Genomic DNA, 72089 nt, shown 5'->3' on the forward strand with positions numbered 1-72089 from the left:
GCTCAAAGTTTTCACTATTTATTATTTGTTTCTGGTCAGTTTTTCCTTTCTTTGTTTCAATATATATATATATATATGTATATATATATATATATATATATATATATATATATATATAGTCATTTACCTTGGGGCCACGGAGACCGCTACCAACGGTTTCACGTCCTTCCGCTGGACGATCTTCAGGCGGATATATACAATATTATGTGTTTGTGTGTGTATGTGTGTGTCCGTGTCTGCCTGTCTGTCTGTGGGTATGTGGATATGTGTGTTTTTGTACAGAGATATTGTGTATAAATCAAAGAGTATTGCATTATGGTAAAGAGTGTTATCTATAACAAGATTTGTGATTGGTCCGATTCATACCACGTGACGTGCATAAATTTTGTTATAGTGCACGACATGATGCAGCGTACAGTCTGAAGACGCCGTTGGAGTATAGTACTGTTACATATTTTCTGCCCACATGCGGACAAGTATAGTACACATGTGAAAGGTATATTGTTAAGAGGGTACCAGCGTAGGCACAGTATATAAAGAACAGCATAACCTCTCTCGGCACAGTTGGTACTTAATGTCATAACTCTACGTAGTTCCTAAGGCAGGTGTGAACTGAAAGTCCCATTTTACGTCTTTACACAACATTCGAACATAATGATGGAACCTATTGTTCCATAAAGCCCCAGTACATGTTAGGTCTTAACACAACAGTACAACGTATAGAACCTACCGTTCTATTCAGATTTGGACGTCATTTGTATTTAGATATTACAGTGAATTAACCCGCTCCCCCCCCCTTTTTTTTTTAAGGAAACACGGGCTTAATTTTCCGTGGACCGTGCAGGGTGTTGGCTTGCCAAACCACAACAAAGTTACCGTTCGTATTAAAGTACTAGTAATACGCTAGAATTCTGATTGTTTTCGCAGAATGTACGGTCTTAGCCTAGGCCGTCCTAGAGCTGGAAAAAGCAGTGCAGTAAATACACTTCACTTACGTTAACGTAGAATGGTACATGATCTTCCAATATACACTCCAAATGCACAATTATAGCCTTTGGCCACGTAGAAAAATTACTGCACTTTGGCTAATTGTGCATTTGTCGCGCATTTATGTAGTACAGTGTCTTCGAAATTATGCCCTGTTTGTATAATATCAATTACACATTTTACATGTATATGAAAAGATATGTATATGTGTTATACAACGTAATTAATTACCTTATTTTTTCCTCCTATGTATAGGTATTTAACTCTCTATGAATCTATCTCTATCTATAGTAAATATGTCAAGTGTAATGTGAGTTGTGATTGGTTGGATTGCATCACGTGATCGTGACAAACTTCGGTATATTGCATGGTCATGACTATAGATACCTATGCTACAGCGTGTCTATGCTTTGATTGACTTCGCAGCGATATACACCATGGGAACGTAGGACAAGCACTACGCATACGCGGTTGTGCGTAAACAAGATTGTCGTGATGCTCTGCATGTACGAAATTGCAGAAGTAGAGCCTATAGAGCCCCGTCTTAACAGGCCACAAAACGCAGGGCAGCCTCAGGGTAGCCTTTGCCGAAGATTGTTCTCCGGAGAATATTGTGTCTGTTTAGATGCAACACAGCGGACAGCCTCCGGAGAAATCTTACCCTGCGATCTACTGTACCAGGGTAGACGCGGGGACCCCGCGAAGGTGTCTGTTAAACGCTCGCGGGGTGAATCTGCCCCGGAGGCGTCATGTGACCTGCACTATGAAGGTCAGGTGACTAGCGCAATCTCCCTATGTATTGTTAGCCAGACGCTGTGCGAATGACGGCGACTTCTGCACTTCGTTTGTAAGGGCTGTATGCGGTTACCTATGTATACAGTCGTCACACTCAGTGAGTTCTGTGGGTTGAACGGTATCGTAGTAGGCGTGCTCAGATTGCAATATAATAGATGTGGCTGATTTCATGACATTTTTTTTTTCCTTTTGAATATCCTCAAGAAAAGAGAAATAAACAACGTTTGCACGGTAAACATATCCTATAAAGGAAAAACAGTAGAATTCAAACGCCTTTGTAGATAACTGAGCCCACATGGCTGTATCAGTACACATGTGCACATTTGTACACAACTACATGCTACTGCAATGACAATGATGTGATATGCTTCCATTTTTAGCGTATGCTGTAATGTTATTGGCCAAGGAGAGCTTATCCTCCCCGGAGAAGGTTTTCGAGCAATGAATGTTAAAAACGGGTCACTCGGCGTTCAACACGTGTTTATGGAATCGGTCGAATGCAAACACGGGGTGAATCTTCGCCGGAGAACGCCCGGAGAACGCCTGAAGAGGTATGTTAAGACGAGTCTTCCATCTAGTAAACAAAATAAGATATACCTTGCCTTGAGAGTTTCTGTTGAAATTATTGGGAAAGGCGACTCTAAAAATAGTGCTATTCACTGAGGGACGCAGCCCCGACGTAAATAGTAATTTTGGAGGCACGGAGGCTATCATACTTTTGAGCAGAAACTCGATATTAGGCAGGGTATATTTGTTTTATATTTTGGATAAAGTAAAAATCTAATTGAAAGAAGGGAAAGTGTGAAGCGAGAAGTCGTTTTATGGATGCAAAGATGTTGTGAATTGATCCCTGGGGATGGATCCTATACAATGACCGCACGAAGCAGCGCGCGATGTCAGAATTACTTTGCGATGTCACAAGTAGTTTGTGACGTAACTTCACAAATTGTATAATTATACTATCTGGAATATGTCGTCATAAAAGTGGCGTCATTTTGCAAAATAGTACGCCATGGAGTGTCAAACATCCCATCATTCTGACATAGCTAAAAATACCTATGATTGCGTGAAGATCTTTCAATCAGTCACTAGAGGACATTTTTGTTTCTTTGTCCACGGATTCATCTATACATTAGATCTCCACTTATACTAAATCGTCCCTCGTGCAATTCTATTCACCTCTGCCTACCGCCTCTGTGAAACAAAACGGCACTCGGGATAATTGAGTATTTGTCCTTCTAAAATCCTGTATAGTGCATAATCGATCAATCATGCATTATATTTTGTATAATGTACCATAGCATCCTCTCTCCTCTTCTCACTCATCTGCAACCCCCCCCCCCCCCGCTATGACAATACAGTGGGTGAGTACCATGGAAACACGCCAACCCAAGCGATCATCACATTAGCAGTCGACGTGCAACGCAAAAGACAATGGATATCGCCATAACTATAGTAACGAAAAACGGAACCGAAGTTTATTTGCGATGTCTTACCTTTTTTATATTCTCATGTGTTTTTTGGTACAAAGAGCCGCTGTAAGGCGACGCCAATGGTCCCAGTCCGCTTGTTGCATTCATAGCCTTCTAGTCCTTCGGATGAGATTCAAAGTCGTTCGTCGCTTTAACGTAGTTGCTTGCTCTTCGCCATTTTAGTGGCCATTTGATTATATTCACATACACACACACACACACGCACACACACACACACACACACACTTACACACACACATACACACTCACACACACACACACGCACACACACTCACACACACACACACACACACACACAAACACGCACACATGCGTGTGTTCGACAAATAATGTATAAAGGGCAACAAATTTTGAACGAAAAGTGCATCTAGCATGAGTAGACGGAGCCAGCCGCATAATGACATGTACGGGTAGAAGGGCGCCTCATGGCCAAACACGGTGGATTGAATTGCTACCCAAGTGAAAAACGATTATCACTCTAACAAATGAAAATGTCCAAACTACTATGAGAGTGAAACCTATTCATTCATTTTCCATTTAATATTTTGTTGCACTTCACATTTTCCTCCCTAAACATTTTTTTTTTTTCTGTCAACTCTTTAAGCAATTATGCAATACAGAGGACGGCTGCAACAATACAAAAAAAAAAAAAAAATAGAAAGTTGAATCCACAACAACACAGAACTAATTTGTTCCATAGGCAGGATCAGCGTATATTGTCATCACGGATCCGATGCAAGCAATGCAATTATTAAAATCATTTTTGTTAGACAAAAGTCCATGGTATGTCTGTCATTCATAAACCGACCGTAATATAGCACAACTAAGAGTTTCGTTCTTGGTGGTTTTGAAGTACCATGATACGGCTAATTTTTCAAAGTTTGTCGTTTTCAAAACAATTATATACATTATTTGAAATTATGTATGACAAAAAAAGTCTTTTTCAAAAAACCCAAAACATAAGTCCATTATCATATAGAAGACATTTTGAAATATTTTCAAAGATAAGTAATTATGTCAAATAAATGCAAGATACTCACTGTCGTGATGGCCTGGCAAAAGAACGTAACTTTGAGGTACGCGGTTTTTCCAGATTAATGTTACAAATCTCCACATGTCTCCATAATAATATGCATATCTAGGGCTGCTCAGCCCCAGTCTATCTTGGGTGATGAAATAAAGCCACAAGTGTTTACTTGAACGTGTTTCTAGAGCTGCCGATGCAATCAAATTGCATTATCCAAGACAAGAATGTTTAAAGAAACTAACACTTGCAATATTATGTTAAATACGAATGAATTTATATAATTATCATAATAATATCAATGTAATATATTTTTGAATTATATATACACTGTACATGTATATCCAGATATTAACGAGAGAAGCTTTGAAAGCGCATTATTTTTAGAATTTCCTAGAGCTTTAACCACTCGTGAAAGGTGAACGAGAAAATAGCCATTGCACTTTCGTACTGCCAGTACAATATAAGCCCGAAGGTTAAAGCGGCATAAATTTTGTTTCCTTGATTTCTCGTTTATCCGGAGTTAGTACGTACTAATTGAGACCAGAGGCCACAAGTAGATGCGTAACGGTTAATTGGATAAGAGGGCAATTAATGACACAATTGCTACCAATTCTAAGCAGGGAGTATCGATTCCTGCTAATTGACATGCGTATTGACATCATTCACGTGGACAGAGTTGAAGGGTTCAGTTGCCCTAAAATTGTGTGCGTGAGTGCGTGCGTGCGTGTATGTGTGTGTATGTTGTGTGTGTTTGAATTCGGTATGCGTGGTCGCTATTAAAGGAAATACGTATATGCTTATGAGCAAGCTACTACATGATCGACGGCAGTTTAATAAGTAGCATGAAGTACCTTGCCAATGGTCGCAACCACTGCTGCCGAGGAACTCGAACCAGTGACCTCGTTATTTAGAGCCCATGGTTGTAAGCCACTGGGCCACCCACAACATCGTCGTACAAGATGAGCTTTTTGCTACCGATATTGAAATAGCAGTGCCCAAACGCCCTAAGTCGTTTAACCCCTCGCTCACGGGAACCGGATATATTCTGCATGAAATCAAGGGTATACACCACATCTCGAAAGTTATGGGTTAACCAGCCAAAGGACTGACCAGTTTTATGTTTAATAGAAGTGTATTACGTATAGATCATAATCATCATTAACCTACATAAACCTACAGTGCTAATTAGTGTAGAATGGAGAGCAGTTAGGGACAACCCATCACCGAACAACTGTAACGTCATAAAGCACTAAACAGTGTCAATACGGGGAGCGTATTAACCCATCCTTGGTTTCAACTGGATACACTGATCTCTATTACACCGTATTGGTAGAGGATGTAATCAGGGAGGTGGTATAATGGAGATCAGTGACTGGATGTAATTTCGCTGTCTGATCTCACCCCAACACGAGATGGCGCCCTTCTGCACAATTACGTGCCCTGAAAAGTCTGATCATGAACACCTGTGGCAGCATTTACTCTTCTGGAGGGGGTAGAAACAATATAGATCATGCATCAGTGAGTAAGCATGTGCAGGTTATGTTCAGATATTACGCTCTGCGCCATTACAAAATCATTATACTTTTTTAATTCGTTTTAGGAAATCAACGTGCGATATGCTAGCGACATAACCGTCCAACCTCCGCCTACTCTCGTTTGCATTATTCTCATACAGTACCACTCAAAATAATGGCAAATGCAGCATCAAATTTGTTTATTTTGCCTTTCTTCCACAACATCGCAAACATGGTAAAGAGGACAGAAAGAGGTAAAATACAAAAGCCATCACATAATGTGGTGATAAGTGTAGATGATCATAAAAAAGAATGACATTATCCTTCCCAATAACAACCCACTTTAAGCTTGTAAATTAAAGTCACAGGCAATGCAAACATGATCACATTTAAAAAAAAAAAAAAGGACAATCATTGACTATCTGCGGAATTGTGGCTCAGTGAATAAGGCAATGAGTTATTGATCTTGGGGTTCCTGGTTCCAACCCCAGCTAACAGCTTTTGTACCCCTAATGTAAACGTTGTAAGCTTCACTATCTAGTCCTTCGTGAGAACGTAAAGCCATCGGTTCGTGGTTGCTTGATTCCAAACATCCAATTAGCCTCCACGAACTATCAATCCATAAATCATAATTCAACATCTAAATCAACTATTGTAAACGTACTAGCGTTCAACTTGATATGTGGTGAAACAATGTCTACAAATGGAATGTTATCGAACATCTCAAGAATAATAAGCAGATAACCCGAAAGCATAGCATTACAACATTACCATAGAATTTCAAATACACAGGTAGGGTATATAGAGGAGAAAACTCATCATAATTTTGGAGTTTGGATCACACACAAAATATTGATCAGGTTTTAACAGAAGGCAACAGGATTATAATGCATCATCAGAGATAAGCTACACCCACAATCGATTTATAACATAGGTTGAATAATATTGTGTCTCCTGTTCTTAGGAATGTTTTATTTCACTTTACTGTTCAAACAACACTCCGAAGATATTTTACGAAACATTAACGCTACGCGTGATTCAATACACGCGTGCACGCGTGTGATTCAATACAATTCAATACACTTCAATACACTTCAAATTCAATACACTGAGAGATAATGTATAAAACATATACACTGTACAGCATAAAAATCGAAGTGACAGCTTGTATTTCGATTAAATGACAAAACCTGCCATAATCCTAATGGAAATATTTCACTTCTTATGCAGCAGCATGGAGAAGGTGTATACCATAACATCGTAACAACTAATGCGAACAGACTTGCCTCCATAAAAACTTATAGACAAAAGAAGTAGACAGAGATAGATAAACAATGATTTTCAAAATAATTATCATTTTCCTGACCCTGCGTATCATAAAAACGGCAAAAGCCGCAAGGATTTTGATTTCTAGGGAGTCTAAAATGTGTGCATTTTGAGTCAACCTGGCAGGTTAATTGAGTGATTTTGTTTTCAGAAAGAATCAGGCTACTCTTCGTCAATCTAAAATTGCAGCTTTGAAGCATTAAAAATTTATCATGTATAAGTAGGGATTTTTTTGTTTAAATTTTTGAAGACCTGTTTTTTTTTTTTTTTCTTTTCTTTGGCAAGTTTTAAACTCCCTCTACCGCCCATGAGGTACGTGGAAGTGTGAAGAAAAGCATTTAACTCCTTATGTGCCAAGGTGGAAACCCCCTGTGTGCCACATTATTCACAGACACTAACGCAGTTATGCTTTGAGAAAACATTATGTTTTTCAAATCTATGAAACTTTTATACATTTCTGTTTAAACCTCGACATGTAGTGACCAAAGTTGTGAAGAAAATGCCAAGTATTGCTTTGACGTAAATTGTATGACAGATCTATGATTGCTTTGCTTTCAAATGCCCAGTTGCTACATTACTGTAAATGCATTACTTTTGCACACAATGCAGCTACAGAAACTTAGAATTTACACGCTAATCCAGTAGGGAAAACTTTTTGCTGGTAAATCACTACATAAAATGCAAGCTATATTTTATTATGTGAGAGGAACTGAATCGCGAGAAACGCTTTTATTGTACTGTGTCATTTGACCATTTATCGATCGGTTTGGGCGGGTTTGTGCGCTTGAGCAGAACATGCGAAGTTGGCACGACCGGGCCCGGCGACTGAGTCGGGCGTGCGAACGCGGCACATAAAAGAGTTCTGCATTCTGCATGCCACACTGATCTCCTGTCCGTAAGGTATGTACGTGAAATGTGTGCACATTTGACTCATTGGCAAATAAATGGTTAACAGAAAGACAGAAGTAGTTTTAATCCTTCGTCATAAGCTTGAATAGAACAATGATGTAATGAGCATATGTAAGATCGTAGCTTTATCCGATAATCCTTTGGGCAGGGGTTGTCATGGAGACCAAACCCCTCTTCTTCTTTTTTTTTCTTTTTTTTATTATACAAAGCAAAGGGTGTCCATGAACAGATTGTCAACTTCAAAACATTTTTCTTAATGTAGCAATTATACATTTTGGATATTCTATAATTTCCTTTTTTATCTGGTATATAAGACATTTCCAATTTTGATGAGCTGTAGATCATTTCTGAAATCATTATTCTTTCCGAATCCAGCAGTAGGTACAAGTAACAGGGGAAAAATGTCTGGCGACATTTTGTTGGCGTGGTGAAGCAAAGTCCCATGCATTGTGTTCCATGTTATGGACAGGTTTCCTGGTCCGTGCAGCTCTCCTCACTGTCTCCTGTTACTCCTTCTTCCAGCAACGACTTCAACCGCTTCAACTCAACTGATGAAATATAATGAAACATAATCTTATACAGGTATACTAATTGTGGTGATCAATCTCTTGGAAACACACATTTTGCAAAGCTATGATAATACGAGGATACAATTCTGTATAATCATGTATCAATATTCTGTATGAGTAGGCACATATTTTAAATGATAGTGAAAGTCTAAAATGCGTCAAGATCAATGTTCGAAATACCACCGATAAAACAATTATCTTTATCATTACTACTACATGACGAAACCTCTTTTTTGCTGCTAGGAGTCAGATTCTTATTTTTCCCCTGCCGCTATACATTGTTCTGTAGCTTGACTGTTTTGGGTTGACTTTAAGTTTTGATTTTATTATCCAATTAATGAGTTCACTAAATCTGAACTTTCAACTCTTAAAAGGTAAACTCTCAATACATGATAAGAATATGACGTATGGAAACACCGCTTTGAATCTCTGTTTGTTACCCAAACTGAAACGCACGTGCACACCTTAGACAAGGGCATAGTGACAAACACTTTAATCACTTTTAACACCAAACAGAAACTTCTATTAAGATTACCTGAATTTTCGAGAAGTTTAGGAAGTATTTTTAGCTGGAAGTAGCACTCTCGTGGGAACGGCGTGGCGACGTTCTGAAACGTGAGCGAGATATCTTTGAACGCCGGCTCCTCCCCGCTCAGTCTCCTCCAGGTGGGATATGTAGACTCAGCTGCAGAAGTTTCGTCATTTGTTGAGAGATTAGGATTTCTGTGTTGATAAAAATAGCGTTTAATAAGATTAAGCGTTTTCTTTATTTGGTTTGTTTGTTGGTTGTCATGTACATCAAAGCAAACAGGGCGTATTCTCATGTTGTCGAGAAAGCTTTAAATAATTTTAAACATTGAAGGGAACTTATTTACGCTAGCAACATTATGTCCACATGAATTTGCAGCGTGACGATACAAAGTTTTATTAAAATAAATAGTATTTTGTTTTTATCATATTAATTTCTTTTCACAAGCTGGTAACTATACGATGGGGTCTAACTTTAGTAGGAATAATACTGTGAGTACACGTGAACACGAAACTATGGCAATGTATGGTAATTAATGACCAGCAAAATTTTGGATTTCTGGAATATGTTTGGTATTGTTTTTCGTTTAAAATGATTTACCACTAAAGAAAACAATAAATGCTTGCAAGCAAACCAGCACTGGGCTGACTAGGCAATCAGGAGAAAGGGCCTCGCCCAGGACCACAACCGCTGCAACCGGGGCACTCGAACGAGAGATCTTGTGATCGATAGTAAATAATTTTATCCACAGAGTCCGCAACAGCTCCTCGGATATGATTTACTCGATTGCCCAACTTCAATTACAACAGATTAAATTCACTATTTAATATCGGAAGCAGTCATCAAAAACTTTCAAAATTATCGCATTTGATGCTTGTTTAATTCAGTTGTGTCGCAACACACCATACCGTTCAAAAGTTTTCGCATAAAAGCCGCAAATATAAGGAGATGTCACTCTTTTTTTTTTTTGCGAAATAAATCCTTAACATGCAGTGACTGTTTATTCTAGAAACGGTTTTTGATAAAACTATTGTTCAAATTTTGTTTATATAACAGTAATTAACATTGATTTTACTAATTAACATTTTCATGTTTTTTATGCTTATCCCTGGCCTACATTTTAGAACTCTGTTTGAAGCACTAAAGCTGTCTGTTTTTTGTTTTTGTTTTTTTTTTCAGCTGTAAATGTTAGCAAGGGGATTTAAGGCAAGATTTTAAGGTAAGGAATTTTAACAAAGTTGTCCACTTCAATAATCAGAGAGGAAATAGAAGTCATGACAAACTAACCCTGTTTTGGCAAAGTTCGACCAGTACTTCATGATTTGGCGAGATATCCCAACCTCCGCCTCGTTGAAGCGCCCCCTCCCTTCCGATGGCCCGTCGTCATCGGCAGCGATCAGGAGCGGGCTGCCGAACACGTAGGCGATGTCCTCGGCGTGGGTGGCCCCCATCCACTTCGCGTCCGAGCTCCACCACGAGTGCGAGGGCTCGTGCGTCATGATGTACGGGTAGACGACCCTCCCCGCCTCCACCAGACGGTTGGCCAGTTCGATGGACGGACAGGCGAACACGTTGTCGCCGAAGAACCCGATGGCGACGTCCACGTAGTTTCGCTCGTCGGGATTCAAGAGCTGTGGACAGGTTGAAAGGGAAGCAGAGGGTTATGCGTAGCACTTTAAGTCGGAAACGTTTGTGTTTTATATATATTTAGATATTTGTTTTATATGTATACATGTATGTATGTATGCAGGTGTATGTGTATGTGTGTATGAAAGGTACGTATGTAAGTAGGTATGTGTGATGTATGTTTAAATAATCGATTCATGAATTCTCATAGTAATGATTTAAGGTCCCGAAACAATGAACATAGATTGAAATTGACAATAATAACAATGACATCATCGAGTAGTACGAAGGAAAAAAAAGTAAAAAAAAAAAAAATGTAGATATGAATTACTTCTTCAGGGGATGAGTACACGTAGTTGATGACGTCAAGTACAACGTCATCCATCCCATCGATCCCGTAAAGCGTGGTAACCATTTTGATAGCGCCCTCAAAGGTAGTCCTGTTCCAGGTTGGCTTCACGCTGTCGTCCAAACCCGCCATTTTGGGCGTGGCGTACATGGATCCCTCCTTGGCGAGGAACCCGATCACGATCTCGACGTCATTGAACTCGCCGCTTGCTTCCGCGTCAGAGGGAGACCTCGGCAAAAATGCACCGTCGACCACGGCACGCAGCGTGGTTGTCGAACTAATTGCAGGATCCTTTTGCAGCAAGGAGTTACAAAAGTAAAATAGATGAGGTTGAAATTCGGAACAATGTCATTTTCTCGAAAACCTGTTTTGTTTTCAAATTCAAAATGAATATATTGTCATCATACATTATGCATTGTTAACCACCTGGTGCTTCCCGGGCAATATAGAAAACTGGGCTTTATTGAAAAATGCATAATAGCACTTATCGAGCATGTCAAGTGGAGCTGTAATATTTTGTGGTTTACATAGTAGCTTTGTTATTGACAGTGGTAGAAAAGGTCTTTGTCAGGATGGTGTGTCTAAATCAAACATATGCGAGCAATAATCTGTTCTTACGTGGCATTAAAACACAACATTCTTCCTAATTCGTTCACAGAATAAGTACAAAGTAAGATCATATTGGGACTAAAGTGACGATATGAAAGTGATGAAGTCGAGAGTTAAATAACAAAATCAGAAACAGCAGTTTGTAGAGATGATGTTTATGATGATGACTGAATCTACACGACGACGAAACGTTTCCTCAAAATGCTTACAAGCGCAATCAAAACGTTCCCGTTTTGTCTAGTATATACTTGGATTCTACTTGACATTTTTAGCTTTACCCTTTCGCTTCAAAATGAGACTTTTTGAAGGGAAATTTCAGTCTTGTTACAATGCATCTTTGCATTGGAAAGGGTCGTGCTCACCTCCATAACTGCGATCAGTTCGTCCACTGTTTTCTGCCGGAGACATGCCACCATATCGGCCGTGCTGTCGACGTCGCAGTTCGCAGCTGACGCCACAGTTCTGGTCATCTGTACGGCGGCGTCCATCGACGCGCACACTCCCAGAGCGGCGCTGGCCCCACTCTTGCATTGGCCGAGAGAAGGTAATAAAGACTTCAGTACAATCACAGACGTCTCAAGTCGTGTGCTATGGCATGATAATTGATAAGTTATGACATTGTCATCTGTTCCTTCAGGATGTCCGACTTTCTTATCATTTCTTTCATTGATATGATCGTTATGACTACACGATCATTGTCATCATGATTTGATGATCGTGAAAGTGCTGACAATGCCAATGTTTGTTTCAATCATCTTCTTTTCGTCACCTCATTGTAAATATAAACATTAACATTTTGTAGTAATTAACGTCATAACTACCATCTCTTGGTACTTTTCTTCGTACTATCAGTAACGTATTACCAATACTTCTGTTAATGTAGCATCGTGAACAATGCACAAAGTTCTAATTCATATTAGTCTCTTGTTTCTTCTTTCACTTGTCTGAAATCGTTCGTTCCATTATTTCTTTCCCTAACCTAATGATCCCCGCCGTACTCTCTTTTCATTTCTTCTTTTCTACTTCTTTCAAAACTTTGTAGCATTTTCACTTTTTGACCTCTTTTTCTCAGCCACACCCACTCAATAAGCAGCTTTATCTCGGTGTCAAAAATTTGAGATACCTGCATGATGCCTCTAGAAAACAGGCCGGCACTCATGGGGGACATGATGTGGTAATTCACGCTCCACGACCCCGCACTCTCTCCGAAGATGGTCACTCGACTGGGGTCACCTCCGAACGCTGTTGAAAACAAACAAACGAACAAAGAAACGAACGTAATCAAGGGCAAACTATTTTAACCCAAAAGGGCCCGGGGGGGGGGGGGGGCGGAATCCATTTGGCAAAGGGTCTGGAAACCAGACTAAGACCCACTAGACCACCTGTGCTCCCACACCATGAGCGCTAAAAAGGAGTTAAACCTTTCCTTGTAAAAAATTGATCTTGACTGATGTCTCAGGGCTTTGTCATGATTTTAGGAATTATGCTCTTTCTCGAATAAGGGAAAAAAGACCACTTCACTCTGATATTGTATCATGGATTTACTTAGATCCATGGTTGCATAGACATAAGAAATATGCTTGTGTACATTTTCAAGAGAGGGGTTACTTCTTTTTATCGAGAATTTCCGCGCTGATGTTAATAATTTGGATTAGCTACTGGCACAAACGTATAGAAGGTTTAGATGTGAGCATTTTAATTCCCGGATATGAAGAGTCTACGCCTTGCCCTAAAACCAGTAAAATATCCTGGGCCCTGTTTCATAAAGCTGTTCGTAAAATTACCACGACTTTACGAACGACTGGAATATGAAGTGCCAATATGTGTGCAATTTCTCCCTTTTCCCTTTAACAAAGTACGACTTTATGTTAATGTTTCATCTACATTGGGGCAATAATACATTTTCAACTAAAAACGTGTGTTAACATGTAAGAACAATCATTATCACCAGCAAATACCAAATATAGCTATTGAAATTAAAATTGATTAGGAAACCCACTTGGCCTTGCCATACTTAAATCGTTCGTAAAGTCGTGCGTAACTTTGCGAACAGCTTTACGAAACAGGGCCCTGGTGTTATTGTAAGGAGATTTCACAAATGGCATTCCTGACTGTAGCAAAAGTTTGGTAAATATCGGAAATGAAATGTGCTCGTCGAGCTTAAACGCCATTTTTTTTTTTCAACCATAAACACCGTAGTAAAATCTCTAAAAAAGAATAATGTTTGGCGATACATGTATTCAGTTTCTGTTGACTTCTCCTTTCATCCAATCTCCTTCCCACACAAAATGCGACTAAAATAACGATGAAAACGATTAAAAAATAACTTACCAGCAATGTTTTCCTTCACCCACAAGAGAGCCTGCCGCTGGTCCAGCAAACCTAAATTTGCAGGGATTTCTTCGTCACCTGAAAAAAAAAAAGGAGAAAAGCAAAACAAAAGCGACACAAAACAAAACGTAAACAAATTGTCCGAATGATTGAGGGTTTCTCTTTTTTTTTCCACAGTGATTTAAGTAAACTGAACTGATCTGAACTAAAATGAATTTTTCCTCTTTTTTTTTTGTTTGTTTGGGGGGGTGGTTCCTTGCAATTTCTCCTCTCAACCTCCCCATGCTCTCCTCTTCCTTCTCATTCTCCTCCTTAACTCTCCTTCTGCTGCTGCTCTTCCTCCCCCTCTTCCTCAGGTGTCCTCCTCGTCCTCCTCTCCACTTCCTCCTTCTCCCCTCTTCATTCTCTTCATCATTCTCCTCTTCCTCCTTCTTCTTCATCTCTTTCTCCTCTTCCACCTCGTCCCTTTTCTTCTTCTCCTCCTCCTCTTCCGCTTTCTCTTCCTCCGCCTTCTCCTCCTTCTCATCATCATCATCCTCCTCTTCCCCTTCTCCTTCTCCTCCTCCTCCTCTTCCTATTCCTCCTTCTTTTCACCTCCTCCCTCTCCTCTTTGTCTTCGCTCCGCCTTCTCTTTTTCCTTCTTCGTCCTCTCCTTCTCCACCTCCTCCTTTTTCTTCTCCTCCTCCTTCTCTTTCTCTTCCTCCGCCTTCTCCTTCTGCTCATCCTCCTCCGCTTCCTTTCACCATCTCCTTCATCTCACTCCCCTTGTTTTCTTGACCAGATTTTTACTACTACGCCACGTGAAACTCGAAACCCTCGCAGACCTTACCAGTGGCCAGGAAGCCGAATACGCCGAGTCGGTAGTTGAAGGTCACCACAATGACATCGTTCATGGCCGCCAGCGGGATCGGCAGAGTCTTCTCCACAGACCCAGCCCCAAAAGACAGACCCCCTCCGTGAATCCAGACCATAACAGCTGCATTAGTTGGCTGCAGAATATTATGGCAATAATAATAATAATAATAATTAGACAAATTTGAATAGCGCAGCTACTATGTAAATATACTCTACTGCGCTGTGATGTAACAGAGCTCCTAACATTGTTACTGATTATACACACGAAAAATAGATAACAAATTAATCGAAGGCTTCTGAAAAAAGGTAAGTCTTCAATAAAGATTTGAAGACAGCAAGTGATGATGCCTTCCTCATGCAGTTTGCAAATGACACATGCACTTCTAATTATTATAGATCGGAGAACATCTCGTTAATAATTGATGCAAAAAAAACACACAATTTTGATTGATTTTTAGACAGGCAACGCAAAATTGGGAAATCTTGTGACTATGACGTCACAACGTCATCTAATTTCGATCATTTGGAAACCCAAGAATAAGATTCCTCACTTTCATCGCTATAGATGAATTTGACTGAAATTTAGTTCATTCTATGTGTGTTCGATATTACACTTTAATCAAAGTACACTTGAGAGTGATGACATAGAGGTTTACCTGCGGATCGGGAACGTACACATCAAGATAGAGACAGTCTTCCGAACTCTCAGTGTACAGGATATCATCGAATCCTGGAATCGGAACTTGCGCGCAACCTTGCAGGGGCTTGGTGGCATCGTAGTCCCCTGCGGCCGTCTTTGCGACGGGTCGCTTGTAACGCAGCTCCCCTACAGGAGGTTCCGCGAAGGGGATCCTCGTGTACGTCGCCAAGCTCGTGGAGAAACCCGGTATCTGGTGGGGTCGAAACTCAATGCGCTTCCCGTGGTAAGTCGCGCTGGCGGTTTCGACCACGGGTTCGTTGTTGTTGTTTCCGACGTCATCCTGTGCGGTTGAACATACTGTCAAGCAGACGAGTAGTACTGCAAGTGAATAGAATGGTTTTGCCGACATCTTGCTCTGGGAACCGTGAGCGTTTGAGTGTGACTTTGACTCTTTCTCGCAAAGTGTCTTCGTACTATCGTAGCGCTGTCCCGTGAGTTAACACATTACAACTGTACTATGACAAAGCCTGTGTTTGCATTAACGGTTTGGACTTTGTCCTATATGTGCATAATATTCCCTCTACTTGTTTTATCTTTGAGTGTTATTCTTACCCCGGTTCGTTCTCTCTCTCTCTCTCTCTCTCTTCTGTTTATCTCATTGACATTGTTTGACCTTGCGATATCGTTGGCCTCGAACTTCTGTTCATACATTCTAGACAAAATTTTGTCAGCTATTTCATCAAGTTTTTTCTGACTCGAGTGTGAAGTGCAACTCAATGGACAACCTAGTACTGAAAAAAAAAAATGACCAAAGGGGTTCTGTGCTGCGTACTGAAGAAAAGTAGGCCTGCGTATGAAGTTTGTTTAGTTGTTCACAGGGCAACATGCCTTCCTCTTTTAGTGCCCCTCTTCTCTCTGCGTCACTCTTCCTCTCTCTCGGTCTGCCTAAAGACTATCGGATTTCCTTTTCCCCTTTTTCTCACCTTACGGGGGACGTTCCTCAGTTATACATAGAGTATACGGTCATACGGTGATTCTTAACTTTGAGGGTAGCAAACTTTGACGATAATCTTGTAGATGAGTATGGGGTGCCAAGTGTCACATGATTTCTTTCTTCACGAAATCGGTCATTTCTTAACGAGATGATCATCTGGTTAACAGAATGACTCTTCGTAACAAAAGAGACCGTGCGACACTAAATTGGCGCCCCATACTTATCTTCAAGTTCATTCACGAAGTTAGCTTATCCTCAAAGTTAAGGATCACCGTCTGAACGTAATTAATAATGAGGAGCACTAGTTTTATTCCCCAGCCTGTGTAATAACAACATTAGCTGCTCCAAAAGGTGAGACAGAAGCTTGCTACACAGGAGGGCACTATAATGTATTGTTTCATGTGTTGTATCATGGATTGAAGGAGAACTCCGGGTGAATTTTAGACTTTTGCATTTGAATATGTATATAAATTGGTTATACCTTGTACTGGACACAGAGTTTCAGAATGTATAGTGATTGTGATGGGGAATGAGAATGTTTTCAAAATCAATAACAAATCACAGTGAACAAGAATGATGACATAGCAGCATCACCTAAGAATGCAGGATTGGGTGCTCATGGAAACAGAACAACAAAAAATACATACTAGTAAATTCTACACGGATAAAGTTGCTGTATTGCAATGAAATTACATTGCTACATTTCTGAAATACGTGAGCCTCACCTTTGTCATCATCCTTGCTTAGTGTAATTTGTAGGGGTTTTTTCAGAGTATTGGCTTCTCTGCTCAAGGACCACAACAAATTCTACAAATCTATACATGACACAATTGATTTATGTACTACATGATGTGAAATTATGAAAATTGTCTGGACCTTCCCTTAACCCTATTCCAACTGGGGGGGGGGGGGGGGCTCGATATTTCGCGCCACGATTCCACAACGCGAAAAGATTTTGCCGCGTCGTTTCCTGACTTTTTTTTTTTATTAAAGTCTCCCGCATATTTTGAGACCAAATTTGCGACGTCCGGGTACACTGTTCTGAAATTACGTAATGTTTTACATATGCATGTCAACCCCAAAACGGCTCAAATTCATGATATCGTGTGCAAATCCAATGCAAATTGTGTTTTTTTGTTAGATTGATATAAATCAGATTATTTCAACTTTAAATCATTGAAATTAATCAATTCTAATGTAGATAAGCTTGAAAAAGTGCCTGCAACAAATTTTTGCAAAAGAAATAGAAAACAAAAGGTCGAAAAAACAATAAAATACATAAGAAATTAACAAAACAATAAAAATCAAGAGAAATTGATTTTGATTTCGCTATTTTTTTACAAGAAAATTGTTCGATGTGTCTTAAGCAACTCTGACACAAAATTTAGGGATCCTTCAGCCATTTTAATGGAATTATAGATGAAAATATGATTTCATGCGTAAATTTGCATAATTAATTTACTAAAAATAGAAAGCCAATATTTCTTTTTGTATGACCATGTAATCTTGTAGTTGACATCCGGCTCTATCTTCAGGCAAAATTTTGCGGCGATCGCGCGATCGGCGGCCGAGATCTGAAGGGGGGGGGGGGGGCAAATTGACCCCCTCCCCCCCCCCTCCCAGTAAAAACTTGGTCTCAAATAGCCCAGTTGGAATAGGGTTAAAGGGATCGCATAGTTTTGGTTGAGACCTAATGTCAGGTTTCTAACATTTTTTGGTGAGATAATGAGAAACCTCTTATTAAATATGAAAGAGCATGTAATTCCATGAGGAATTCAACATTTATTTGATGAAAACTGGTTTTAAAATGGCTGAGATATCCAAAACCGAGCGATACAAGTAAAGTGTGGGACCCACATTCTATTACGATCGCTTTGTTTTACTTTGTTTTTGGATGTTTCAGTCATTCCAAACCCGATTTTCATCAAATAAACTTTGAATTCCTCTTAAAATGGTATGCCCTGTACTATTTCATAGGTGTTTCCTTGGTATCTCACAAAGAGTTAATAGCCCAATTCTCATCTCCACCAATACTGTACCATCCTCCATTCTGAATGACAGGACGAGTGCCGTAGCTGGTTACAAGGTCTTGAGGAGCGAAATGGCAGAAAGCATCATCAATCTGAGTTATCGAAGTATATAAATTATAACGATTGCTGCTAAAGACAATGATAACAATCCGAGGCGGGTTGACGGGTGTTTCTATTGAATGATTATATATATTTCATTTTTGTTCACATAGATACATACATAAATCCTGAGTGCAATAAAATTACACACACACAAAAACTAGCAAAAGAGACCAAACTGACAATTGCATATTATTGCTTCTCTTCTACTTTACAGCAAAATACAGTGAATCTAGTGTCAAAAGGGCCAAAGTTTCCCATTTATTCATAGCAAAAGCCGTTAATCAAAGGGATGGCTAAAGGCTAGTTTACGTAACTTACTAATTAACCAACTAAATGAAAGAAAGAAAGATATTATTCTGAAGGGTGAAAGTTCATGTGCGAGTTTCTTCACTTTGTCTCCCTCAACAAATTAAATTTATTAAGAGGGCAACTGCTGATCTGTAAATTAACAAACATGTCGGAAAAAAGGAACCAGTGGGACTCGAACCTGTCATCTACTACTGGAGACAAAGTGAAGAAACTAGCACATGAACTTTCACCCCTCTGAATAATATCTTTCTTTCTTTCATTTACTATGCCTTGTCCGCCTTGGACTACTTAACATGACAATGTCGGAATTTCGGAGCTTGGGTATTTGTTCCATGTTCATCGTTTCACTGCCGGTAACCAGGGACAGCCTGGTGGTGGTGTCGCTGCCCGTAAAGCAGTAGATGACAGGTTCGAGTCCCACACTGGTTCCTTTTTTTCCGACATGTTTGTTAATTTACTGATCAGGGCCCCGTTTTATCAAAAGATAAAATCGATTTTGAATTTCCTTACCATACAGGCTGCCGTAGACTTACAGCTGAAATCAACTTTATAATCAATTTTAACTCTTCATAAAATAGGGCCCTGCAGTTGCGATCTTAACAAATTTAATTTGTAGAGGGAGACAAAGTGAAGAAACTTGCACATAACCAACTAAATATTTGAATTTACAAAAACAAATCGTCTATAAAAACATTGATAAAAACGTAATTGAACATTATAAAAAAAAATAATAAATCCAAACTAAAGATTTGAAGCAAAATGATTGTAGATGTTTCTGCCAGAGATGTCTCCCAGACCCGGACTGTATCTTCAACTTTCCGGGCATGATTCGGGGTCCTCGCAAGTCCGCTGGCTGTCGGCGTCGACCTCTGATTCCAGCAATGACTTTAGTCGCTCTAGTTCAGCTAATTGAAGAAAGACAAACAAACTTTCAACTTAAAAAACAACAACACATTTAACCTTGCCGCAGAAACAAAATTGAGAGTGAGACAGTGAGAATGTGACATATTGAATTTACCATTCTCATATTCCTTTGTCTTACAGATATTGGTATAAGAAAGTTCATTCAAAAATGGTGTAGGCCTACTATCGCGGTGACATGCAATCAGAGGCATATTCAAAACTAGACCAATATTTTCAAAACCTCTGCATGCTAGAATATTTACTAGAGCTTCATTGTCCTACACGGTCAGCAAAATTTCATGATTTAAGGAACTTAACCAGAACGACAATCTTTAATCATATTATTTAAAGGAAGAATCAACTCAATCAGATTATATTTTACGTCCATCGTCAAAAGGGTGAAAATTAATTTCATAAACTTTAAACATTGTTTTTACAATTTTTAAGAAATACGTTTAGTAGGGAGTGAATCAAAGTGTATTACAAAATGTATGTAAAAAGACATGCCTGCGTTTGCCTGAAGACGAGGCAAAATTTCTAGCTGAAAATGGCATCGCTTCGGGAACGGGTGTCCAATGAAATTCGGGAAAGTCAACGAGATTTCCTTGTATCGGGCCTCGTCTTTTGTGGCTTTCATCCACTCCGGGAATTTGGAGTCTTCGGGAGAGATATTGGCCCTTGACGAACGGTTTGGATCTCTGTAGTAGGCGTGCAAAGAGGAACATAAATTATCACCACGATCGTTTCACACTCGTAGATTATCAGCAAAGTATAAACAGACAATTTCGCCGAATACGATAAGCTTAGTATAACAACAGCAGCAACAACAACAACAACAAAATAGAGGACAACACCTTCTGCCGTATTATATTTTTTTTTTTTGAAAAAATTGTTAAAATATCGGTGTCAAATTTTCGTAACAAGTCTACCTCCTCACTTCCTAACTGTTGTAGACATGTTTAAGGGCGCGTTTACACCGAGCACGATATTGGCAACGGTTCGGGATTTTGCTACGAAACATCAGGACCGATGGAAAACTAATTTATCAAAATGTAACTGGGGGGGGGGGGGGGGTCGAAATCCGAATCAAATCATGTTTTCTTATTCCCTTCTGTAATCGGACCAATTGGCTTACCCTGTCTTGGCAAAGTTCGACCAGTACTTCATGACCTGACGGGACATGTCGACCTCGAGCTCGTTGAAGCCTCCCCTTCCTTCAGAGTCGCCGTCGTCGTCCGCGTCGATCATGAGAGCGCTGCCGAACACGTAGACGACGTCCTCCCCGTGAGTGGCGCCCATCCAAGTTGCCTTTGAGCCCCAGTACGGGTGCGACGGGGCGTGCGTCATGACGTATGGGTACACTGTCCGCCCCGCATTGACGAGCTGGTCGATCAACTTCGCAACGGGACAGCCGAACGTGTTGTCACCAAAGAAATCAATGGCAGCGTCCACGTAATCTCGTTCTTCCGGTCTCGCAAGCTACGACATTAATAATCCAACAGTGAACCAAATAAAAACAAGTTAACATTAGAATTGACAATCGCGTTCAAAAAGGAAGTTAGCTGTGACCTTAAGGATTTGAATCAGTTCTTCGACTCATCCATGACCACAATCATCGCCTCTTGGCACGGAAATAATGGCAGATATGTGAGTTTTAGTTTCTGTGCATTCAAAATCACTGATACTTTCTGAAGTTCTATCAACTGTGGTCGATATGTTAAGAACGCTGAAGCTATTCACCTATAAAGCACGTACTCCCGTCAAGTCGAGGTCATCCCACGAGATCGTCACCCACGAGTCATACAGCTCGCGAGTTCGACATTAAAAAAAAAGATTCATGAGTCATACAGCCCACGAGTTTGGCACTAGACAAACACGGCACAACAGCCCACGAGTTCGACATTTCATCACAGGGCTTAATGTGCCGGTCTCGAGGGAATTTTTTTGCTTAGTGTCGAACTCATGAGCTGTATGACTCATGGGCTATATGACTCATGGGCTGTATGACTCGTGGACTTTATGACTCACGGGTTGTATGACTTGTTGGCTGTATGACTCGTGGGTGTCGGTCTCGTGATGTGCACCCGTTTAGTTGTGCCATTTGCAGTGATCTAGGATGTGTTTCTCATTCTGTGCTCAGCATGAGCCAGCTAGCCAACGAATTTGAACCACGACCCCGTTCGTGGTTGCCATAGATCACCATCAATAAGTTGAACCGCTAAAACAGAATGAAACCCTCCGCGTCTACTCACATCTTCTGCTGATGAATACACGTAGTTTATCGACTCGATAACCACTTCGTCAACAGCGCCGACATTCGCCATAGCCATGATCCCGTAAAGGGTGCCCTCGAAGATCGTCCTGTTCCACGTCGGTTTCGCGCTAGCGTCAATTCCGTCCGGTCCCCAGGTGACGAACGACGTACCTTCCTCGGAGAGATACCCGACCATGACTTCGACATCGTTGAACTCGCCGTCGGCCGCGATGTCGGCGACGGATTTTGGAAGGAAGAAATTGTCGACCGTGGAATGAAATAGGAACTCTCCGTCCTGATTGGAAACGTATTCAAGTGACCATCTCAACCCATTAACAACAATAATGTCAGAGCAATTAAATTAAGAAAGTAATAGTTATGCAGCTTCCAGGAATATGGCTTTGATCGAGATAACTTACTTTCAGCATGAATAAAAATCACATATCTTACTGTACACTGACAGCCGACAACATGTATTCATCTTCTGTAACACTAGGGCAGTGAACGTGGCATGCAAAAGGTATCATGGAAGTAGCACTCAACATGAAATCAAGGAACGTCATTTATCATTCTTATTTCTTCGAGCCGTTGGTCAGTATGAGAACCAAAGTTCCTACGCCAGAAAAAAGAAAAAAGTGAGCTGGGGAGGGGAGGCATGACATTACATCCGTAGTGGTGGTATGTAGTTCATTTTCTCCTTCAGCGGAAAATGAATATTCAGTACAAATTTAGCATTACTTCAGATATTTCATTCTAGATGACTCAATAAGGATTGAGATGATAAAGTTATATATCTATAGACGGATGTACTATTCCATTTGCAATTATATATTCACAATTACTTTCTGTGATATTGCGCAAAAAGAATTCGTCATTGTTGCCTCTGTATTGCCGTGGTACGTATTATCATCCATGACACTGTGGATCTGGGCACCGTTCCATGCAAGTTGTCAGCCCAGACAAATTGTCACTCTTTGGTAATTGCAATAAAACCCTTGGTTTGGATTGGCTGAGAATCTCTGGTCAATGACTGTTGCTATGGTAATTGTCAGAGACTGACAACTTTCGTGAAACGGAGTCCGTGGTCTCTGTATCATAATTATACTGTATTGTGTTTCGTACTCTTTGTCTCGCACTTGAATAAAATCATAATTGAAAAAAAAAAAAAAACGATGTCTCGACCTCGACTTCGATAAGGCAAGCGGGCGTGTGTCACCTGCATGATGGAGACGAGCTCTTCCGCGGTTTTCTGCCGGAGACAGGCGACCAGGTCGGCCGTGTCGTCCGCGTCGCAGTTGGCTGCCGAGCCCATGGCCCACGTCGCTTGCTCGACATCCTTCATGGATGCGCACACACCCGGTAACGTGGCCACGCCACTCTGGTGATAGTGGAGCATCGAAAACGAGATAAATAATAATATATCTGACAAGATCACATACAAATGATGAGCGAGTATTCTGCAGCATATGGTACTAGCCTGATGGCATTTACCTGTATTTTACATTTTCATTTCCATTGACGTTAGCAATTTTATTATAGAATAAGAGCTAATCTGTATGTTAATGTTAGCGATCATCTTCCTACTGAACGGTCCATGACAAAGGGAAAACAAGAGCATGTTCTTCTTCATTAAAGACTCAAGTCACGTAATCTAAGTAAAAGGATGTGAGATTTGGGTCTTCTTAGTCTTCAAAATATTGTGTTTATTCCGTTAAAACTACGACCTACTATACTTCGCGCTTTTTCTCTTTCTTATCTCTGCCTTTTCCCTTCTGCTTCTTTTTCTTCTTCTTTCCCTTCGCTCTCTTTTTTTAGTATTTTTCTTCTTTCTTTCTTCTCATTTTCACCTTTGTGCACCTCCACCAGTCGCTCATTTCACTTCTCTCACTCCCCATTACAAGAACTTTGATTATACCCATTAAGGGAACAGTTATCTTTTACCTGCATGATGCCTCTAGAAAACAGGCCAGCACTCAAGGGGGACATGAGGTGGTAGCTCACGCTCCACGACCCCGCGCTCTCTCCGAAGATGGTCACTCGACTAGGGTCACCTCCGAATGCTGACATTGGCAAGTATAATAAGGCAGAATTGCAGTGTGAAACTTACAAAACTTACTTCAAGTTCCATCAAACAAACAAAAAATGAAAACAACAACAATGATGTGTGATATTGTAGTCGTTAATGTGGTTGGTATTCATCTTTATCATTGAGATAACGACGACTGTTGATGTTGCCAACTTTGTAATCAATATCATCATCATTATGTTATTACTGTCATTGTCTACAGCGTCATTAAATCACTACTGTCATCATTTTTACAATCATTATCATTATTATGATCATCAGTACGTGTCTTCATCAACATTGTCATAATTATCATTGCCGTTTTGATCGTCCTAAGGGCTACTCATGTGCCCTTAGAAACCGCTCCGGTCACTCCAACCCTGCCAATTTTTGATAACTCGCAAATGTTTGTTATTAACCATTACCATCACCATTACCATCATCATATCGATTCAATTGTCATATCAGGTTCCTGTTTCGTAAAGATGTTCGTTACGCATGACCAAGTTGACATGACAAGTTACGCATGACCAAGTTGACATGACAAGTTACGCATGACCTTACACACTGGAATATGAAGTGCCATTATGTGTGCCCATTTTTTTTTCTTACGTTTCAACAAAGTACGACTGTATGTCAATTATTTCATCTTCATCGAAGCAAACGTATACATCTTCAACTATAACTTGTGTTAACATGTAAGAATAATCATTGTTATCTGCACATTTTTCAGCTTTAGCTAGTGAAATAAACAATGACTAGGAAACCTACTTGACTTGCCATATTTAAGTCGTGCGTAACTTTACGAACAGCTTTACGGAAAAGAGCCCCTGCAAAGGTATCTTCTTACCCTCGATGTTTTCTTGAACCCAGATGAGAGCCTGCCTCTGGTCCAACAGACCCATGTTGCCCGGAATCTCCCCGTCTCCTGCATATTATAGTGACATAAATTCATGCACCGTTAAACAAGAACATGAGGTGGATATCTTACGCCTTAATTGGACTCCTATTCAGAGCAATGGTGTCAGTGGTGATCCATAGCTAAGTTCTCAGAGGACAGCTTTAAACAGATCAGGAATCAGCGAAACGAAGCCCTACTGCGTTTAACCGTGGCAGTGAGACCTGCCTGTATTATTTCGCTTCCCAGAATACTTACGCCCTCCAGAAAGTGGAGGGGAAAGTGGCCGTGGAAACTTTGGGTGAGGCGGTAGGGGTCACTCAGTAATCTTTCCCTTTTAATATTACATAACGACACTTAATCGCCGGGGAGGGCGCTTTTGCTGAAGGGACTATATTTGGCGAAGGGCCTGGAAACCAGACTAGCCGCAGTGGCGTAAATATTCTTAGGGAAATGATAAATGCCAAATTAAATTCAAATAGCAACAATAATAACAACAACAACAGCAACATCCCTTGAGGGAATAACCTCTATGGTGAGAGAGGTGTAACATTTCAGTAATATGTTTAATACAAACCAAGCCGTGAAAAGAAATGAATAGTGTTTAGAGATAATCTGGGCTTATAGTATCCAAGTCTTACCAGTGGCGAGAAATCCAAACGCGCCGAGACGGTAGTTCATCGTCACGACGATAACATCGTTGAGAGCAACCAACGGTATCGGTAGTGTTTTCTCCAGTGATCCAGCGCCGATGATAAAGCCCCCGCTGTGGATCCACACCATGACTGCCGCCCCCAACGGCTGCACGAAAATTATTTGAAGTCAGGTAAAGATTTCATTTAACAAAAATATGAATTAAAATGATAGTCATAATGATTATGATAATGAATATTATTGGTATCATAATTAAAATAGTGATGATGATAGTGACGGCATGCCTCAAGAGTCAGTTCAAAGCGTCAAGATCGTCAACCAACATACCAAGAGCATCTGTCGCCTCAGTTGCAATTCAGGTGTGATAACTTTCTTCCTGAAATTTCATCCTAGTTCTTACGAAATCAATACTACAATATGACTTCGCGTCCTTTATACCATTTCGTCGTCATCTTCTCTCTGGCAAGTTTCACACGTTTATTTCGAATACTAGTCTACCATTTTTATTTTTTAAAGGCTGCCAGCACACCCGAGCCTGCTTAAAGATGTACAATTTACAGCCCTTTTGTCACGTTGAATGTATCACTTGGCTTATTATATATTTATTGTTTCTGTACACATGAAGAGTGAATTTCTTGCATTAGCATCAAGTGTGCTTCGGCCAACGATAGATAGTGACATAGAACGCAACCAGTAGAATGTAATAGACATAAATCTTCCCGTTAAAATTAATACAATGCTAGGGTGACTTAATAGAGACTATACGTGATATAATTCTACATCAAAACAGCAAAAAGAAATAACGTATCAAAAATATTAGTTTCAGTCTGCTATTGAATTTTGCTCTACTTACTTAAACGTAGTTGACATTATCTAAGAATTGTGAACTGGCGAGCTAGGAGCTGAGGCATGTGACAACAGCAATGATCGATGAATAGATAAACATATGGCAGGCAGATATAAGGTTTAACAGAGATACGGACAGATTGGTAGACATGGATAGATAGACCTATAGATAGATAGATAGATAGATAGATAGATAGATAGATAGATAGATAGATAGATAGATAGATGATAGATAGATAGATAGAAAAATAGATAGATAGATAGAGAGATAGATAGGCAGATAGATAGATAGGTAGATAGAAATATATAGATAGACAGATTGATACTAGTAGATATAGATAGATCTAGATATATTATTGATAGAGATTTGGTAATATATAGGTTGGTGGGTAAGTATATAGATGAATAAGCAGGTATAGATAGATTGATAGATAGATGGCACAAATAAATGAATACACAGCTTAAACACACATGAGAGCGACAGTGACATATAAACCGAATAACGGAATGCTCTGTGCATCGTGTCTTTTAAACCAAGCAGAAAAAAAAAAAATGTCACCTTTGGTTCCGGAACGTATACGTCAAGATATAGGCAGTCCTCTGATGCCTCTGTGGAAATCATGTTCTCAATACCAGGCATGGAGACTTGAGAACAACCCTTCAGGGGCTTAGTGGCATCATAGTCCCCTTTAGCCGCCTTTGCAACGGGTCGCTTGAAGCGCAGCTCCCCTAAAGGAGGTTCCGCGTAGGGGATCCGCGTGTACGCCGCAACGTTCGCCGCGAAGTCAGGTATCTGGTGGGGTCGGAACTCGATGCGCTTCCCGTGGTAAACTGCATCGGGCGTCTCGACCGTGGGCGCGTCGATGTTGTCATCTTGCGAAGTCGAACAGATCTGCAGGCTGACGAGCACCACTGCCAGGGAAAGGCAGAGTTTCCATGGTTCTTGTTTCGACAGCACCATCGTGTCGCTTGCTGAGATTCATCTACGCCACGCTACCCCCGTAAATTCGTCTTGAGCGTCGTGAATCAGCAAATCATGTGTGCATTGCAGCTCAGAATTTAGATACGGGGCCTTGAAATGTTACGTAATAACCATCCACGGCCATTGTTTACTCGTACAGCTATTGTGACTGAAGATGCGTCTCGTTCAGTGAGCTACAGTGTACGGTTGAAGAAGGGAAATGATCGATAGGCCACAATGTTGGTCTATTCTTAATAAACTTCCCTGCTACGTGATTTACTCAATGTAAAGTTTCTTGCAATGGAATTTCCTTTTGTAATAATATAATGATAATAATGATGATGATGATGATAATAATAATAATAATGATAATAATAATAATAATAATAATAATAATAATAATAATAATAATATAATAATGATAATGAAGTAGATTATCGTTCTGTTCATATTATCATTAACCCCGTATACGTAATTTGGTATCCACGTATGAAAAAAAAAAACTAGAAATGTCGCTATGGCGTCTGTTATGCCTCCGCCATAATGCATGATTCTCCTAATAGGCCTAGATAGTACATGTGGACAATGTGTGATTACATTTTCACAAAATTGGCAAAATATTAAAATGACAAGTTTGTCACAAATGTGTTGAATGCTCACCTTCCTTGACCTAGGCAGCATGTATTTGGGATTTAAGGACTTTAACTTGACTTTGACCCATTCGTACGTTTATGCATTGAGTAATTTTCAAGGTATGGAGAAAAAGTGCAATTTCTGGATTGAATAATAAATTGTTACCATTTTCATCTGGTCTTTGACCCTAAAATTCATAAGATAATCACTGTCAGGCAGAACATGCATAAATATGTATTAAGTTTCAAGATAACTTGAGTTACTTCCGAGATATGGAGGAAAAACTTATTTCAGCACTTTCACTTGATCTTTGACCTTTTGACCTTTGAGGCAAAAAAAAAAAACTTTGCAGAGAATCTCTATTAGGTTATAAATTATACATGCATACACCAAGTAAAAAAAAAACAATCCTGCTGGCATTGTATAAACATGAGAGAAATAGTAAAATTTTGAAGTGTTGCCCTTGACCTTTGACCCCTGACCTTTGACCCCATGACCCTAAATTCTCTAGATAATCACTGCCAGTCAGTACATGTATATATACTATGTTCCATGAAGATACCTTGAACAATTTCCAAGGTAGGAGAAAAAAGTAAAGTTTTAATGTTTTACTTGACCTTTTGACATTTGACCTTTGACCTCATGACCCAAACTTTCACCGGAGAATCTTAATTGGGTAACACATGTATACACTAAGTTTCAAGAAAATATCTTCAGGTATTGCAAAGATATGGTGGAAATAGTGAAATTTTAAATATTTGATCTTGGCCTTTTGACCTTGAGCATGTGCACCCAAAAGTTGATAGGCACAACTTCACCCCCTAATACACAATAATACATGCCAAGTTTCATTAGGATACCTCAAAAGGTTTTTTTAGTTACGCTGTCCACAAAATTAATTACGGACGGACGGAAGGAAGGACGGACGGAAGGAAGGACGGACGGACGGACGGACAGACGGACGGACGGACGGACGGACGGACGGACAACCCGAAAACATGATGCCTCCGGCACCACTTCGTGGCGGAGGCATAAAAAGGGGGAAGCGAATTTCTGTATTCTTTAAATGTTACATTCTTCAATCTTCTTCAATTTTAAACGTGTCGTATCTAATCATAAGACTGGTAGTTATAATTATGGTATTATGATTATGGTATCACCACTTACTATCATTCGCATTATCAATGTTATCACTGTAATGACCACAAAGATTTCTAACATCATCGTGTTATGGATATCAGTTATTTCGTTAGCATCTTTCGAATTATCAATATATACTTCCAAATGTCATCTACATCATTGCCATAATTTCAATTTCTTTCAGATCTTCTTAAATAAATTGATGGAATTGTTATTGTATAATAAGATATACATGTATATATTTTTAAATTCGAGGTAAGTCTCTATATTCACGTTATGTCCTTTGCACTTCAAAGAGAGAGAGAGAGAGAGAAAGAAAAATAGGAATGCAAGCATCACAGGTTACCATGGTTACCTGGAGCAGCTCCATGCTTGGAGAAAGCAATCGCAAAATGTCTATCTCTCTCAAACCGATAGATACAGACCGAGAACTATTTCCACCTGATCTAAGAGTGGATATGAAGAACCCTTTAACTCAAGCAAGAAATAATCTCTCCTCCTCCCCTTCTCTCTCCTTGTTCCCCTCTCCCTTCTTCCTTTCTTCTCCCTCTCTTCCAGCTTCCAATCCTCCGTTTCCCTCCAATCCTCTTCAACTCCAAACCCTTCTCTCTCCCATCCATCTATTATTCTTTCATTTCATATCTTTCTCTTCTGTCCTTCCTCCCGATTTTTTTTTTCTGCCTCTCCCTCTTTTGTTTCCAGCTTCCAATCCTCCCTCGTTCCCTCTCCCTCCATCTTTTCTCTCCTCTCCGCCACACTCTCCCTCTCATTCCCCTCCATCTCCCCTGTATATTTCTCTACATCTATCTATCTACAATGTATCTATTCATCTTTCTATCAATGTGATCTATCTATCTATCTATATATCTATCTTTCTACAGTGTAGATATCTTTCTGTGTTTCTATGTATACAGGGTATAAGATCTCTCTACCTCTCTATCTTTCTATCCGCACATCTATCTTTTTTCTTTCTATCTATTTCTTCTGTTCTATATTATTTTGTTTTTCATGTCAATTTTAATACTTGTAAGTAGATTTTGTCAACGTATCTTCAAACCCAGTCTTCAAAACAAAATAGGCCTATGTACTGTTGAAATTGAGTATATGAATATAAGAACGACCCAAGTCCAATTTTTTGGCCAAATTCAGTTTGACATGGGAAATTGTAGCTTATGCATGGACTCGTCTTGTGTGTAAATGATAAATCCTAATTACCCCCGGAAGTGCCTGAAATGAATGAGTTAAATCTTATATTAATGTAAGAATGAAGGACTTGGGTCATTCTTACATTCATATAATAGCGCCCTCTCTCATCCTTCTCCCATCTCTATAGCAGAATATCATGTATATGAATCAAAGAACGACCCAAGTCCATATGAATCAAAGAACGACCCAAGTCCACCACACAAAATGGCCTCTCCACAATTAATGTAAATGTTAATTGTCATAATAATATATGTTCTAATTTGTATATACAATGTTGCCTTCCCATCACAGTTAAATAGAATATTATTGGACAAATAAAAAAGATATGAAGTTTTTTTAGTCTACTCAAAATGATCTTCCATCGACTTGGGTCGTTCTTATATTCATATACTCAATTTGATGACAAAAAGGTACTTTGATGAGACAGAGCATGAAAAGTAATGAGACATACAATTCAGTATAAGAAATAAAAGATATATTTCTCTTTACCTCTCACAATATACTATGATGATATATCTATACATATCAAAATCATGTTGTATGATAAGGATGATAAATGTAATAAAAAGATGCATAACGCGGTTCATAAAACTTATAACCATATCTTGCTCGCATCATTAAAGATTCGAATGAACATGTGTGTTAATGAGGAATGTAAATTACGTCATTGTGTCAAATAATCGACAGAAAATACCGCAGTATGACGGATTCAAGAGGCATACTTAACCCTAAAAGGGCCGGAATCCGCCCCCCCCCCCCCCCTCGACGTTTCGCGCTATAATTCTGTAACGCGAGAAGGCCTCGTCGCGAGGCTTCTTGACTTTCTTCGTTCAAGTCTCGCGCAACTTTTGAGACCAAATTTGCAACGTCCGCGCATACTTTTGCGAAGCCACGCCCATTTTTGTAACGGAATGTCGCCCCAAAACGGGCAAAATTTTGTGATTTTGTGTACATTTCCTATGGAAAACAGTGCTCTGTCATGAAAGTCATAAAAACCCGATTATTTTTACAATTAATCACTTTCATTGATTAATTTTGTGCTAATTATGGTAGAAAAGTGGTCAGTGACAATTTCCAATGAAAAAAACAAAGAAAAAACAAAAGTTGAAAAACAAAGAAATACATAAGAAATTCTGAAAACAATAAAATACATAAGAATTGAAATGAGTTTTGGAAATTTTTGTGATGTACAATTGTTGAATATGCTAAAACAGATTTATAGATCAAAAATTCGACTCTCAATGCTCTTAATTAGCCTAAAATATCACCTTGAGCATAATTTGCATAATCAATTAATTAAAATTAGAAATTGATTGTTTCACAAAATCTTATGACACAATCTTGTAGATTATGACGCGGGTCTCACGCATGCAAAATTTCATCGCGATCGCACCTCCGATGACCGAGATCTCGGGGGGGGGGGGGGGGGAGGAATCCATCCCCCACCCCCCCCCCCCCCCCCCCCCGGTCTGAGCATAGCCAAAAAAAGCCCGGCCCCTTTAGGGTTAAAGGGTTATTATTGCAATTTAAAAGAAACAAGGTGAGATGTTACATAACTTGATCAAAATATAACGAGATTAAGCACTGTTCATAATTTTCTATGCTATGACAATTTAACTGAGTTGTGATAGTAATATCCAGATTGCAAATGAGTTATGGTTCTGTACATTGTTACAACCATTTAACATTTCCGGGTCAGGAACTTTCAGGCAGAGTGTTATAAAACACTAAAATGGGAATCTCTGTATCAACCGGAACTCGAAGCACGCATAGGGTTTACTGTCTGAGTCCATGAAATCACCTCTGAATTCTATAAGTTGATGACTGATGACATTTGAGAATGTATAACATTTTCATTATGACTGAAATTGCTGCGAGTCATTTGGTTTTATATTGAACAGCTGAATTAGATAACATGCAAAATAGTAGGTATAAAAATCTCAAAACTGAAAAAAAAAGTGGTGTAAGACACTTAAAATGTCCTTTGACAATAATTCATACGCATATTTTTCAGCAATAATTTACCTATCGCAGTTCTGAACTACATCTTCTGTTTCTTTCGGAATGGAAAGTTTGAGGATATTCTTCACACTTAACTATCTGGGAGAGGTATATCTACGTCCAGTACACTGTACTGCGATTTCTTCGAATTTCCCGTTTGTCGCCTAATGAGGGCGGTTTTGTTATAGCATTCGACAGGTTGCAGCTAAAATTGGCAAACTCTTTGTCAGCTGTCAGAAAGACAACAACAACAATCCATCTTTATCTGCAGGTTTCCTATGAACATGCCAACCGACGAAAGAGTACGAGAAGCTGACACTAGATTTTTCTCGCGACATCATTTGACGTTACTTTGCAGATCACTCACAGTATTTAAAAGTATCTTCTTACGATTCTATCAACATGATTGATTTGTAATGGCAGTTACCGTAATTGCCATGGTATATAAATGTCCACATAACGCGGGCTTTCGTCGTTGAAGAAACACACATTGCTTCAGCCTTTACACATTCAACAAGTTAGTCTAACGCTTTGAAGCACACAAGTGAATAAATATAATTATGATGTATGTTTATGTTTGGTACTGCACAATCGTAACATCACTGTTATTGCAGAACTCACGTGTATCAATCTATTGTTGTCTTTTTCTTCATGAAAACGCATTTTCCCCCTATCATAAAGATTATTTGCAAAATTTGCTAACTTTCTCTCTCTGACCGCCCGCCATATTGTACCCAAGACATGCATCTTAAATCCTCGCGTATTAAAGCACGGATACAAGATGGCGACTGCCTGGATCCTGCGATTCTCTTCACGACGAATGAGATGCTTGCGACTTGTGACGTGAATTGGCGCCAAAACACGAAGAGACAGAGAAGGCACAGGGAGAAAAGCGTTCATATGCGGGAAGCACTACCACGGGGTCATCTGTGACGTCATTTTAAGAACTGTTCGAGGTTTGCAAAGGGAAGTTCCAAACATACGTTGACCAGAAAGGCGATGGCGAAACTAAAGACGCAGGAACCAACAAAGTAGTAGGACTGGAGAGGGAAAGAGATAGGGGTGAAAGAGAAACAACGGCAGAATAAGAATACGCCAAACTATAAGATGCATGGAAAGTTCCCGCTTAAAAACGGTAATGGTGTAACATACATGTAAGATTTGACTGAATCAATGTGAATTAGCTTTTTGGAGAATTTATCAAACTCATTGGTGATCTATCTCCCTCATGCATCATTGAACGATCGGTTGATGAATCTATTAATTACCTTGCATTCCATTCAATGCCTACTTCTACTGTTCAAAGGAAGAGAAAAAAAAATCACACATTTTAACTATGTGTGTGAACAAGATGCCTTTAATCATAATGTGTTTCTGACATCAAACTGACAATGACACAATGGTTCAACTCATACAAGCTAACTTGCATCGAATAAGATCAAAAATCCGAGACGGCAAGACATAAATACAGCAGCCATTATTTTGTTACAGGAGAATTCCAGACGTGAGACGTACATCACTGTATCAACTGGTATTAGTGTATAGCACACTGCTTGTAATACATGTATTTCGTTCAATGATCTACCCATTATTATATAATACTTTGACGACAGACATTTTTTTTTTTTTTTTTTTTTTTTGCTCCAACAGTCCTGGATCGTGTGAGAGAATAGTTCGTTGTAGGGAGCCTACTTACCATAAATACAGCATTACTGTTGAAGGCGCTAGCGGCGTTACCCGTCAATATTTCCATGACTAGCGGATGGAATAGGTAGGCGGAGTAAGTCATCCTACACAGCGGTAGCCACGCCTTCCATGACAGGAAATCATTAACCCAACCTGTCAATCAAAACGTTAGATCGGTGACGTTGAGATATATTTCTTTCAGAGAACTACATCATGGCAGCATACCACTCAAAACGGCTACTATGATAGACCTATCTATTCCTTTCCTTATGTGTCTATACCCGAGTGGTTACTCTCAACTATTCACTACATATTTTCCTTTTAGATTTACTCTCCTTACGAGAGTAAAACTTCGTGTTGGACTGACAATAGGCATTTCAACGTGTATAGGAGAATTCCTATGAAAGTAGATTTCTCTTACGAGTACCTAAAACTAATGTGTGTTTATAATGACGTCCTAATAGAGCCCTTTTGTTGTCTTCTCCTTATTTTCTTTTTTTTTCTTTCGTCTAAGTCTAAATTTCTGTTTTTATTCATAATTCCATTGCCTTACAATACTTTGATTAGCACTTACTTAGTTTCTCATTGTTCTAGCCAAGCTCATAGTTCTGTATATACGTGTTTAGTCATCCTTATTTGTACTGGTATTAGTGCAAACAAGCAAAACAAACAAACAAATAAACAAACAAACAAACACAAAAAAAAACGAAGCCTATGACAAGGTTACTATTTGTTTTTTACTTCAAATACTGCTTAGAAATTAATTAAGTACATTGTAATCAATGTTGCGTCGTCTCACCGCCATAGCCTGAAACGCAGGCGAAGATCACCCAGGCCATTGCGCATGCCCAGCCTAGGTGCGCGAATGCCATATAAAGGGCGTTCTCTACGGTAGTCAATGGCTTGCCGTTGAACTCCCCTTGGAGCCCGTACACAACGGCCAGGCCGGTGGCCGCGGCGGCTAGCCAACCTCCGACAGCAACCAGCTGTATGAGAGAGACAATATTTACGAGTAACTCGGTTGTCGATTCTTACAAAATGATCATAAAGATAAATGCAACAGCAGAAGCGGATCTAGAGGGGGGGGGGGGGGTTGCAACCTCCCCCCCCCCCAAAAAAAAAAAAAAAAAAATCCGGGGACCATTTTTTTTTTTATCTTATCTTTTTTTTAAACTTGTAATTTTTAATTTGGCAATGACCTCTATACCAAAAATAGTGGTGTTTTAGATGCAAGAAAACGCCATTTTCACACACAGATTTTCAAAAATTCTCCCTACTGTGGCCACAACCTCCCCCCCCCCCCCCCCCCCCCCCCCCGCTCGCTCCGCTCGCTCGGGCTCGGTCGCTACGCCCCCTCGCAAACCGCCCCCACCCCCACCCCTTTATAAAAAGCTAGATCCGCCCCTGAACAGAGTTGTTTCACCATTGTATTAAATCATAATTCTATCGTAAAATAACCACAATGGTAATTAAATTCATGATGGATTTAATCAATTTGAGCATTGATTACTAGCTTAAGCGAGAAAAGTTCTTCTCACCCGATGCATGCGAATTCTCTTCCCCCGCCGTCTGTGGAACGCGTAACCAAGCTTAATGCCGACCAGATAGGGAACAATACGGCAATACGGCTTGACGTAGACTACGGAGAAGACATCGTCTCCATTGGAATGACCCATGTCCAGAGCACCCCTGGGCAGTGAGCAAGAAAACATGTACAGAAAACAAAGTAAACATTTCCATTAAATATGAATAAAGCATCACGGTATACTTCCATGAAAATGGTAAATACTATAATACGCTACTATTATAGGTTTTCATTTTTTCAGTCGACCTCGCATAAGAATCATAACGAGACTTTAAACAAATCTTTCGACTTAAAGGGATCATATCCTTTTGGTTGAGACCTCACTTCAGGTTTCTAACACTTTGGGGTGAGATAATGAGAAACCACTATGAAATGTGAAAGAGCACGTAATTCCAAGAGGAATTCAGCGTTTATTTGATGAGAATTGGTTTTGAAATGGCTGAGATATCCAAAACGGAGCAATCCTAATAAAAGATGGGCCCCAATGGCCAACTTTTATTAGGATTGCTTTGTTTTACTTTGCTTTTGGATGCCTCAGCCATTACAAAGCCAATTTTTTTATCAAATAAACTTAGAATTCCTCTCAGAATGGTGTGCTCTGTACCATTTCATAAGTGGTTTCCAGGTATCTCACAAAAAGTTAAAAGCCCAAATTCTCATCTCCACCAATACTATACCATCCCTTTAAGTAAACGTTGACATACACAATATAATTAACACGTGTTCATACCCACCCGTGCAGAATACTTCTTCGAATTTGCGTGTTTTTCGACTCACGAAGTTGAGGGATGCATTTCAATGTTGAGTGTTCATTAGTCAAGTTACAGGTAAATATCAACTGCGTCTTTCATAATTCAAAGAAATTTTTGAACTGCATTCATTTTTGCGATGGTTTTGTCGATTTGAATCCAAAACAATAATCAGTGCATTAGTAACAATTATATAAAATGACATTGGACAATCATGATGTTGTAAATCTATCGCCGTTGATACGTGCGAAATGAGTTTGTTTGTGTTTTTGTGATACACTATCATAATCCTGTGAGCTGAATAATCCTATTTGGATACCCTTGTATGTATCTTGTGAAAAAGACGACATGACCATATGGGTTTACAGCTCAATTCAACAAAGTACGTCTAAAAAAAGTTTGAAAATAGGCTAAAGAATAGGCCTACTTGATTGCATTTGAAACAGTAGGTAAATAAGGATCAAACAGAATTGGTGTTCCTTGAACTGGTGCTCTTTAGTGTAGCTACGTGTACTTTGTTATGCATGTACTCACATCAGCGCCACCTTGAAATCGTTGACTATCATCAGAGCTATAGTTGTGGCTATGCTTGCAACACCAAGCAAGGTCAGAATGGCTAGTCCCACACGTGGCTTTCTGCGTTCGGGTTTCACGTTCAGGTTCATAGTTGAAAGAGATGAAGAGAGAGAGAGAGAGAGACATAGAGAAAGAGTTCTACTTTAAATCGATGTGTAACATTCAGATACTTAAATTGCAACATTTTATTGTAGTGTCTTCATTTCAAGTAAAATTGAATATGCGAGCGTTCATAACGAAATATCTATTATTCTAAAAACGCATGCGCAGAAAACAAAATACTGCTTTACCATACGATTGGTTCATCGCGATCTATTATCTATTATCTCTGCACTATATTCTCGTCAGCATGTCAGCTCCCAAAGTTTTCACGACACGTTTGCGTTTGTTTGGATAGATCGAGGAAGACTGAAAAAAAAAGAAAAGATGGCGTAAGTTTTGAAAATTAGTCCCAAACCATCCTGACATCTTAAAAGAATAATTGGAAGACATTCATCAGGTCAAAATGTCCTTATCTTTAACATCAATATTAACAGATGCCGTATATACATTATCCTCAGCGTAGATAATTCACATGATTTGCTATTATGATTGGTGTGCAAATAATACTACGTATTTCATACGGGTCACAAACGAGTACGGGAGTATGGATGAGTGATGAAACCATATTGATGTTGCACGGTTCTCACCGATAGAGGGCGATAAGAATCACCGGACTGATGAGGTAAAACTGCATGTCATTGGCCAGGTACCAGGCCCAATAGATACACTGAAACAAACAGAGATCAGGAAGAGAGAGAAAAAACAAACAAACACAATGTGTGCAAGTAAAGATCACGGTTCTATCTGAGAGTGCGTCACTAGATTCTACATGCAAATACGTCCGTTAAAGGAGGAATGATGATAATAATACTTTATTTCACCACGGTAACCCCTTTAATGTTTACATTGTTCCTCCTCCTCCACCACCTCCTTCTGCTTCTTCTTCTTCTTCCTCCTCCTCTTCTTCTTCTTCTTCTTTTTGATTCCCTATTTCTATTTCCTTTTTCTTTCTCTGAAATTCCTCTTCTACATCAGGAGATGAAGTAACGGATTTGCTAGATACACTGTAGTAATACTTGTTTAAAAAAAAAAAAAATATATATATATATATATAGGACACAAAACGCAAGATATAGACAATAATTTCAGTACATTTTCTATCATGAAGTATTTTACCAATTCTGTGCGTGGAAAATCTTTCATGGAACCATTATAAGTATTTCAGCAGACAACTGGCCCAGCAAGGTGCTCCACATGCTGTCGTAAATTGTGGGCTTCATAAACCAAACACATTCAAGCATCTACGCTACATCTACACGTACACACTCACCCCGCCTGCTGCGTTCTTCGGGTAGAAATTGTTGATGTACAACAAGTTCGTCCACCAATATTTCTCGCAGTTGAAAGTGTAGCGCGCCACCGAGGACCACAGGGGACCTTCCCCGAAGTACGGGCGGAGGTAGAGGGTGAAGAGCATGGCGAACCCAAGGGCAGGAAGAAGCCTGAGAAATCGATGACGAAAATGACGAATCAACTCTGACATCTTGATTTTAACTCACAGTTTACGATTATCCTGATGTGCCATGCAATCCATTCATATGGTTTACCAAAGCTCGGATGGAATGCATTAATCTTATTCTATGAAATTAGTCAACTCACGTACAGGGTAACACGAAAGGGACATTGTAGTTATTATTTTGGTCTTTTGCTAATCCTTGACAACGCATCTTCGTATGAAAGAAACTTCAATTACGAAAGTGATGTGGTAGCTCTCTTCCCCATATTATACTTAAATTGTTCAGCTTTGTATTTCTTGAAGGAATGGATTAACATTGTTTCGGCAGCGCCATCATGTTGTGCCGGAGTGCAATGAACACCGATATTGGTTGTTGATGAACACTTCAGTCGACAGTTTGATAGGAAGTGCTCAACAGGTGCTCAAAACTTGCTAGAATGTTTTCACTATTTATGGTGCCCTCGGCCTGCAATCCGAAATGTGTGCGTCATCGTTCAAATCGTTTAATGTATAGGCATTGCCCGAGGAAATATCATAATATTTTTTGATATTCTACATTGCGATCTCCGCCGACTCATCAGCATAACAGTCATGTACGTACACATCACCATCGGCACTTTACCATTACATTGATGGTCATCATCAGCAACATTAGAGCGCCAAATTATATGACTACGATTATAATTATCATAGTCACCACTGAGCAGTTGTCATTTCCATTATCAATGCACGTACTAATCCTTTATCATCATTATCATCATCATCGTCGTCGTCGTCGTCACCATCATCAGCGTCACTACTATCATTATCTCCATATACTGTACGTATATCATAGTTATCATGATAATTGTTTTCATTATTGTAGTCATTTCTTCATCATTGTCATCATAATCGAAATAATTTTTCTTTTTCAGATCATCAGTTGGAGCACTAATCGTCACCATGTTCGTCCTTAGCCTCCTCCTCCACCATCTCATCATCATTATCATCGCCGTCGTCATCAGAATCACCACCACCATCAAATTATCGTCATATATATGGACATCACAGTTATTACAATCGATGTTTCTATCATTGTAAACACTGCTTCCGATCGTCATCGATATTACCAACCTCCTCCACCACACCATATCAACATCACCATCACCATCGCCATCGCCATCACCATCGTCATCACCATCGTCATCACCATCACCATCGTCATCACCTTCGTCATCACCATCGTCGTTATCACCATCACCATTGTCATCACCATCGTCGTAGTCGTCGTTATCACCATCACCATTGTCATCACCATCGTCGTAGTCGTCGTTATCACCATCATCATTGTCACCATCATCATCAACTCCCTACAATCACAAAGATAATACGTAAATCTTCCTGACAAAGGGCTCACCCACCTCCAGTACCGATGGAAGTAGAACATAGGCCAGGACACGCGGCCTTCCATCCTAGCCATTCGTCCCAAGGAGATGTAAGTCAGCAACAAGCCACTTGGAGGTGAAAAAGAATGTGACTTTGTTGAATGTCTCAGAAGACGTTTCGGTATGAACAGCCATGTGTGTATTCTTAATACATGTTTATATACTTGACAGAGCAAAAAGACTCCAAAATTTGAGTTCAGCTACACGGATTCACATCGCTGGAAGGGCAATTTTACAGTTTGATGGGAAAGAAATTACCGGATGTATGGAGCAATCGTCATTCTGGTTAAACTCTAGAAGTCCGAAAGTATATTTTCTGTGAATAGATATTTTCTATAGTACCAAGAGAGCATAAAGATATCAACCAAAACGGTTCTCTACTCCATACAACACTTCATATCACCTCAAAGATACATTATTTCGGAAGCTGTGTATATGCTCCTTTAGAACAGAGAGAGAGAGAGAGAGAGAGAGAGAGAGAGAGAGATGGGGCGGGTAAGGGGTGAAAGAGAAGAGCAGACTAGGCTAAACAAAACAACAACAACAACAACAACAACCACCACAATAAAAATCCGAATCCAGGGCAGATATTTTTGACGTCAGAAGCTGTTTCCTCCAGCCACATCTTAGGCATCGAAACACTCCTGGAATCTCACCTGAGAAGAAAGAAGGTGTCCACAGCAGGAAAGCCATTGCTCACCGCCTGCATCGCAAAATTTTTCAGCCGTCCGATCAGAAATATCCCATCCCCTTCAAGTGATAGAGAGGAAAAGATTATCAACATACAGTTTGGACCTCGCACAAGTTGAACAATTTGCTAAGTCGATGAGTAATTTTGCTCCGGATGGATACAGACACGTGCTTATTATATTGTGTGTAAGTTGAAGTTCACCTAAGTCGAATGATTTTTTTCTCAGGTCCCACTGGACTCGACTTAAACGAGGTTGACTGTACAGCTATGACATTTATCTGTTTCAGGCATTTCGGTGAGGCAAAACAGAGAATAAAGCAACGATTTGGTTTCTCTTGGCTTGTTACACTGCAACTCTGAAGATAACAGAAACGTTTCTTCTTTTTTTTTCCAAAGAGTATCATAAGATGCCTTAAAAATTGTGTCAAACTGTCGCTTTACTTTTTTTTTTCAAACGACCAAAATCTTCAACCGCCTTAAGTCATATCGTCTGAAATTCTGTTATGATGCATTATCCCTTTCATGGTCATTGATTGTTAGTAAATAGAAATAGAATAATTGAGTGGTACAGGAAGGAATATACGCATACATAATTGTACGTTTGGACGTCGGTAGAAAGAAAAAAAAAATGCAGAAGAAAATAATGAAGTAAAGATAACGATATTATGACATGCACTTAGAGAAAAAGAACATTGAGCCATAACTCATTTGAAGACGTTAAGTTTGTTGGAAAAAAGTAAACGACCATCTGATGTAGGGAGAGAAAAATAAGAAAAAAGACACAACGGAGAAATAGAGAGGAGGTTGAGAGAAAAAAATAGACATGCCATGAAACGCAGAAGTAGGTATAATGCTGTAACAAACAGGGAAGAATAACGAAAGGGCGAACAAAGATGGAAAAAGAGGCAGAAAAAAACAATAACGAAGGGACGAGAAAAAGAAAACAACCAAAACGACACTTGAGCCTTCTCCGTAATGCTTTATACTTACAACTTGGTCCCATTGTGGCGTAGATGAGCATTCCCGTGTGCCCCAGAATGACCCAGGTCATGCTGATGACCCGGATGCCATTCAAACACAGCATGTCACCCTTCCGGGTTTGGGTGCTCAGCAGTTGCTCCATGGTCCGTGTAAGGGCGAAGCACAAAATAAAACGAGAAAGGCAGCTTGGTCGATCTGGGTAAAAGATAGAGAGAAAAGAAGAACATAATGATCTTTCTCACCCGACAACTTCATTCCCTTACTAGTAGGCCCTATATCACTCGATTATGACTATCAATGTAGAAATATAGTTATAATTAACGCGAAAGATATCATAGCTCAAAGACTTTACAGTCTAATCATAATCGAATAATGATACACCTAGTTGAGATATAAAAAGACAAACACTTCAATATTTTCCTGTTAGCGTTAGGATTAGAATGCCCCTAAAATCTCGATCTCTGCGGCGGAGGCGGGGGGGGGGGGTTCGGGTTAAAATAGCTAATAAAATCACGCAGTTGTTATACAACTTGTTTTGTTTTTAAATGGCAGTGTAACCGTATGAATGAATGAATGAATGAATGAATGTATGTATGAATGAATGAACAGATGAATGATTGAACGAACGAACGAACGAACGAACGAACGAACGAATGAATGAATGAATGAATGAATGAATGAATGAATGAATGGATTATTGTATTATTAATTGAATATACAGTACGTGACTTTAACAGTGAAGAAAAAAATGTATACAACAAAGCACTGCTATGGCAATATTACAGACGTTCAAGAAGCCACGCTGACTTTGGTACCGCGACGTACCTTGTTTGGGCTGTTGGGTCATCTCCGCAGAGTGGGCCACTCCATTTTGCTTTTGGTGGTGTAGCAGAGGCAGCGTTTCGGAGCTGGACTGTGTGCTCTCCTCCGTCCTTCGCTTCTGGTAGACGTCCAGGATTCCGCCCGACAAGACGAGAACGCCTACCACGCAGCACAACACGCTAAAGGGGGAAAGGTAGACAACAGAATCAAGTGATATATGTCATAATTGTGATTATATTTTTAATTAGTGTCTATTGAATCTGATCATCATTGCCTCTAAACAATTTGATAATCAGGATCCACTCTCAGTCTCTGATTGCTTTATAATGTGGTCCTGCATTTCAAAACCACAAAAAAAGTAGCCAGACATTGAGTTTAAGATAAGGTCAGATTCTGAAGGAGCAGACTCTATGAAGCTTTAAAATTATGTATAACTCTATGCCAATGGACTTTCCTATAACCTATCTAGACAATGGAAAGAAAGCACACGCTCTGGAAAAGTGTTTAATGAGAAAAAAAAAAGATTTGAAGCGTGGGGTCTATTGAAGTACATGTACTTAATCTTGCCAAGCAGTGTCCCGTGCAATGGATGGGACAAAAAGAAAAAAAAAACAGGATGTTCAACGCCATAGCAATCACAATGAAGGGATTTAGGCTAAAATTTTGCGCATTGTACTCACATCGTATTCATGACTAATCCTAACTTTCAAAGTATTTGCATAATCCTTCCAAAAGTTATTAGAGTTGAAAGTGAAGAGTGTGTAAAGGGATGTCAAGAAATGAAAAGGCATCTCTAAGGCATACCTAATCACACTATCTTATTAAAAAAAAAAAAAAAAGTGTACTGGAAGAGCTGCCAAAAGAAGAAGAGGAAGAAACCGCAGCTTTTTATTCCTTTCATGATCTCAAACTTTAGAATTTTGTAGAAGATGAATTGCTCTTTTAGACGATGTAAATATTGACGATTGACTTGCATGGTTGACCGATTTCATATTCTATTTTGAGTCATCTCGTAAAAATAGGGTTATGCAACTTTTTGTTGCTTTTTGCGATACACGGTCACATTATTGCATCATTTATAGTACATGTATTTACACTGTGGCGTAGAATCCCGCGTCGTATTCTCGTGGTGGGTCTGTAGCACAGACTGTTCGAGTGACCTGAGGGTTAAGCGCCTTCAGCTCATCGTACTGCAGATTGTCTTGAGAATAAACAATAGCAATGACATATATGAATATAATGAAAATACAATCTAACATATAGAAATGTAACATATCAAACATATTATGAGCGTGTATGGTGCCAGAGCATCGTATCATGTTATGAGAAAGCCACAGAACCTTTTCACCACAAAATTATCAACACCTTATATCGAATTACCAATGTCATCTCGAACACCTAGATAGCTATCGCGGAAAGAGATGTACAAATCCAAAACTATATAATTACACACGCACTAACATTACACAAACACGCACAAACATACACCCAAAATATAATTAACATTGTGGAAGCTAAAATCAAATTTCAAATCGATTACCAAAAAAAAAAAATCATTTTAAAAGAAACAAAGGCAAAAAATAATGATAATGATAGGTAGATAGATAAATAGATAGATAAAGAGATAGATAGAGAGATAGATACACAAGAAAAGTGTGAATACAGAGTATGTAGGTAGATGCATGATAATGATAAATACATACCGTATGTCCCCCCAAAAGTTACAACGGTACCCTCCGCAACGATAACTTTAAAAATAATGAATCAATCCAACAATGTCATGGCATGAAATTATACCTCATTGTCCACATCTCGCAGAAAACCCCATTCAATTTGCTTAGGTGGTCAAAGAGAAAAGAGGAATTTTAGTAGAGCATGTTAGGAATCTCTTCCCTCCAAGTTCTGTCTATTGTGTTCACACATTATGCAGTTCCAAGAGCATCCAAGTGCTAAACTTGGAAGAATTATACTCATGACATGCTTTACAACAATCCTTATTTCTCTGTGATCGCTTAACCAAACTGAATAGAGTTTTCTGCAAAATAGAGCTAAGATGCTATGTTCGAAGACACTGAAGTAGACGGTTTAATCATATTGGGTGTTATCAATGCGAAAAACCGATTGTATTTTTTTTTGGGGGGGGGGGGGGGGTGGCGGGACATATACTAGTCTGTATAGATAGAGATAGATAAATATGACAGAGAGAAAGAAAGATGAATTGACAGTTTGTTGGATAGAAAGACAGCAAGAGAAAGAGAGCCAAACAGACAGACAGACAGACAGACAGACAGACAGACAGGCAGACAGACAGACAGACAGACAGACAGACAGACAGAGATTAAATCGTCCTCACCGATGAGTTGAGACAAGGAACCGGCGACGTCTGCTTCGTCACACTCACTCGGAAGACACAGCCCCCATTTCAGTATGGGAAATATCTGGGAATGGAAAAAGAATGATACTGATACAACGTCTCTTCGGGTAACTTTACTGATACATGTACAGTGCATACAAATTCATGGATATCATCTTTCATCTGTCTACAATGTATATATTCATTTATCTTTTTTATTTATTTGTTCGTTTTTATTAATTTAATCTATTTATTTGTTCATTCATTTATTTATTCATCTATCTATCTATTTATCTTTCTGTCTATTCATCTATTCATCCATCCATTGATCCTTACTATCGTCCAAACTGTGTGGAAGTTTTGAATTTCTGAATTCTTTAAATTCGATTATAATGAAATAACCATGGAGATATCGCCAAATGCTTTGTCCAATGTCCAGATAGGCTACATCACTTACCGCAGAGGTGACGTTCAATTTGAGCGAGGTGGTGCAGAAGTGAAAGTCTGGTTTGAGGCTCGAGCACTCCGGGTAATGTCCAAGCCACGCAAGGTTGCCGATTAAGAAGCCGGGTTGAGGTTTTCCGGAGGCATCCAGAGCTGTCACAAAATAAAGTGTATTGCGTGCACTTTTTGTTATGATTTTGTGGCCTATCTGTGAAAATCATATTCATAAACGGTTCGTTTTTGTAGGCATCCAAAAGAATTGTGAACAAAGTGATGTGGCTAAAACGCAAGATGGTGATAATGACACAGGTATAATGAATGATGGTGACGATGGGATCATAACAACGAGGATGAGATATGACGCATACCTAAACGCTGATCATAAAAAAGGGCAGGGTGTCTGTAAACCTGTGTATGCAAACATCAGACCGGCACGTGTAAATACAACTTCTCCCACATACCCTTCAAAGTTACGTAATGGTGCATACCGACGTAGAATTGTCATTGTCGTGTCATAATCAAGATATCTATACAGAGTGGATAGAATGATATGATAGTATGATGAACTAGTTATGAAATATGTTTGTTGTTGATACGGTTTTCTCCCTCTCTCCACCCCTCTTCCCCATCCCATATCTCTCTCTTTATATCATAAATATATAAATATATATAATATACATGTATACACAATGTATCTAAATGTATATAGATATATTATTTCATGAGTATGGATATATATATATATATATATATATATATATATATATACATATATAAAATATCATATCTCTTACCTAGGGTAGCATCGGCAGACCGGCCCTCGCTGAACATTTCTGCCAGCGCCTTCTGACATGGAATCGAAACCGTCAGATTCGGGAACAAGTTGGGAGGCAGCGTCCATCCCTCGGGGATGTCGGGGATATCGGGAATCGGGAAGTCGTCGGGAATGCGGTCTTCGATGTCGTCGGGAATCTTGGGGAAATCTTGAATGTCGAGGGCCACCAGCTCACACGGAGCAAAGATTAGAGGAGCGACAATGACAGCAACCAACTGAAGATGCATATTGTCTGGAGATCTCGAAGCGTGTTTTCGTCCAAACCTAGATGAAGGGAAAGGAATTCAAAAGCATTATTTTTATCAGTGAACGTAACTCTGATATAGAGCCAAGTCAGGTGCTCTATCGATGTCGAAGAAACAAAAATTAATGAAATTCTCTTATAGAATATACACTGCAAGATATTTTTGTTATTTTTTCTTACTGTGTGCAAGTGTAGAGCAATTTGTTATTTATTTGTAAATTAATCGATGAACTACAGATCTGTAGGTCTACTAAAGAAGTTCGTTTCGACAAGTCAAGGCATAGTGGCGAGCTTTATACACGTAACAGTAATGTATGTAGAGTGAACTCAACTCCGCTATAGACTCATTCATTCAGGTAGGCCCTATGTCGGTTCTGTAACTTACCTCCACCCAGAGTGATGGGTTGTCATATACAGCTGTTCAGTAAATCCAAGAAAACCAATTCAAGTCAAGGATCGGAAGCATCATCGGCCGGTCCAAGATGTAGTCCAGCTTATTAAGGTTCAAACTGATTTGAAGGGGAGATGTTCACGTTTTCCCATGAGTTCGCTTGAAGTACGGCGACTTCCACCACGCGAAGATGGGCAGATCTCACTACGTACCATGCACGTTTGAAGAAGAATACGACTATAGTCACAGCCAAAAATAGCCCGCCACGGTCTGTCCGTTCCTTCCCCACCCTGTTTGCCAAACTCACCACAGCCGCTCTGCAAGCAAACAACGAGATGAGCCGCGATGCAGTGGAGCGCAGCATCTGTGCGAGTCGTTCGCCGCCCGCCGCGTCGGCTTGGGATTGAGACGGAAATGCATATTTCGTCGACGGCGTGAATCTGAGAATAAACAGTTGATCACGTTTTCGAGGCGTGGTAAACAGCAAATTTAGGTCGCGGAGGACCCGGCCGTGCGTGTGAATGGATGTTGTTCTGTAGTTTGATGAGCAGCAGAAACATGTCATCGGATTATTAGCTTGAACTACCAAGAACTTGGCCGAGTTCGATATCCACTTCCAATTAACATATGACCCGTTATATACCTGAAAACTATACTGAAAACTAAGAAATAAGTATCCACTTATAGGAAATACTGGATTTCCAGCACGCTTTATTGTTGAATCTGGACTTCAAAGTTATCTTCCCCCCCCCCCAAAAAAAAAAAAAAAAAAAAAACACACACACACACACAAAAAGTGTGTTTATCTAAACACTAAACAAAAAGTAAGTTCCCCCTATTAAACAAATACGAATTCAATCTCAATTGACAGAAATTACCACGAGAAACATGTCAAATAGGCCATTTCGGTAATTTTCACCTCGTGTTCACTCAACCGTGAAATTTTATGCACAAGTCACATGGTACGATATAGCGAAGCACATAGATTATACGTTGCATGCCTTTTTATCCTGGAAAATTGAAATTTGTTTCGATATCACCAAATCAAAGTTGCAAAATTGGGCTTGTGAACTTCAAAAAGTGACCATTTTGACTTAAAGTCATGCTCACTCAAGCGTGACCAAGTGATATCCACTGAATTTCACATGAAAGGTAGCCGAGAAATACAGCTATACATACTCCTCAAAGGTTCCTGATTCATAAATTACAGAGGTTTGTTTTAGGGGGAACTTACTTTTTGTTTAGTGTTTAGTATAAACCCGGCTAACTTTCGAATTCTTTCCCATTTCAGTGGCAGGATATATAGGGAAATGTTCTATGAACCGAATATTGTAGATCATGTATAATGACGCAACGTGGCACGATATGTTAAGTTGAAAACTTTGGAGGGCGTGGCAACTGAACGTCATTCTTCGTTATACCAAGATGTACGTTACGAAATGTCTCATGTTGAACAGGACATCACATAATAGCATGACGTACGATAAGTCATACAATAGCCATGACATTTGCTAGTAGGTAATTATAAGAGTTGATATTTTACACAACCATGACTGTGATCTGTCACCACAAACGCCTGTGGAAAGACGCCGAACATCCATTATCTTTTTCTGGTACGTACAAGTGTATTGTACGACTTTTTCACTAATAATAATATTAATTTCTGGTCAGTTTCCTTCTGTTTGCGTTTATTATTACTCTCTAAAGAAAATCGAGTGAAAATATTCACTCTTGAAGGAGTGAATACAAAAAAGAGTGAATTTAGAATGAAATTGGAGTGAATTTTGAGTGAAATTGTTCATTTTCACTCTTTTTAGAGTGACCTCAGGGATCACTCCAAAATCTTTGAGTGATCCCTGAGGTCACTCCAAAATGAGTGAAAGTGAACATTTTCACTCAAATTCACTCCAATTTCACTCTAAATTCACTCTTTTTTGTATTCAGTACTTTAAGAGTGAACATTTTCATTTTTTTTTTTTTTTTTTTTTTTAGAGAGTACTTATGAAAGAAGTTCACGTTCCCGTGGTCTTCGTATCGGTCAATCGCACGGGGTGTATTCATCAGACAAGTTTCACACGTGTTTTCGAGAAACAATAGGAGTGAGGGAGGGGTGTAGTATCATTTTGTTCCTGCTTCAGTTATTGTTGGTTAAAGGAGACAATAAAGTCAGGACGCTGGTGATGTAGAGAGCTCGGGGTGAATGTGAAAGGGGAAGATATAGGAACTCCGAAGTTCAATTGAGATGAGATTATCGGGGCATTTGATGAATAGATGGCCGAATAGATGCTAGAGGAGGATTAAGCGGTGTTCGCAAAGCTGTGATCGAAGAGAGGCGAGCGTGAAGGAGAAAGGTGACGAGGGTAATTGCGGCATAAAAGAGAGAGAGAAAATGCTAAAGTTGGCCAAATTTAAGCCATATTAGACACCGTACTACCATCTATGTCATAAAAATATGACGATATTATCAAAGCGTACGATGCATTCCGGTCTTTGCGCCATCGAGTTAAATACAACGTGTATTTGAAATGTTAAGTAGCGGTATAGAACGCCAAAGTGTGATGTCGTCGCCCTAGAAACTGGTTCTAAACAACCTCACCTTTATTGTTGCTAACCATGCTCGCACCTGGTTCCAACCTACGCTATAACCAAAGACTGTGATGTCATCATTTAGGTGCGTCTACTCTATACAGTATAGTTGGATAGGCTCTGCGCGGAGGGGTGTTTATTGCCAGAGTTAACTTACAATACAACAATGTTTACAATCTTTTTCTCCAATGTAGTTCGCATGGGTTCTCCGCAACCAGTCTCTGAACAATGCACACACAACAATCTATCAAGAAAGAGTCATGTCCAATGAGCTGGGATCCACCCCCCCCCCCAAACACACACTCACACACACACATACACACACACACACACACACACACACACACACACACACACACACACATTTTTGCCTGTATAGGACTATAGAAAAGGGGTTAAAAAAAAAAGAAATCTTATCACACCCACAACTTTCAAGATTTCCTGGCAGCGATTTTCCCAATGGGGGCAGAGGGAAGGTTGCAATATCTTTGTTTGTTTGTTTTAGACTGACCCCATCAACAAGGAGAACCCCCCCCCCCCCCCACTGAAATTGTTCCACCGATCTCGAGAGAGAGAGAGAGAGAGAGAGAGAGAGAGAGAGAAAGAGGGGGGTAAGAGAGGAACAAGGAAAGGGTGGATATCAATCAGAGGGTAGTTCATTCACACACACACACACACACACACACACACACACACACACACACACACACACACACACTAGCACATGCACGCAGAATGAAAAACAAAACAAAACAAACACACACACACATTCGTATACAGGGTGAACATTGGGTCATGTCATGTTCTGTGCTTGTTTGTCTTGGCCTTTCTCCCTTTTAATTCTTGCTGGTTTGAAGGTTGGCATGTGAGTGTTCTTACGTCATTGATGTGTCCTTCTACATTGTATGGCTGTACATTGTTGTATCACAAAGTGGGGCATTCTTATAGATTCCTATTATACTGTGAAGGTAAATCTCTATTGTGACACCCCATACAAGTGTAAAGACGGATTCCAGACAGAAGTTGCACAGATTTATCTGCAATACATGTACACATAGTTATACAACTGTACTACAATTGTATTACGTGTAGGTATTCCTCACAACACTGTCCTGTATGCACATCAATCACAGTCATAAATTTCACTCAAAGTGATTCATGCAGACATGTTATTAGGTGATCCGAGTATCCTCTCGGATCACCTTTTAGGTGATCCGAGTATCCTCTCGGATCACCTTCTGTTTTTGTACGGATTCTTTCTTCTTCTTCTTTTTCTTATTTCTCCCCAAAAGTTGTGCATCGATTAGCTGAGAAAGTCCTCTTCCTATCAATTTCAAACTTATACCATATATGTATCGTCTCCCAAAGACGGCAATCGAACTAAAATCAAAGTGATCAGTCGACCGTGACGTCACAATGACGTCATTATATGAAAACACATTCTCAATCATATCTCATTAATGGAATGGAATTTTTCAATGAAATTTATGTCACATATATTTCAAGTCAAGCGCATTCTACTCATATTCTCAAAATTCATCTATACCTTAAAACGTGCGCGTACGCGCGCGTTGAAATATTTGTATGCTCAAATCGAGCTCAAATTTTTTTTGCACACGTTTCAGACCATTTAGAGCATTTTTTGAAAAATTGAAAAAATTTTACGGACGCGTACGCGCGCGCGCATATACGCACGCACAGCTCATATGCAATAGAAATTTCCCGTTTTTTCACACTTATCGCCTGCCTGAAATGTCAGGGAATATGTCTACCAAGTTTCAAGTCAATCCGACTCAATATGACGTCATACGGGCCCGTCAAAGTTGAAATTCCGCGCGCGCGTCAATGGCGATATACAGTGCAACAATGCCAAAAAACCGCCAATTTTAAATCCAATTTTACTCGTCAGGATGGACGGTGACCCCCCATTTTCTTTACATATTCTGAAAGCTGATGAGTTGTACATGACATTTCATGGGTTGGCGATGCTGGAAAGATGATTAAAAGATATCAAATTTCTTAATAAAATAAAAAGAGTAAATTTTCAAAATGACGTCATCAAATTACAAGTTCACTCGAGCGTATCTCACTTATCCTTTGCCCATTTTCATTCAAATTTCAGTATGTTGTAGCTTACTAAATGCTCTTTCATTAATATACTAACAACATTTTGATTAGATGACGGCATCACCTCGTAATATTGGATTGAAAGTAATCTTGTCAAATTTGACCAGTTTACGTGTTATCTTAATGGGAGTGCAGTTTTTCTGGAAATGAAAATTGACATGACTATCTTTTTCGAGCATTAGCTCACTTATGCTTCGGTGAATTTCTCTAAGATTTTAATATGTTGTAGCTGAGACTTTGGGCTATCGTAAGTGTGCCCTTCATTTTTTCATACGGTATCGGGATCACGTCCAAAAACTTGGTTGAAATCAAAGCCTATCTTCGATGTATTTTCATATTTCTTTCTTTTTCCAACTTTCTTTGCAATAACTCAAGAAAAAGATATTCTATCATCACCATATTTTGCACATGTTTAGTTCATGTCACGTACATTATTTCATAAAATAACAACTACTTCATCAGACGCCATCTTGGGTATGTAAATTAGGGTCAAAGGTCATAAATGTTTCATCCTGTATCTTGGTGAATACATGTTCTATCTTCCCCATATTTTGCACTCGTAAAGACCGTGTTACAAGGATCATTTCACAAAATAACCACTTTTTGCTCTGATGCCATCTTGTCTGTGCAGATCGGGGTCAAAGGTCATATGTACTTCTTTCTTTATCTTCGTTATGACGTGTTATCTCTATGGGAGGGAATTTTTCTAGATGTGAAAATTGACATGATTGTCTCTATCGAGCACTAGCTCACTTACCCTTCGGTGAACGTCTCCCAGATTTTAATATGTTGTAGCTGAGACTTTGCGCTATCGTACGTGTTCCCTTTGTTTTTCATATGGTGTCGGGATCACGTCCAAAAACGTGGTTGAAATTAAAGATTATCTTCGATGTATTTTCATATTTCTTTCTTTTTCCAATGTTCTTTGCAATAACTCAAGAAAAATAGCCCCTATCAACCCCATATTTTGCACATGTTTAGTTCATGTTACGTACATTATTTCATAAAATAACAACTACTTGATCAGACACCATCTTGGGTATGTAAATTAGGGTCAAAGGTCATAAATGTTTCATCCTGTATCTTGGTAAATACATGTCTTATCTTTCCCATATTCTGCACACGCAAAGACCATGGTATATACAAGAATCATTTCACAAAATAACCACTTTTTGCTCAGATGCCATCTTGGGGGTGCAAAGTGGGGTCAAAGGTCAAATATACTTCATTCTGCATCTTTGATAGTGTATACGGAATTCGGTACCCAAGATGGCAGGTCTGACTCCCTTTTCAAAATGAGAATCCAAACATCACACGACCAATGTCCGTAATCTCCGGTGAAAACTCGAATCATTGATTTAAAAAAAAATCGGATCACCTAATTTGTCAGTCTTGACAAATTCCGAGTCTAGTCTTACATTGTAGTTTGCTTTGATTTATTACTCAGTGCCTCTTTTCTTCATTCCATGCGATAAATTCAGCTCAATGCGAGTCTGAACTATCGTGTGAATCTTATCAACGTCGCACAGGTAAAACAACAAAGATGTCCAATCGTTAATTCTCTGTGTTTTCTCGCCGATTGTCGCTACATGTCAAAACCACAATATATGGTATCTTCGAAACAATCAACAAACTTGGGTTTGAGTCTTGAACCCTGAATTTAGGACTAGCAAGAATGATCAAACTTTGTTGGATCGGGCAGTCTTCCACTTGTAATAATACATTGTACATGTACTGTAGAGTGTTTTCCTGTTAGAACAAACTTTGCAATAGTGACCAGTTGTGAAATTATGTTGTAACAGCAGGGTTTGAAAACAACAAAATACATTGTACAATGAAACTTTTAACTTTCAGGCAAGAAAATTTATTTTGTCACAAATGAGACTTATCATATTAGTGTGTGTGCTATATAATGAGAGTCCACGGTATGGAGCATATTTTTTCATTCTTTCCTCTTACTGCTATATGCACAAAACTAAATAATGACACATTCTGTACCAACTTTAAGTTAATGATGCCTCGCAAATGATTAAATCACATGTAGATCTGTAAAACATGTACATGATAACAACATGAGATTGATATCAAATGAAAAGAAAGATGACACATATGCCTCTCAGTTTGCGAAGCAATATTTACCTTTGTGATCTCAATGTACATGTAAGTGACAATTTGGCAGTTTTATTGTAACATATAGCAATCAGAATATCTGATGACAATAATTCAAATCAATGACAGTCTATAAAGAAAGGGGGAAAATTTCACACGGAAGTACCTTGCCATGCTTCTTCATCTGGGCAATTCAGTGGTTAGTAACGTTACATTTAAAACAAATTTAGATAGTTGTTTTTACTACTAAATCACCATTTATTCATTTCAAGTCAAAATCATGTTAAAAACATGTTCATCCTTCCCAGGCTTATGATACAAAAAAGAATGAATACAATCCAATAAATATTAGAATTGCCATGGCACCTAAAAGGGCTGGTTAGTAACGTTACGAAAAAAGGACATGACAAAAAAAAATCAATGTCTTGTCACAAAAAGTGTGCAAAAATGCAAGTTACTTCAAACAAAGTGCTGCATTAATTTGGATTATTGCATCATGACAAATGTTCACGCAAATATTTTTAGCAGTTCAACTGAAAATTTATTAGCTAGACCCCCAAAAGCATGGTTAGTAACGTTACAGTTAGTAACGTTACATTTGTCCGGAATAATTCCGCAGGTCATTTCACGCTTTTGTAATTGACAAAATGTCACATGACTTCTGGAGTATTTAATTGTATTCATCTTTTACCCCTTAGCCAAACTTTGAGGGAAAATTTTCAAAGGAACCCACTGTAATTTGCATTTAAGTGAATTTCAACGTCCCCAGTCCTACATGTACATTTCAAATGATGGTTTTAGATCTCGCAAAACCAATGTATACGAAAAATAAAATCTACTGAATTTGAAAGACCATAATGATTGATGAACATCCATGGTATAAGTTGATGCCTAAACTAAAGAGTAAGATGAAGAGGCACATTTCTTTCATCCACGTCGTGTCCACCTAACTGCGGAATTGCCCATCTGCATTTTATAGGAGACTCTTCCAAATCTGATCTAATTGTGAATTAGCCAGGAAACTCAGACATGACAAAGTACATTGTACGTGTCTCAGTCCAACAGGAAGGCCATGGTGACACCATACAGATTAAGGGGGTAAGGTAAGTGTCTATTAATTCTATTGGCAGTTAGTTTGAAGATATCTGTCCCAATCAGCCAAGAAAGCACTGCAGTAGATGTGCCAAGGGACAAATGAAGCAAGCAAGAGTTCTCTTCTGCACTTTGTATGAGGGGTGGGGTGGGGGCTATCTTTCACGTTGCCCATTTCTATGCTTTGCGCTACAGTCAATGTAACAGGATGCTCAAATGCTTAGAAATATATCGCTCTTGAAACCAGGGGGGCATTTCATGAAGGAACTTGTCGGATAAAATATCTGACAAGTCTCTTTTATCCGACAAGTTTTGAGAAATTCTTTAGTCTGATTGGCTGATTCCTCTGAACTTGTCGGATATAATTGACTTGTCGGACATTTTATCCGACAAGTTCCTTCATGAAATGCCCCCGTGTCAGTAAAACATGTATTGAACCCGATCATGACTTAAATGACCTTGTACCATTATGCATGTAACACGCCTATTGCAACTGTCAATGCAAGTTGACAATGTAAGACTTAACCGATACATCTACAGTTATAACCTTGCATCTTCTGGCTACCTGAAGATATTTTCCTCATGTGAGGGAAATAAAGAGGATAATCCTCCAAAAAGCATCAGTACCCTGCTGTGAAGTGCAGCAATTCCCGTTTTGTGAGCAAATATTAGGGAGCTTTAGATTTTGACGCGCGGACGTTTGAGCCGACGCTTGCGCTGGACGTTCTCCTCTCCCTGCGTCGTGTGGAAAAGTAGCTTTAGATTACGCTGGGACGCAACGTATAAAAAAATAAAATCGCGCCCCTATATGATCAGTGCATGAAGAAGCTCTCTACGTCGCAAACTGTGCGGACGTGAAAATAGCCCAGTACGCGTAGTGAAAAACTCAGGCGACGCAAGCTAAAAATAGATAGACTTTACGCGCGCTACTGCGCACGCTCAGAACATGTTTTTTTCCTTTGAACGTCCGCGCGTCCAAAATCTAAAGCTCCCTAATGTCCTCTTATACAGACTTCTGGTGGAAACTGGGCACTGGGAAGACTTATAAATGAGGGTTTAGTGCCTGTCACTTTTTGTGTGCCACATCACTCTGAGACCACAAAACACACGAGCGCTTTCGTAAAACTGTGTTTTTCAAATCCATGTAAATTTTATCCAAGACATTGTACAAGCACTTATGCTACAAATGCAGCATTGAATGTTGAAGAGATAACTGTCAGCTTTGCTGTGATGTAAAGTTCATGACAAAGATATGCCTATTTTTCTTGCAAATGGCCAGCATTCAAAACATTACCCTAAGAAAAGACTTCTTCCACCATTTGGCTACACTGTCAAATAGGTATTGAGAAGCGTGATTTCTGTTTGAAGACAGGAGCTCGACAGAAAATGAGACTTTATTTGAAAAATCCCTGCGGAACTCCATGCAGTGGAAGCGGTATGTGTGGAAAATGGAATCGTGCATGACGCTTCAAATGTACTGTGGCACACTGCAATTCATCGATCAGTTTGTGCCCAGTTGTTTATTGACTTATTGCTCTTTTCTCTTCTCTGTTGACCCCCCATGCACATGAATTTATGCATCAGTTTGTTCTTGTTGCTTTTTTGTGTATGTGTATGTATTTATCTTTATATTGTTTCTATATATTTATATCTCCATTTAAGTTGTTTTCATTGTATAAATTGTTTGTTTTTAGGTCGAATGGAAATGAACTTAGACTTGAACTTGAGTTGTGCGATTGAGAACAGTCGTGCGTTGGAGCTTAATATGCAAAGTTGGCAAGCTGTCGACTGAGTCGGGTGTGCGAACGTAGCATGCTAAGAGTTAAAGATAATAAAAAGTTTTGGTACCTCTAAAGTTTCCCTGAATTTCCTTGTCTTGGTTTGTGTTTCACGTTAAAGTACGTTGTCTGTGAGAATTACGCGCCCCAAAGTGCTCTCATGTCTTAGTAATCATGCAATAATGGTTTCGTACCAGAGCCGTCGCCATACAGCGTCGATAAATATAGTACGAAACCACTGACTGCGACCAGCAGCGTGCAGCCCATTGTACGCATAGCTAACTGCGACCAGCAGCCCCATACGCATAGCGTAATGGGGCTTCGCATTGTAACATTCAGGATCACGACAGAATTAGTATCGCGGGTAAATGTCAATTTAAAATCCCAAAATTTCTTCGATTTGAAGACTTACCAATTAAGTTGAAGTATTGAAAACAGGCTTCGAACAACGTTTGGTTCTGCCAATAGTCCCTTTCTTTTCGAATTGATGACTGAATGTGACTCGGTCGAGAGGACCTTGGGAGAGCTACATACACCATGGACCGATGCATACACTGACTACTACGGCCAGCGCATGCGCACACAAACATCTTATCCGTTAATATGGGATTTGAAATTTGTGCGCATGTGATGTGTTCGCATGCACTGGCTGTAGTATTCAGTGTACATGGTGTATGTAGCTCTCCCAAGGTTCTCTCGGCCGAGTCACATTCAGTCATCAATTCGAACAGAAAGGGACTATAGGCAGAACCAAACGTTGCCCGAAGCCTGTTTTCAATACTTCACCTTAATTGGTAAGTCTTCAAATTGAAGAATTTTTGGGATCTTAAGTTAACATTTATCCCGCGATACTACAATTGTTGTACATCTGTCATGATCCTGTATGCTACAATGCGAAGTTTGATTACGCTATGCGTATGGGACTGCTGGTCGCTATGCGTATGGGGCTGCTGGTCGCAGTTAATTGCATGATTACTAAGACATGAGAGCACTTTGGGGCGAGTAAGTCTCACAGTGTTAGTTATATGAAAGGTACTTTAACCTGAAACACAAACTAAGACAAGGAAATTTTTGAGGTACCAAAACTTTTTATTATCTTTAAAATTGTTACCACTGGAAGGTCCACTCAACATCTCAGGTTGCAAACACTACTTCCCAGTGCACACCCAACATCAGTCAGCCAACTACAATGAAATTCTCATAAAAGTGACAGACACGAGAACCTTAACATCTAGGTCTTTGACGAGTTCTTGTGCAACATGCCTTGTGCAACATGCGGCATTGCATATTTCCTGGAAGTTGGCTCTCCAGCAAAGCAAACAGCGCCCTCTGTCTGTCACTGTAGTGTCAGTGGTCACCAGCAGAATCACCATGTTCTATTTTGTGCCTCAGTCGGAGGTACTAGAAAGGACAAGGGTACAAAGAAATTCCATCAAAGTAATAGTCGCCATCATGCACATTATGATTTTCATCTAAAACAACACTGATTACAAATGTATGTCACTATCCCTGTCAATTGTCCGGGGAAAAAAGAAAGATAGCAAGAATTTCCTTTTTTAAGAGACAGAAAGGAAAGGGATACAAGTTGTTTTACATAGCCATTTGGGGACCAGAAAACCAAAGTTACAGTCAAGCGTGCTTCAGTTGAATAATCGCTTAAGTCAAACCTGGGCTTCTCGAGTCCTTTTCTCTAAACGTGAGATTTTAATCCCTCAAAAGTCTAATTTTCTCAAAGTCAAAGCTCTTTCCTCAGTCCAGATAGATTAAACTTAGGCAAGGTTGACTGTATCTTAGTTATGTGCTTGTGATTGCTACCATACAGTTTGAAAAAAAAAAAATGAATTGCAATTTCTTTTGATGTTCTTCTCCTAGAGAGCCGATTATGTCATGTGGTTACTGTTGCTATTCCTGTTGTAATTTGTTTTGTTTCCTGTTCTTAATTTCATTCATCTTGTTTTCAATTAGCTTATTCATCGATCTGTGGCAATACAAGTATGAAGAAATATGCTGCTCCAGTCTCATCCCACTTACATTCTTCCTGCTTTCGATGGCTTGCTGTATCCATAGCAACTCCATGGCAACATTGCTCCTCATCTCTTGCAGCTTCTTAGAATCTGGGATGGCATCTTCCACATCATCATCTACTTGGAGAAGTCAAGACAAAATGGACACTAATTTTCTGAATGTTGTAGCCTTAAGATTTAGAGAGATCTTTTTCAGAACTACACTGTGAAACAAACTATAAAATATTGCATAAATATTCTATTACAATCAAATCACCATCACCACAATGATATTGTATCAAAATACAAATTTAAACATTCCATCCTTTGAACAGACGGGAAAATGCCTTAAAGAACACAAAGATACAGTTCGACCTCGATTATCCGGCCTCCTTTTATCCGGAAATCTCTATTATCCGGACGGATTCACGCAGTGAAGGAATTTTTTTTTTCATCCAAAAATAGAGAAAAAACAGTGACTTTAACATCTTTTCATGGAACTATTTCACTAATTTCATAAGATGTGCATGATAGGTTTCTCAATATCTAATGAGGTAAAACATGTATGATTTTCACATAAAGACATACTTTATTTTTGTGAAGAAGGGTCTACAATTTTGCGCAGGCTAGCATAGATTACACCACCGTTGCAGGGTACGCTACCTGCCTAGCTGCCAGTGCACTGGGACGGCAGCTTGGACGGCAGCTACATACATTAACATTGTGTCTCCCATATCAGCCAATTCGCTTATCCGGATGAGCGCCGGTCCCAACATGGCCGCATAATCGAGGTCGAACTGTATATTCAGGATATGCATCCTGGCTCTGACATGATGCGAAGAGGCAGTATCTATGTTCTATTTGAATCAATCAATCTCCTAAATATTTGAATCTATGAACAGCTTTGAGTGTAATGCAGAATCCAATACATGTTTGGGTACTTCCATAGTAAAAGGGTACATTTTGGGGATGTCAGGTTATTTTCTGCTTTCAATGTGCATTACTTCCCAATAAAATATGTGACCGTGCATCACAAAACCAACAAAAAGTCACACCCCTTGATTTCACAAGGACTCCAAAAGGTGAAATGGGTCAACCGAGTCAATCTTGAGTTTTCCATATTTTCTGAAACAGCTATCCTTCTTCTACAGTATTCTTCAGTTTGGGATCATAACATGAATGGGAAAGTGTGTTTTCACCCAATTTTCTACAACCCTTTTTTTTTTTAGGGGGGGGGAGGGTAGAATAATCAGGTATAGAGGGCCTTTTTTTCATTTCTTGAAATCCTTTTCACACTCTTCACTTTCAAGTCTAATAACTTTTGAAAGGATAATGCTACTGCTTTGAAAGTTGGCATTAATCATGGACAGAATGTGTTTATAGCACATGCTCAATTTCAGCTAAATCTGATAATCCCTTCATTGTTGCTGCTCCAGTGGTTTACATCCTGTGTTTTGTCCCTTTCATGGCACAGCTAGCACAGCATTTGTTAAGCACTTGAATACACCCTGTACTTCAGAGCCTCTTTTCTCAGCTCACACTTTTCCAGAGTGTGTGTTTTCTTTCCAGTATTTACATACCCCTAGGTTATGTGAGTCCATTTGAATTGAGTTATGCATCATTTTAAAGGCATAATTTACCATTTGCAGATGAAAGCATTAGTGCTATAAAATAGTTCTAAAATGTGAGTTAGGGATAGAAACAACCACTGTCAAAATTTGAATCCTTATAATCGATGTTAAGTGTTGTTAAATACACAAAATGTGAACAATAGTTATAATTAAAAAAATTCCAGACTAAACCGTATACAGTTACGGTTTATTGAGAAAAACCCTGATATCTCCTTATATTTTAGGTTTTATTGCAAATATTTCATATGGTAGGATGTTTTATGATACAACAGACCTACACATATGCATCAAATATGATATCTTGAAAATTTTTGAAATCACTGCTCCCAAAGGTAAACTGGACCTTTAAAGCTTAGAGTCTGCTCTTTCAGAATCTGCCCTTACCTAAAAATCCATGTCTGACAACTTTTTGTTGGTTTTGTGATGCAGGGTCACACATGATCTTTCTTCTTCTTTTTTTTTACATTTTAATGAGAGATTACTTTGTCCCCGAATCGCTTCAAACAAGTAATCTACAAGATCGTTATTACAAATTTTGCCAAAATAAAGATTTTTGGCTGAATGTATGTAACGCTTGTGACTGGACTGACACTTATGTACTAACATATGAAGATCAAAGTATAAGTGTTCACTGAAAAATGCCCTGATATCAATTAGAAAAGACAGTAACAGCCCTAAAATTCTATTGAACACTGTGTTATGCCATTTCTAGACTTGGTGGCAGAAGTATGTTACTTGGTCTCACCAAACTGTCACATTTTGGAAATGTGGAAATGATGATGATGATGACGATGATGATGAATATAATGACAACAAAAATGATGACAATGATGATGATAACAATGGCGATGAAAATAATGATGAAAATGATGATAATAATGATAATAATGATAACTACACTTGCCAATCAGAGATTGATCCGAGCTCCAAATTGAGGTGGTGTCCAATGCTACCGAGGCATCCTGGGAATTGTCCATGCTCATCTCTCTCCCAGAGTTAAGGCTATGAGCATCAACGTCAACTTGCTCCTTGACAGAAGGCTTGATGGAAACAGCTGCAAATGCTGTGTTGCCATGGAGATGAGATGGGGAAGAGTTAACCGGTGGATGACCAGACACAGGAAGAATGGTATCTGACCAAGATGCAACATCATCATCATGAGCATCTTTCACAGCTGTATTACTAGATGCCATCTGCATTGTGTTACTGATTTGAGAGGGGCTTCCGGCAGACTGCTCTTGACGTGATCTCTGTTCTACGCGAGCACCAGTAACTACCTCCTCTTTTTCAACTTGTGGAGCATGCAGGTCGCCACCGGTGTCAGTGAATGCAGACATCTCGAGAGAAGACACCAGTGTCAAATCGGTATCATCTAGGGCGTGTCCTCCAGCGCCGGATGCATAACTTGTCTCATGAAATTCGATTGCTGTGTTACCTCTGCTTTTCTCGGCTTCAAACTCACGGTCCATCTCCTTGGATACGGTTGCCATACCGACCGCAGGGGCAGTATCTTGCTCGGCAGCATCCTCTCCCGCATCATTGCTCTTGGCATTCTGAGATTCAACAGTCTCTTCACCATCACGCTGATGCGAGCCAAGAGGAGGGTCAACCACAGAAGTGGACGTAGTCACCTCATCTCTGTCACCCGCACTGTGGACATCTTTGGTCTGGCCGTCTAGTATCCCTGTCCCAATTAGCTGTGGCGATGCGGTCCCTTCAGAGTACGGAGTATAAGAGAGAGAAAAGCCACAAATTTTAGAAATATGAGTCATTCAATCGAAATGACTTTTTCATGTACATTAAAGAGAATCCTAATCTACAACTTTCTGTGGCTATTGAGCTGGGCGGTCATATGTAATGAGATTCGATTACTGAATGTCACTTACCACTAAGATGAATTAAAGCCTTATTTGAAAATAAGCCGAGTTAAGTTAATCTATGCAAAATGATATCATATAAGGAAAAACTCGTGCAGTAAATACCAATTTTTGGTAGCAAATCAAGGTTTCCCACCCTTGATATATATATGCAAAGAATAAAAATTTTGGCATCTCGTAATTGAGCTTGGATGCCGTTGCTTAACACTGTACATGTAATTTCTTTTTGAATAACAATTCTAACAAACCATATAGCTATAAGTATGAAGAGAATTTGCTGTGAGAGTGTAGTTAGAGTGGTCTTTTTCTTTTTCTGTTTTGCTGTTACTCTGAGAAAAATTATTCATGGGGTGTATTAAACAGCAAAAAGACCACCTCTGAAACCAGAGTATCCCTTAGTCAGGGCTCCACACTAACTTTTATTTTTGGTGGCCCAAAGGTAAACATCCGACTTTTTTTGGTGGCCCGATCAGGCCACCACATTCTTCATATCTGAAATTTTGGTGGCCTGACGTGCGTTTTTGGTGGTCCTGGGCCACCGGGCCACCGTTTTGCGTTAGTGTCGAGCCCTGCCTTAGTGTCCCACATGATACTAACTGTAAAACCAGAAATGCTTGCGTGCATTTTAATTTCGCGATTTTTCAAGAGCCAAGATTCGCAAAATCAAAATGAACACAAAACTTCTTGTCTACACTATATGCAATGAATGCCAGTGCCGTGGCAATTCAAGAAAAATTTTATGAAGGGAAATAGGCCATCGACTCCAATGCGTGAACATGTCATGCCGTGAAAATATCTTGCTATAGGGTAACTTTGATATCGCACCTGATGAAGATGGCAGTAATTCTGTCTTACTTGGAGGACCTTCATGAACTTGAGCAGACGAAAGTGGAGGAGGAGAAGGACTTGGTGGAGGAGAAACAGGAGGAGAAGCCGGAGAAGAGACGGAAGAGGAATTCACGGAAGAAGCCGCGGCGGAGGAAGACGAAGATGAGGCAAGGGATGGCGGTGATGGGCGTGGCTGGGCAGAGGAAGGTAGGGAGGAGGAAGAAGAGGGGGAGGAGGGAGATGAGGGGACCACCGGTTTCCTCCAGTCTTTTCTGGCCAGCCTCTGCAAGACATCACTGCCCTGCTGGTGTTCCAAAATGAAACAGAATCATTCGTAAAACGCATTACAGCAAGCAAGAAAAATGACTGCTCTAACTGCCAAATGTGTTAAAGTCATGACCTATATAATGTTCCCATTAAGATTGATTACATTCCCTTGACCTTGAAAAATTGTATCATTAGCAAAACAAACAGAAATACAATTCATATGTGATTGTGAAGAGACATGGATACCAACCAAGGATTAAAAAAGAAAAAGGAAAAAAAAAACAACAACAAAGCTTTGGAAAATGACATCTGGATCTGATTTTTGTTATTTGATTTAAATGTTTTTAGCAACTTACAGATTACACAGAGAACTGTGCTTGCAAAATAATGTGCACTAAAAGCCTTCTGCACTGCCTCCTAAATTCAGCTGATTCTGAATTGGGGCTTGTAAAATCAATAACACTCTAATGTTGATTCATCACACCATGATGCAAACATGAATCATATAGAAGAGCACTGTGTATGATGCACTGATAGTATTGTAAACAAAATCCAGGAGTTTACAGTATATGACTTTGAATACGTTTAAGATTACATTTTCTTAATCAAACAGCAGTCTATTCAATGATAACGCTTAAAGTAAAGAAAAAAATTAAGAGATTTACACTTCAAAGATGATTGACTGTAAACTACCGGTATTCATATGCATAGAAACATCTGTCTTTTTTGTGTTCTTATGACATGGCAATAAATTTCTAAGTTCTTAAAATAATAAAAGGGCATCTACAAAAAATTTACTGAAGAAACCTTACACATTTTTTGTTATCTTCTTGGAAATGAGGTCTACAAGGAGTTGCTAACGGCCAATCAGGGAGCCTCCTCATTTCCTTGGGGCTTCCTTCCCTGCATTCCACATCATGGCACACCTCTTCATACTCCGCCCTCAATCTCTGGAATGAACGACGGATCAAGGTTCCCCTAACCAGGGCCTGCAGAGTGTAAAATTAATAAAAACAAGATCACATTCGAATAACAAACATTGTCACAATTTTGTGCCCCTGCAGGATGACATAACCCGACATGATGATACCCCTCTAACTCCTCTTCATGCATTGTTTATGGCGAAAAAAAAAAAAAAAAATCTTGGAAAAGGGAAATAACTCTTTAGTGATAGAATCTAGAGAGAGTCTAATTCTACATTTTGAAGTGAACAAGGTTGTGAATAGTTAATTTCAAACTTCACAAGTTGTATAAATGAATTCCTGCCTCAATATTTTATGAGATAATACTCAAGATGGCAGTAAATGCGGCAAAAATTCCTTACGTTCCCCCCCCCCCACTCATACCCCATCACTTGCAAATGTGTGGCATTCATTGTGTGTGTGAGTGTGTGCATCCATGCATAAGCTTGCAAGGGTACTTTGTCTAGGTAGTGAACAATGTGTAGAGTGGTAAAGCAAGTCGCCTAGATTCGACCACAACATTGTCCAAAATTTGACCGCCAGCTATGTGTAAAACTAAGAGTCTACTCTAAAACCAGTGTGTGTGGTTGAATTTTGGCACAGGAGGTCGAACCTTGGTGGAGGCTTCTTATGGAAAAATTTAAGGGGGGGGGGACATGCATAAGGAGGTCTTTCTGCAAATGTCACAAGGGAGATAAAAGCAAGCAATGTCTTTACAAATACTAGAGTCTAGAATAGAATCTATAGCCTCATCTTCTCATCTTAACAGGCCACAAAAAGCGGGGTAGCCTCCGGCGAAGATTGTTCTCCGGAGAAGAATAAGTGTGTCTTGAAGAGTAAAGATGCAACACAGCACAACGTAATGGACAGTCTCCGTAGAGCCTCTGAAGAGCCTCCGGAGAAATCTTACTTACTCTTGGCATTCTTAATCTTAGTTTTACCCTGCAATCGACCTGGGCAGACACGGGTAAAATAGACTGTTTAGACAGTCTAGCTCAAGCTGGATCATAAAGATGTCATGATGCCAGTCCAGGAGTCCTCGGGCCAGGGCACAGTACAAGTAGCCTGCGTGCCTAACCCCCGGGGTGCCCCCCCCCCCCCCCCCCCCCCAGTAGGGCCAACCTGACACGAACGCACAACGTGTTGCACTGTTGCCGTGTTGGGGTTGCCGGTTGCCTGGCCGCGTGCGGTTACGGGTTACCTGCGTGCTTAGCTCAGGAATACAAATTAAGATCTTCAAATCTTAATCTTGATTAGTTCCTAGCCAGGTTAGTCCCACTAGCCTCTTAAGTCTTATTATCTGTGCTTCTGACAAACACTTGGACTATATTCCTTCTGCAGATCCATAGACCTCTTATTACTTGAAACTGCGTGTTTGGTGTTTGCACGCAGCTACTCATCACACACACGGTGTCCTGGAAATTGGTCCCCCGGCGCTGCCGGCGCATTTTCTTGGCTGCATGCCCTGTCTTGCTACCCATCACGGCTACCGCGCGACGCGTCAATACTGTGACATTCATCAGGTAGCTTATGAAAGAGAAGATAGTTTAGGAGCAAATTATGGCCACCGATAGAATGAATCTAAATCTGTATAATTATCGACTTCACCAACCTGCATGCGACAGACTAGCTGCATTAACTCTTCATTTCTATCACTGTGTACCGCTGTTGGTTCGTTCAACGGGGCCGCCATTTCCGTTGAAGTAAAACTGTGCGAATTGAAGCACTAGATGGCAGCATCGCATTTCTAAGTGTGGATTTTTTTCTTTCTTTCTTTCTTTTTCGGCCATAATGGGTTGTTGTCAAGCAAAGTAACTTTGTCGTTCGTTTGGTTTACTTAGTAAAATTGGCGAATTCATGCACAGATTGAATATTTCTGCCTGGGAGAGTGTTTATAAAGGTTCCTTGATGTAGTGTGCATGTACGTCCACTGAACAAAAGGGCACAAAAAAGTGAACAGGCGCAAGAATAATATTATCTCAATTCAAGTCTAGTCTTGAACCCCAAACCTCACTCTATTCTATGAACACAAATTTCCACACAAAACAACAACAACAGCGACGAAAACAAAAACTGGGTGAGCAGGGCGAAAGATAATGTAGTGGGCCTCCGAAGTGATTCAGAAGATCCAACGCCCGATTTGAGGACTATAACAGGTAGTTGGCTGTAATGGATGGAATAGAGTGTTTGAATATTGCTATACCTCTGCACAGGCCAGGACCAATAAAAGCGACTTTTGATGATACACGGTGGTTCAGACGATCAGACAGTCGATGTATGCGTGTTTTTGCTCAATGTAATAACTTCCGATTGGGGACAAATTTCTTTATTTCTATAAAAATGTTGTATCAGTATTGATGTATTTACTGGAGTATTACTCTGTGACACCAGGGCCCTGTTTCATAAAGCTGTTCGTAAAGATACGAACAACTTACGAGCGACTGGTGATCAGTTGTGATGTGCTATACTTATCTGAATTTCAATAATTCAGCACAAGAACTGATCACCAGTCACTCGTAAGTCATTCGTAACTTTACGAACAGCTTTATGAAACACCCCCAGGGGCGGATCCAGGAATACTATAGAGGGGCGCCTTTGCAAAATTAAAGGGGGCGCACGTGTTCCCTCCATTTTCTCTTATTTCTTTCTCTCTTTTTTTTTACCAAAAAAAAAAAAGAAAATAAGGGGGGGGGGGTCCGATACGCCACTGGACACTGTGAAGGAGAACCAGTGAGGTGACACATAGGCCTACCTCCCTGGGAAAACCAGTCATCTACTCGATGCTGTATGTACACGATAATCTACTTCTTATAGAAATACAATTGTGCAGTGACCTTTAAAAAGAAGGAATTACATTAAACGAAAAACAATGACGAACGGAGATACACATAAACGCATTGCTGATAATAATATTATCACAACCGTATCATTGATGTTTGTATACTATCATCATATAATATTGTCATTATTTTCATACACTTGTTTATGATAGGGCCTTGGTATTATTATCACCATCATCCCACCATTGGAGTTAAGCATTGCAGTTGTATAGTAGTACTAATCTGTGATGACTATAACAGCAATGAGTCCCGAATCCGATGTCACTACGATCCCATGCCTGTTAGGACAGACTGAAAGTGTATAATTAGGCCCTATGCCTTCTGATGGTGGGCCGGATGCTCAATCCCCTTGTAAACATTAGTTCCGGAAGGTGTTGACAACATGTGTATGTTTTCCAATTAAAGATAGACGTGACTGTTCATAGAGACCATTAGTGTTTACCAACACTGATTTCCTATGGGTCGACAGTGTGTGAAGTTTCATGTAAATTTAAAGTCTTTTAAAGAGGTTCTCTGGACGTGAACTCCGTCTCGTATACCTCTGAGGCATAAAGAAGCAAGATTGGTGAAAAATCTACAATTATCATTTTTTTAAATCATGACCATGGGGGTCCACCATATCATTTCATTTCATTTCTTTTATTTCCACATTAAAAAACAACAATCATTACATTTCAAGTCATAGTATAAACATTAGCCTTTCAGGCTTGTTGGGAATAGGCCTGACTCACTGACTCACATGCAAAATGTCGAGAAAGTGTTCGATAACAGTCGTGAAACACTGTCATGCTCATTTGTTACAATAGCACACGTATGTCGCTTCAAAATACAAAACCTTTTTTTTTTTTTAAAGTAGGTAATAAGTTCCTGTTCTTCTTGTTGATTTTGAACTTCAACAAGAGGAACAAAAGCTTCCCGATGAATAAATTGATTTTAAAGAAAAAAAAAAATGTGAACACATTTACACTACAGTAGTAAAATCACAGAGGGTGTGGTCGCCATACATATTCACACTGGGCAGGTGTTATACCAACACCAGCAATGTCAAATTGCACCAGCTGCAGTGTCAAAACATCGCGAAGTGGCAGGTGAACTATACTTTTCAACACCATCATAACGTACTTTCTTCACCTGTCGGTGTGGTCACGTATCGATGCCGGTTTGTGTTAGATTTAACACCTGTGTTGTTAGATCTAACACCCAGATCTTTCAGCAGTGTAATAGCGTTTAATCATGACATAATAATTCACTAATAGCGATCTCTATAGGATGAGCATTACGAATAAGGCAGTAAAATTGGGCATAAAATCGGAACATTTTAAGTCGAGAAGGATTTTGATAGGTCTCACAGTGTCGAGGATTTGCAAGTGTCTCCTTTTGCCTCGGTGGGGCAAATTTACCAACCTGGATTCAGAATTGTTTGGAAGAGATTTAAAAACTACTACATGTATTTAAAATATTTCGGGAAAAACACTAAAAGACCCCATATTATTTTCAACGAGTTTTCGGGATTTATCCCCCAATTGAGCCCCTTGAAAATCTCCCTTTCCCTCAAACAAATCGGGAACGCTCATTCGGTACAGATGACCACCACCTGAGGGGGGGGGCGGGAAAATTTATCTCGATTATAAACGTGGAGGGGTGTAAACCTACTCGGTGTGAGCCACAGAACTCTTACACAAGAGTTCTGTGGTGTGAGCACGTCGTCTCGATCCCGATAAAAGGGGCGTGTGTCATGTAAAGCTGTGATCGAAAGATGGCGCTAGACGACCAAACAGCAAAAAAGCATGCAACGGGGATACTGGCCCCTCGTTGTGGGTACAGTGACACACAGCCAAGTATGCGTAGTGTCACTTTACTGCACAAATTACTGCATGCATGCATAGAGCATCGCGCATGCACGGCCTACTGAGCTGCAGTGTTTATCGTGTGTGCAACGTACACTTTACAACATTCTATGGAGAAAATTTATCAGTGTACGGCTGTGCTATGAGTATGACCTGGAAAATATATCAAGCAGAATTTGCGAATGAGGAGGTCTTTCTGCTGTGAAAGCTCATCAGATAGCTAGCCATATGTAAGTATTTTGGTGTTATGGTATCAAATTTGCTTGAAGGATACTTATTTGTCGTGAAAACGTCTTACGGGGCGAAGCACATAATAATATCGTGGCATGTACATTTTGTATAGCACGCCGCACGGCCACGGGAATGCAATGTTTACATTCTTTACCTATAGTTTTGTATCCATCACCCAATCCTGGTGTCAGCACACACATGGAGTGTCGGGAATAATGTAAACTCCACAGTGTGACACCTAACAATGTAACATGTTTTTAGCTAGTTACTAGTACCATACTTCTTTTTCTAATCTGCATGTTCTGTCCCCGCCGATATCTTCTTGATTGGAAATATGTCGTGGCCCCCTCCCTGCTCAGTAATACTCTAATTTTAGACAGGCGCTGGCCACTGCCTCGTATTCAACTGGACAACAGGCACGCTTGCTTGCGTGGTGGTGACTTGCTGCAGCTTGCTCTTTCATTTTAGTTTTGTCAGTTTCTTTCAATTTATTTGTTAAGATGTGGATGTTTGAAATGTAATCTGTTTAACCTGTTAATCATCTAATCTCTCTCAGGTATCCAGATAGTGAAATTTGAAGTTGCCAATTTGAAAATGAAGTGATGATCATATCTTCAGCAGAACTAGAGCTTTGATGGGTCAATAGCATTTTCCCTGTCACAACATACAGCCTGTACACTGCACACACTGTACAACAGTTTGAGTTGAATTTTTGGAATATCCGTACATTTGTACTGTACATGTACACTGTATGCAACTTTTGCTATTTACCACACACCTCCAGTATCTTTGTTTTGACTGGAGCAAGTTTTAATGAGAGTTTTAGACCTTTGTAGGAACCAGAATTTCTTTCTTCCCCAGATTTACAGAGCACATGCACTAGAACTGCCACCGTCATTTGACCGTATGGGTAGTTTGTTGTTTGTTTTGTATACTGTACATTTAGGTTGGTATTCAATTGATTGATCGTTCGATAAATTACAAGCTATTTTATGACCTTTACTTTCTGTTGGCAGTAATTTTTGCATGCTTTATTACTGTCAAAAATCAAATACTTTGTGACCGCCCAGCTCAAAACCCACAAAACATTGGTCAAATTGAATGTTCTCTTTTCTGCATACAGTAGTTTACAAATGGGTAAACTCTCAGCTTGAAAATGATACAGGTAGTGTAACATGCTCAAAATGGACTATCCTAATCCATTCGAAAGTGATTGAAATAAGAGAGAGTTAAATTGTAGGAGGGGCAGTTTCATAGAAAGGGAAAAAGGAGGATCTAGATTAAAGTCAGTCAGGCATGCTGTGCAGAAATATCAATGAAAATCACAGTAAATGCAGCGTCTGTCAGAAAAGATGTACAAGTAGTCTAAGAAAACTGCTATTAAATAGCATGATTTTGGTTTTATTCAAAGCTGCCAAATTTTGACAATAGGTAGAAAAGAGATTACTCTCCCAGGTAAGACAAATAAAAAAAAGAAGAAGAATGGAGTCAGTCAACCCAAGTGACTATTTTAGCCCATTACAGAGAATCCTAATCTGTGACCTTTTGTGGGTTTTGAGGCAGGCACTCACATTTGGCTTCTTTCTTCCATCTACCCCTCCCCTGTTCCTTGGTGAGTTTGATCTTTTGATTGCTTCAAAGGTAAATCCATGCTGGAGTTGTTCAAATATGAAACTGAAAGTAAATCACTGAAAGATGGGCATTTGCTTGCACAAGCCCTTCAATTTGTCACATACACGGTAGTTGTAATTCTATCTTTGCCATTGATGACAAAAGCAAACTTTGGATCGAATTACAGATCAAACCACTAAAGATCAATTGCAACATGATGGGAAGATATTTGTTTTTAAAAGTGTTGTGTTGTTGTTGTTGTTGTTGAAATGTTGCCTTCTCAACTCTGCTTTATTGAGATTAAAAAAAAAAAAAAATCAAGAATAATTCTATAGATTTGTGACGTAATGTGTTGACCACACAGTCTTTATCCCCCTACAACCCCCTTCCCCCCCCCCCCCCGAAGAAGAAGAAGAAGAAGAAGAAGAAGAAGAAGAAGAAAAGAAGAAGGAATAAACAAACAACGCATATATGGAAATGATAATCAATCTCCCTTCAAGGTCATCAGTTGCTGCTGGTTTGGCAGTGGGCTTTTTATTCTGCTTTGTTTTGTGTCATTCTATTTTACCCATAGGTGCCCTCCTACACGTACTCTATTTAATATCTCGCAAATTTAAATGAACAAAGCATTGCCTTCAGGTACATTTAAAAACAAACAACAGATCTATGAGATGAACTTTTTGAATGTGTGTACAAGGACACAACCTGTCACAATAATACAGCTGTGAGCATATCAGTACCCTCATGGTGTGTGTGTGTGTGTGTGTGTGTGTGTGTGTGTGAGACCCTTGACCTACAATTGTACACCTACATACAGGCTGTCCGTGAGTGATAATGATAGGGTGTGTCCAAAGTGAAATCAGGCGTGCAGGCAGGTACATTGACTGTATGATCCAGAGTAGGTGAGGTTGTGTATAAAATGTGCCAAATGTTATGCTGTGATGCTTTAAAGGTCCTATTTACCTTTGGGAACAGTGATTAAAAATTTTTTCAAGATATCACATTTTATGCATACAATGTACAGTATGTGTAGGTCTGTTTTATCACAAAACATCCTACCATATAAAACTTTTGCAATAAAGCCTAAAATATAAGGAAATATCAGTATTTTTCTCATTAAACCGTAACTGTAGACAGTTTAGTCTGGAAACATTTTTATTATAGCTATTGTTCACATTTAAAACATTGATTATACACATGGATTCAAATTTTTACAGTGGTTGTTTCTATCCCTATTATACTCACATTTTTTAGAACTATTTCAAAGCTCTACTGTAATGCTGGGTTTTTATTTCTTCTGCAAATGGTAAATTATGCCTTTAATACATGTACCTGACTGTATCCATACAGTCTATTGAGATCTAGGAGATTCTCTTTGGGTTTGTAAAATCCTCTTAAAGGGAAGA

The 72089-nt window shown here is 39.5% G+C and overlaps 4 protein-coding genes across 6 annotated transcripts; all 4 read right to left on the reverse strand.

Annotated features, from left to right (window-relative positions):
* Positions 1-8510: 8510 nt before the first annotated feature.
* Positions 8511-15968, reverse strand: LOC140239796 (cholinesterase-like). Its single transcript, XM_072319614.1, has 9 exons — positions 15576-15968; positions 14894-15053; positions 14065-14142; positions 12857-12975; positions 12096-12257; positions 11107-11415; positions 10437-10780; positions 9156-9343; positions 8511-8599 (listed from the first exon to the last, which is right to left on the reverse strand). The coding sequence occupies exons 1-9, from the start codon at positions 15966-15968 to the stop codon at positions 8511-8513; spliced, it is 1842 nt and encodes a 613-aa protein (XP_072175715.1).
* Positions 15969-19773: 3805 nt separating this feature from the next.
* On the reverse strand, positions 19774-27575 carry LOC140239797 (cholinesterase 1-like). The gene is made up of 9 exons (XM_072319615.1): positions 27174-27575; positions 25756-25915; positions 25067-25144; positions 24093-24211; positions 23368-23529; positions 22150-22446; positions 21033-21376; positions 20405-20595; positions 19774-19899 (listed from the first exon to the last, which is right to left on the reverse strand). Exons 1-9 carry the CDS (start codon positions 27573-27575, stop codon positions 19805-19807), a joined length of 1848 nt encoding a protein of 615 aa, XP_072175716.1. The 3' UTR covers positions 19774-19804.
* A 5915-nt stretch (positions 27576-33490) lies between these two features.
* On the reverse strand, positions 33491-47314 carry LOC140239798 (O-acyltransferase like protein-like). Its single transcript, XM_072319617.1, has 16 exons — positions 47202-47314; positions 46219-46523; positions 45438-45577; positions 44981-45065; positions 43723-43828; positions 42631-42806; positions 41815-42000; positions 40790-40883; positions 40110-40202; positions 38524-38695; positions 37841-37920; positions 37110-37211; positions 35780-35930; positions 35041-35227; positions 34252-34394; positions 33491-33595 (listed from the first exon to the last, which is right to left on the reverse strand). Exons 1-16 carry the CDS (start codon positions 47312-47314, stop codon positions 33491-33493), a joined length of 2238 nt encoding a protein of 745 aa, XP_072175718.1.
* Positions 47315-57690: 10376 nt separating this feature from the next.
* LOC140240095 (uncharacterized) lies at positions 57691-65846 on the reverse strand. 3 transcript variants are annotated; one of them, XM_072319903.1, is made up of 6 exons: positions 65767-65846; positions 64005-64181; positions 62923-63226; positions 61125-61934; positions 58618-58727; positions 57691-57987 (listed from the first exon to the last, which is right to left on the reverse strand). In XM_072319903.1, the coding sequence occupies exons 1-6, from the start codon at positions 65788-65790 to the stop codon at positions 57934-57936; spliced, it is 1479 nt and encodes a 492-aa protein (XP_072176004.1). In that variant the 5' UTR covers positions 65791-65846; the 3' UTR covers positions 57691-57933. The 3 variants fall into 3 exon arrangements, with proteins under 3 accessions (XP_072176004.1, XP_072176005.1, XP_072176003.1); XM_072319904.1 differs by having other exon boundaries at positions 62953-63229; XM_072319902.1 differs by having other exon boundaries at positions 62923-63229.
* Positions 65847-72089: the final 6243 nt, after the last annotated feature.

This window comes from Diadema setosum, chromosome 16 (assembly GCF_964275005.1).
Source record: "Diadema setosum chromosome 16, eeDiaSeto1, whole genome shotgun sequence".
Classification (NCBI taxonomy): domain Eukaryota; kingdom Metazoa; phylum Echinodermata; class Echinoidea; order Diadematoida; family Diadematidae; genus Diadema; species Diadema setosum.

Excerpts from the sequence above, each read along its gene's own strand:
- LOC140239797 (XM_072319615.1), bottom strand. The coding sequence starts at position 27,575 with ATGGTGCTGTCGAAACAAGAACCATGGAAACTCTGCCTTTCCCTGGCA. Across the intron at positions 25,916-27,173 it reads TATACGTTCCGGAACCAAAG|CCGTTGGGGGCGGCAGTCAT; the intron begins GTGACATTTTTT and ends ATTTTCGTGCAG. Across the intron at positions 20,596-21,032 it reads TCGAACTTTGCCAAGACAGG|AGATCCAAACCGTTCGTCAA; the intron begins GTAAGCCAATTG and ends CGCCTACTACAG.
- LOC140239798 (XM_072319617.1), bottom strand. The coding sequence starts at position 47,314 with ATGCATTTCCGTCTCAATCCCAAGCCGACGCGGCGGGCGGCGAACGAC. Across the intron at positions 38,696-40,109 it reads TACTTCCATCGGTACTGGAG|GCTTCTTCCTGCCCTTGGGT; the intron begins GTGGGTGAGCCC and ends TCGATTTCTCAG. Across the intron at positions 34,395-35,040 it reads CTGCGTTTCAGGCTATGGCG|GTTGGGTTAATGATTTCCTG; the intron begins GTGAGACGACGC and ends TTTGATTGACAG.
- LOC140239796 (XM_072319614.1), bottom strand. The coding sequence starts at position 15,968 with ATGTCGGCAAAACCATTCTATTCACTTGCAGTACTACTCGTCTGCTTG. Across the intron at positions 11,416-12,095 it reads AACTGATCGCAGTTATGGAG|GATCCTGCAATTAGTTCGAC; the intron begins GTGAGCACGACC and ends TTGCTGCAAAAG. Across the intron at positions 10,781-11,106 it reads TGTACTCATCCCCTGAAGAA|CTCTTGAATCCCGACGAGCG; the intron begins GTAATTCATATC and ends ACCTGTCCACAG.
- LOC140240095 (XM_072319902.1), bottom strand. The coding sequence starts at position 65,790 with ATGCAGCTAGTCTGTCGCATGCAG. Across the intron at positions 64,182-65,766 it reads AGCTAGTCTGTCGCATGCAG|GCCCTGGTTAGGGGAACCTT; the intron begins GTTGGTGAAGTC and ends TACACTCTGCAG. Across the intron at positions 63,230-64,004 it reads AAGAAGATAACAAAAAATGT|CAGGGCAGTGATGTCTTGCA; the intron begins GTAAGGTTTCTT and ends TTGGAACACCAG.